General features: G+C 32.4%; 3 protein-coding genes, 2 long non-coding RNA genes and 1 pseudogene across 5 annotated transcripts; 5 read left to right on the top strand and 1 right to left on the bottom strand.

Annotated features, from left to right (window-relative positions):
• Positions 1-805: 805 nt before the first annotated feature.
• Positions 806-4642, top strand: LOC114183814 (Major facilitator superfamily protein). Its single transcript, XM_028070966.2, has 3 exons — positions 806-1306; positions 2760-3691; positions 3822-4642. Exons 1-3 carry the CDS (start codon positions 971-973, stop codon positions 4327-4329), a joined length of 1776 nt encoding a protein of 591 aa, XP_027926767.1. The 5' UTR covers positions 806-970; the 3' UTR covers positions 4330-4642.
• Positions 4643-22971: 18329 nt separating this feature from the next.
• LOC114189166 (uncharacterized) lies at positions 22972-24855 on the top strand. The gene is made up of 4 exons (XM_028077874.2): positions 22972-23802; positions 23885-24108; positions 24189-24376; positions 24521-24855. Exons 1-4 carry the CDS (start codon positions 22972-22974, stop codon positions 24853-24855), a joined length of 1578 nt encoding a protein of 525 aa, XP_027933675.2.
• A 16110-nt stretch (positions 24856-40965) lies between these two features.
• Positions 40966-43861, top strand: LOC146888784 (uncharacterized; annotated as a pseudogene).
• Positions 43862-46452: 2591 nt separating this feature from the next.
• Positions 46453-47236, top strand: LOC146888783 (uncharacterized). Its single transcript, XR_014992968.1, has 3 exons — positions 46453-46531; positions 46656-46877; positions 46971-47236. It is a non-coding gene; the product is annotated as an uncharacterized LOC146888783 (long non-coding RNA).
• Positions 47237-47743: 507 nt separating this feature from the next.
• LOC146888782 (uncharacterized) lies at positions 47744-48439 on the top strand. The gene is made up of 3 exons (XR_014992979.1): positions 47744-47846; positions 47929-48150; positions 48331-48439. It is a non-coding gene; the product is annotated as an uncharacterized LOC146888782 (long non-coding RNA).
• A 971-nt stretch (positions 48440-49410) lies between these two features.
• LOC114163945 (Peroxidase superfamily protein) lies at positions 49411-51427 on the bottom strand. The gene is made up of 3 exons (XM_028048346.2): positions 51072-51427; positions 50649-50840; positions 49411-50234 (listed from the first exon to the last, which is right to left on the bottom strand). Exons 1-3 carry the CDS (start codon positions 51285-51287, stop codon positions 49659-49661), a joined length of 984 nt encoding a protein of 327 aa, XP_027904147.1. The 5' UTR covers positions 51288-51427; the 3' UTR covers positions 49411-49658.
• Positions 51428-72089: the final 20662 nt, after the last annotated feature.

Here is a 72089-nt window from a genome sequence, read left to right as displayed (position 1 = left end):
TCATCTAATCAAACATTATTTTATTTATTATAAAAAATAAATATAAAGATATGTATACATTAGGGAAATCTCAAACTCATTTTGTATATAGATCGTTATTCATCTCTTACTAAAATTTTAATTAATGCACACTATTATGAGTCTATAATTTAATAACTTTCTTTTTAAAGAATATTATATATATATATATATATATATATATATATATTTATTTATTTATTTAAAATAAATATAAGTTTACTTAATATATTAATTTACTCAAATTACAATAAATATTTAAAACATACCTACACATATACCATAATATATGTGTTTACATTAGTAATTATTAATGAAAATTAGTAAACTACTTTTTAAAATTTATTTTTTATTTATACTTAAATATAAAAGCAACAAAAGAAAAAAGTAAATCAGATAAGAGCTCCAGTTCCACAAAGTCGAATTTGGATCTATTTTCCCATGTCTCCACTTGCTAGAAGAACACAAATTGAACACTGGGATATTATTTTACAAGGTTTATCTGTGTGGATATTTGGTCGGTGATTTTTCTAAAAGAATATATATATTTATACTTTTATATCATGTATATTTATTACATAATTTCTTTATTACTTTATTATAGAGTTAATAAACCTATCATTTTTATTACATATAGATGAATTTTGTTTTTTACATAAATATTTTTCCTTAAAAAATTGGGTATAGTGGGAGTAAAAAATCATGGTTAGAAAGTAAACAAACGTAAAAGAATAACCCGCGTGCCAGCTCATCGTATTGGTCCACTTTCCAATTTCGTCGCTCTGTGTGTCTCTCTTTCTCTTTCCTCTGCCTCTGCTTTATCTATTTCTCTTCCACCATATCAGGATCCTCCTCTTCCCACGATCGCAAAACCAAAACACCAGCACCTGGAACAATAAGAAGAAGAAGAAGAAGAAAAACAAAGGGGTCTTTGATTGGTGAATGATCAGCGATGGGGGTCTTACAGGAAAAGCTGTCCTTGTTCTATAAGAGCCGATGGCTTGTGTTCGTCGCCGCAATGTGGTTGCAGTCATGGGCGGGTATCGGCTACCTCTTCGGGAGCATATCGCCGGTAATCAAGAGCTCCCTCGGTTACAACCAGAAGCAGCTCGCCATGTTGGGTGTCGCCAAGGACCTCGGCGACGCCGTCGGCTTCATGACGGGGCTGCTCTGTGAGTTGTTACCTATCTGGGGTGCTCTTCTTGTCGGTGCTGCTTTAAATCTCATTGGTTATGGCTGGGTCTGGTTGGTTGTAACAGCTCAAGTTCCAGTTTTGCCTTTGTGGGCTGTGAGTTTCTCTGTTCTTTTTCTTCTTCTTCCTTGTTTGGATTTTTACTTCTTTACCATTTTGGGATATGATGGTGATCAAGTTTTTCCATTTTGGGGAGGGTGTCGTATTGTTACTGTCAATCTTGACATATTGTCTTTCTCTCTGTCGATTTTGTTCTCTGAAATTGAATTTGAAGTCACTCGATTGTGTGTAAGTAGATAGCCCCACATACATGCGCTGTTTTGGATTTTTTTTGATTCCGATTATTTCTGTTTTTGCAACTTTAAACTTACCGTGAGACATGAACATGACATTTTTTATTTCTGACTTTAATGTTTATTTCTGTTCGTGTTTCTTCTTCCCATCATTTCCTTTGATTCGTTGATCCCGGGTTTCCTGTTAACCAGAATCCACATAATAACTTTTTTATTTTTTTATTTTTATCTTATTGGGTGAAGTGGGTTTCGTGGATCATTGTACGAAATTCGGCTTGATTCCTCCTCTTATTCTGGGTATTCTGTTTTGAAAGGGTTGAATTTTAACATGTGGTCGCAATAAATGGCTGTTCGTTTGTTTGTTGAACTTGAAAAGTGAGAGGACGCGGTTGTTGGCAGAATCGAATAGCTTTGTACTTTAGAAACTCATCCTTTTATTGTTGAATATTCCCATTTATGCCTTGTCAATGCTCAATATTGATTTGGGGAATTTTCCCTTTCTCATCAGCTTTTGTTTTTATTTCATCTTTTTCTGTTTTTATTTTTTCCATGAACATCACTATACCAGCGTGATGATGAGTCACCGTCTGCTTTTAAAATTATGAAACGAAGTGAGAAATATGTGGAACTTAATTAATGGTTTTGCACGATACTAAACACTTAATTAATGAAACTTCACTCTGCTCAATTTCTGTCAGCTGTCTCCCATATGAACGAACATGATGCCAAAACTTGGCCAAATTTTCTAACAATTACTACAAAGAGACAACTTACATAATTGATATCCCTTTTGGTTATTTATTCTATTCTTACTTTTGTTTTGTTGTGTTCTCTGGTGTGCTGCTCTTGGGAAAATGTATAGCATTAATCTATAGTAACGACGGACATAGTTGCTTGCTGTGTTATTTTTCTTATTATAATATTTTTATATGTATCAAACCTGCAAGATACTACTTGAAATTGAAAAGTTGTTTTACCAATACAGAGTTTGGACCATAGTAATGACCTTAACTAAGAAGGAAGGATGGAGATGCGTTTATCCGTACTATTTGATGTGTAGTAGTTTTATGTCTCAGGAGCTTCATTTAATAAAAATATCCATCACTCTGTTAACGTTTTATGATGAAAATATACATTTCATAACAATATAATCATAAGAAATCAGCATAGCACCTTTATTTCTTCAAGAGATGTATTTTAATGATATTTATTGGCCATAATACAAAGTTAAGTGATCAATGGTTATTGTCATGCAGATGTGTGTTCTTATCTTTGTGGGAACAAATGGTGAAACCTACTTCAACACAGTTTCTCTGGTGTCTTGTGTACAAAACTTCCCCAAAAGCCGGGGTCCTGTGGTGGGAATTCTAAAGGGCTTTGCTGGGTTGAGTGGTGCAATCTTGACACAGATATATGCATTGTTCCATGCCCCTGATCATGCATCATTAATCTTTATGGTTGCTGTTGGTCCTGCATTGGTAGGAATAGGTCTTATGTTCCTTGTTAGGCCTGTTGGGGGTCACAAACAAGTCCGGCCAACAGATGGAAAATGCTTCACATTTGTGTATGGTGTGTGCCTCCTATTGGCTGTTTATTTGTTGGGAGTCATGGTTGTCCAAGATCTAGTTCCAGTGAGTGAAACTGTAATCTCAATATTCACAATTATTCTCTTGCTGATCCTTGTTGTCCCAATTGTTATTCCCATTATATTGAGTTTTGGCCCTGAGGCAAGCAATCCAGAAGATGAGTTCCTTCTTCAAGAACCACATAATAAAGAAGCAGGGAAGTCTCAGATGGATTCTGATGAAGTAATATTGAGTGAGTTGGAAGATGAGAAGCCTAAGGAAGTGGACATGCTCCCTGCATCAGAGAGGCAAAAACGTATAGCACAGTTACAACAAAGACTGCTTCAAGCAGCTGCAGAAGGAGCAGTGAGGGTTAAGAGGAGGAGAGGACCACACAGAGGGGAAGATTTCACCTTGACACAAGCATTGATCAAAGCAGACTTTTGGCTTCTTTTCATTTCCATGATCATGGGTTCGGGATCCGGGTTGACTGTAATTGACAATCTGGGTCAGATGAGCCAATCTCTAGGATATGACAATGCACATATATTTGTCTCCATGGTCAGTATTTGGAACTTCCTTGGCCGTGTTGGAGGAGGTTACATATCTGAGCTTGTTGTGAGGTAAAAAAAGAACAGTTTTTACACTCATTGATTGTTTTATTCAGCTTAGAAATCACTTTAAATTTGTTAGATGTCTGTCTCCTTTACATCTCATTCAATTTCAAATTCCATGGTGTGTTTACTTGGGCAGAGATTATGCATATCCAAGACCAATTGCATTGGCTGTATTTCAACTCATTATGACTGTTGGACATCTTTTCATTGGTATGGGATGGCCAGGGTCAATGTATGTTGGCACTTTGCTGGTTGGACTTGGTTACGGTGCTCATTGGGCAATTGTTCCAGCCACTGCCTCAGAGTTGTTTGGTCTCAGAAACTTTGGTGCACTCTACAATTTCATCACTCTTGCAAACCCTGCAGGAACATTGGTCTTCTCTAGTCTCATTGCCAGCACAATCTACGATTCTGAAGCAGAGAAACAACACCCCCAAAGTATGGGATCAATGCTGTTGCATTTACCAAATGCTGCTGCTGAGTCTCTCAAGTGTGAAGGGAGCGTATGCTTTTTCCTAACTTCCATGATCATGTCAGGATTGTGCGTTCTTGCAGCAGCGCTATGCACGGTTCTAGTGTTAAGAACAAGGATTGTTTATGCCAACTTATATGGAAAAACTTCTTCTAGTAGACTTCGATTATGAGAGAGTTTGGACTGTGTATTTTGGTGTCCTACCTATACTTTTGAAGTAAGTGTTGCCGATTTTACTTCAAGAAAGATTGAAAAGAAACTGAAGCAATCATTTTAATTTGAAGCTGTCTCTGGTGTGGAAAGCCAAAGAAGGGGATGATTTTACCCAAAACAAAAGGAGAAAAAAACAAAGTGTGTTGTCCGATGCATGTTACCACATGGCTTTGTGCATTCTGTTCCATTTTTGTTGTGTTATAATATTCTTTCCTTTTTCTAGTAAAAGTTTGATTGGCATTAAATTTGACACTGATCGGTTTCTACTCTTATTCCACTTCTTATTTTGTTACTAAGGAAACAAGAAAGGTGTTCTCATTTGTGGTAGTGCTAACGGCTAAGATCATGTGCTGTATTTATTATTAAAAATTTTACCCTATACACCCAGAAGCTCAATAGCTGAAGACTTCTTTAATTTTGGCAATTTTTTAATTGCAGCATCTAACTCTTCCAAAAAAAGGTTGTCCTAGAATCATAATCTTATTTTACTTCTGACAACGGCAAATCACGGGTGCAAATTTGTTTGAAAGTAATAACCCTCTCAACACATCCAAACAAAAATGTACTATTTCAAATAAGATTATACTTTTTTGAATCTCTTTCAAACAGTGCTTTTCTTAATAAATTTTACCCTTTAATTCATAAATTACAAAAAATGATATAGGCTATCTCATTCACAAGATTGTATGACATTATTAATTATTAATCTGAAATCACTTACATCCGATGTGAGTACCATTCACACGGATAGATTTGAGTACAAGCTTATGAAATTGGTGTGGTTATCAATATTAGTATTGATTATTCCATTCATATTTGGAGCTTAATATTAATACGATAACTTCTCTTGATCTTTTATTTTCATATGTTTTTGATTAATTTATTATACCCTCATATGATTAAGAAAACTGTTCACTTGTACTCATTGAGAAAGTGACGTGAGGTAACATTAAATGTAGAACACATGATACAGATGTACCTTCACATTCATCATTTCAACACCCTAACAAAAATCCTGAAATTTTACTTTTGTGACCAGAAATGTAAATGTGGGCCACGTGGAGGAAAGAAAGTTATTTAACCAACTATTATTGGGTTTTGTATACGGGCCCACTACTGATATCATATCACCCAGCACCATGGCAAACCACGAGGGACATGCAGAATTATGCACCATACACGGGGGTATAAAAAATCATGCCCCGTGCCACGAGGCTATATAAAGAAGATAGGGTAACAAAATATTACTTTATTATTTTATTTTAGTTAAAAAATAAAAATTAATCTATTTTAATTTTATTTAGGGAAAGTTTGTCTATTTTGTCAAAAAAAAATTATCAAAAGATAATTTTCTTCTAAAGAATCACGCAGGAGCCATGTAAGATAGAGAAGAAGATAAAAACAATAATTGTACCAGTTTTTGTATTTAAAATGTAATTTTGTTTGTTATTATAAATAACAGTGATACTAAAAGTTAGAAAATACTATTTCACGACCTTCTTCCAAGTAATTAAAAATATAAAAGTTCTTCCACCCAGCTTTAATTTTGGTGTCTTTTGGTGAAGAATTTTCAACCGGGATTTTACATTTGACTGGTCCATATATGCCATAAACAAAAAATGTATTTGAATCTTCCTAACTGAAAAATCTTTCAAAATATAATGGCAAATCCTGCATAAGAAATTGCAATCTTTATAAAATAAGAAATTTCATCAATTATAATTTATAATCCTGTCAATTAAACATAAATTACACGACACCATTTACAACCAATTAAAACAATTTAAAACAGATATTTCGATAAAAGATTTTGAAAGAAGAATAAAATGAAATTGGTTACAACCTAAATAAATAAATAAAACTTATTTATGACAAAAATGACATCCTTTTTTTTTTCTTACTCTCGAAATGTAAGGAGAGTTATCCTATTGTATTTAAAATTTATAAAATGATTTAAAAAATAATAATTTGATATACAACCACTCTATTTAGTTATAATAAAATTAATAATTTTACAATGTTATAATCCCTTTATAGTAAAACACTACAAATTAAGAATATGTATTAAAAAATTCTTCTTATCATGTAATACTTTAATGATATTTAATTAAAAATTCACATATAGTATTAGGATTACATGTGTAAATTATGTAAAAATGATGACTTTTTTTTCAAATATTTAAAGTTATTAATAAACGTTATAAATAAGATACTATTGTAAATGTTTATACCTAAAAATCAAATTTAATAAATATTTATTTATATTATATTTAAAAATAATATTTTAATTCATGTTAATATTTATATTTTATAGATAATTAAAATATATTAATTGTATAAAGATTAGTTTAACGTTTAGTCACAAAAATATCTAACAATTAAATGTTCTTATGAAAATAATTTTGATAATTGTGCGGAAGTAATGTATTTAATTGAAAGTTGTTATGAAAGTATTTTTGGGCGAAAAAAATAATGTATTTTGTTTGGTAAACTAAATCTAAATTTTACTTCTACTTCTATAAATTTATTTATCCATTTAATTAATATAGATTAAACTACAATAATAATAAAACACATTTTATTTTATATATAATTTTATAAAAAAAATAAATATACATAAGTTGTAATAAAAACATATCACATAGATTTAATTAGATGTATTTTTAAAAATATATAAAATGAGGGAAAGAATTTATATTTGTACAATATATTGTAAAAACAATATGTTTAAAATATACTATTGAATAATCTTATAGAAAAAAATATGTTTATAATATCTTTTGTTTTATGAAAAATAATATTTCTATAAATATTTAATTCAAATTCAACAATTTTTACTATATCAAGTGATTTGCTTTTGCGATATAGAAATTGTCAATTCACAATAATTTGACAGTAAAATTTGAATATAACAAAAAAATAAATTAGTAGAATCAATGAAAGATTAAAACGGTTTGTGTGTGAGACGATAGTGCTCTCTTCCTTATAAGATATGTCTAAAAGTCTAGATGCTCTAAAAAACACTCAAAAACACATATCTAATGTTTTATTTTTCTATATTAAAAATTGGTTAATGGGATGTTAGTTTTATATGCTTACCAAACTATAGGCCTCTCAACAAGTTATTGAATACTTAAGTCCATCACAAACCTTTTATTGAACAATTTAACCTATCATAGACCATTCATCAGAAACTCAATATGTATTATCCATAAATTAATAACATTATGTAATATAATTGATGCTAATAAATAATATAATTTATTGATTAATGTTAATTCACAGTAATAACAAAATGGAGAAAAATAATTTTATAAAAATAAAATTATATAAAATACAACGTATTCGTTTTATTTGTTTGTTACAAATCCACATCTTATGAGTAATATGAAAAAATATCACTCCTATTCTAAAAAAGCCTGAAATAAAAAAGATACATAATGAACTTAGTTTTCATTTTTTTATTTTGACAAAAGCACCTCATTGAGAGTACAATTTCTTTTGATTTTGTTGAAAACAAAAAATAAAAATAAAAATAGTTATGAGGTGTTTCTCTGTGAGGCATTATCAGGCAGAGATTTTCCATCAAATTATGGTTTTTGGTTTTTTTTTTCATTAAAGAATTGATTTATGACTACTTCGATACATATTTTGTATCTAATGTAACGTCCCATTTAATTTAAAATAGCAATTAAAGGAAACGCCACACATAAGATAGTACAACAACGCAGTCCTGGGGTTCTTAACACCACCTCTACAAAACTAGGCATACCACGATGCCAACCAAAAACAGGATAACGGTTTGACTAAAAGTTTACAAATCCAAGAACAGCGAAATACAGGGGCCATAGCCCTAAAGAAAAGTCCAAAGGAAGCTATAGTCCAATCCACGCGGACTAGGCAGCAGAATCTCCATTTCCTTGCTGACCACGAGAACCTCGCCCATCTGCTCTCATCAATTACATTGATGATCATCGCAAGAAAGAAGAGCCACATACAAGACAACCATACAATAAGCAGAGTAAGCTAGAGCCAACAACATTTTCATCATACAGTTAAACATGATTTCACCATCCAATGTCCATACAATAACCAAGCATGTTATGACTCTTCAATCAATACACTACGACTCGACTCGACTCATCCGGATATGTATAACTTGGTCGGATTCAGCGGATGCTTGCACTTGTGGTGGATACCTCTGCTCACCCCCGAGCTACTCACCCCCGAGCTATGTGTTACAAGTAATACAATGGATCATTTTCCCTCACCACAAGGTTAGCCCTTAATGAATTTCAGGCCTCCTGCTACTCTCACCACAGGAGTCAGTCCGCTCTAGGTGAGACTAACTGACCTCTTAGAGCGTCAGGATGCAACCTTACCTTGAATCCTTACCTAGTTATACAGATGGGGCACCACCATGGACACCCACTAACAGGGGCCATGGAATTACGTCCCGACCACTGAAGCACGACCCTGAAAGTCTCACCTAGAGGCTCCAAGGAATTATGCACTGACACATACCAACCATATTCACACAACTAGAGAATATTCACCATGCATAAGTATACATTAATCGTACCAACCTTTAAAGCCACAGCCTTTTATGTTCCAGGCCCAATCCGTCTCAACTCATCATAAACCATCCATGCTCATAGGATTTCAATTCATCACATTTTCATGCCACTTTAACAATGACCCACTCACTTAGTTCACATGCCAATTTTCATACCAAACCCATCATTTATCATTCATGAATCATGCTACGTATACATCATACTCCATTATATACATGTCCCTCATCATACATTCATACCCAACCAAAACAAATCATCCAGAAATAAACAAACATCCAATCACAGCACTGTCTCGCCCAGCACCTCACTCAGGCGAGACTGTCTCGCTCAGGCGAGTCCCCTTCACCTAGGCGAGGCTCAAAAAAGCACACAGAAACCAACGCGGGATCTCGCTTAGGCGAGACCCCTCTCGCCTGGGCGAGATACTCGCTCGCTCAAAAATAATGAGCGGGTCGCCTGGGCGACCTCTCGCGATTTAGGGTTTAAGCGAGTCCCTGTTCATCTCGCCTAGGCGAGACTGGCTCGCCTGGGCGAGATTAGCAGGTCTCGCCACTGTTTTCCTGCGACAATCCCTCGTACCAGCTCCACAATATGTTCATACGACAGATATACACATCCAAGATCAGCATGACAACACTCCAACCATACAAACTCGAAAATGACTGCCACACTACCAGAAAACGGGACATATGAGTGAGGTTTTAGCTTCCCTACCTGGAAATGGTTTGTACGAGACCTCGACACTGGACCCCGGAGCACAGCAGCTCGAGAGACGAACCGGGAACTGGCGGAACAGCGGAACAGTAGGAAGAACAGGGTCATCAACTAACATTAAACGGTGGAATACGAAAAGGGAAGTAAAGACAGTAGGTTTTAGGGTCACTTACATTGTGCAGAAAGTAGAACGTGAGCTTTGAGCAGACCAGATCGAGACGACAAAGCTAACCCTAGCAGAGCTCTAGTGCGGAAGAGGGAAGGTGATGGCTGCTGAGTTTTCTGCAAGAGTGAATAGTGTGAGTTAGGACAACCTGAAATCGATTTTTTTATCAATTGGGCCCGCCCTAGGCCCAATTACAAGGAACAACCCCTTAACTCTAGGACAGAAAATAACAAGTCAAGATTAATGGGCCTTACATATGATATTTATACGGTCTATTTGTTTGACGTATTGTAAGTGTTGTAGAATATTTTAGTCATAAAGTTAATATTGAACTATTTCATTTTTTTCAAAATTATTTTTTATAAATTTTGCGTTAAGTTGATGTCTATACTAAAGGGTTATGAAAATACACATTCAATTAAAGTTATATATATTTTTGTCTGAAATAATATAGCTTAATAATAATATATTCTTAAAATACACTGTTACTGAATAATTAAAGTAAATAGACAAATTATATTATATTCAATTCAATGAAATGAAGTTAAGTTTGAATATAAAATGTATTTTATAGAATACAATAAATACAATATACAATAAACATTAAATCCTAAAAAATAAAGAAATAAATACAACTATTGAAGATTAAAATTAAAATAAATTGCAACCTTAGTAATTTCTTGAATTTGTATTGTTCAATTTTCATATAGGCTCTTCAATTTATGTTGTTCAATTATAGGTTATACCTTGTCTTTAAGTTGTACATATTATGTCTTACATATAAATATTTCTATTTTACAGATTTTGTTTTAGTGGACTTCTTTGGAATTTTTCTGGCCTGTGGCAATTGATTACAATTTAACTTTCTCTATTTTAGTTACAATTTCAGTAGACTCACAATGTAATCAAAACTACACTTGTAATTTCTTATACTTTGCTCAAACTCCACTACTTGCATAATGTATATTTGGAGTATCAGCAAGAATACATTATGCCTATTAGATTACTCCTGAATTCGTTTACATTGGATATTGAATCGATATAGATCCTTGGCCTCACATTTTGGTTATGCTATCGGAAGTTGAAGCATTGAAGGCCAGACTTGGTTTCTTTGTTTTGTGCGTTGGAAGATTCCATCAAACACTTTAATTAATGGAAGAGCATAAGAAGTGTTTAAAATGTGTTTTTAAATTATAGAGTGGGTGGGGGCAGTGGTGCTTCCTACTTTTCTTCTTCAGGTTGCGACTTACACATCTATGGGATGCGTACCAAAAACCCCAGTTGCATATGTTTCCAAGACCTTCTCTGTTTTATGTGTTGTCTTGTCTTTTATTGTTTTCCTATTTTTGAACCAAATTTTGGGGGCTTCCATCACTGTCCATTAACGGTTATTCCGGTGAAAATAAGTGAATTTAATCGCTCATTCTCAAATAAATATCTTTTAAAATACTTACATATTTAAGAGTAAACAAAATATTATATATATTTATTGAATTTTACATAAACATCTTTAAAAGGGTTAAAAGAACATATGTGATAATTTACGATAAATTTTAACTAAAATAAAAAGCATGTTTTAACTAGATTAATACTATTCTAAACTCAATTAGTGATGAGTCTAGATTTTCTCTAGTGATTCTTTATATTATTTTCTACCGAACATTAAAAATATATTATATTATAATTTTAAATATTTTTTAATATATTTTAAAATATTAAAATTAGTGTCAGCTATAAACAAGTTAAAAAATTTACCTTAACCCTGTCTCAATCGTATCAGACATAATATCAACACTTAAGAAAAACAAGTTTTGTCAATCACCCCGAAGTCACGCACTGGATGGTCCAGTCTTAAAATATTATAATGAGCATTTGGACAAAGTTAGAGGTCACACCAAAGGCTGCAATGTACCAAAAGGAAGAGGAAGATAATAATGAGCATCACTCGTTGTTAAAGGCCACTGATTGATAGCACTATGGGACCTTTCCGAAACAGAAGCACTATCTCACTCCCTTCGTAAAAATGGAGATTTTAGTAAAAGGTAAAGATGTTGTATGCTCTTAAAGGATAATAAATTTTCAAGCCAAAAGGGTTAAAAAAACGTAGGAGTTATTTCACACAATATTCGAGGCGAGTTGCCTGAACAATTATTCTTTTAGCAAAAAAAATTAAATTAGTGTTTCCTCGAACATCGTTTCATCACTGAAACAAAACTTGGTTAGATGTTATGACGGCATCTTATAAATGGTATTTAATAGCACATAAAAACCTTCACTTTTGTCCTCCTTTCATAAAAATAGCTGCAGCTTCCTCTGCCAAAGTGTTAGGTACAACGCTAAACACTACACTTATGTTTTCCTTCTCGTGAAATGGGCCTTGAAAGTGTACTTGTGATTGTTTTGGTGACATGCTTAGGCGTGTATTGATGGTTTCCAAATGTCGTATAGGTCCCTCAACAAATATCTCTGACTAGAGTTACCCGCTTTCATTGCTACCATTACAGGATTCAATCGTTGGTGCCGTTAGAATTCGACGAAACTTTTTCACGTTTCCGAATTTTAGATTCTCTATTGCGCCTTGGGTTCAAACTTTCTGGGTTGTTATCTCTGTGCCACTCTAAGGCCTGTTTTTTCATGCACCTAGCATAAAAACCACCGAATAGCGGATTCTCCTTCTTTCAAACCGGCATATCCATAGTCGTTTTTATACGTAATATTATAATGTTATTAAATTAATATAAAAAATAAAATTATATTTATTAAAAGTAAAATGAAATATATAAAAAAATATGAGAAAATAATAGTTGATAAATAGAGAAAAAGATAAGTAGATATAGATGATTTTATAAAAGAACTAGTCTCTGACGTGTGCATTGGCATGGGTCTTTTTTTCTTTTTTTTTTTATAAAATAATAATTTAATAATTGTTATATTTATTTAAATAAATTTAAAAATTATATATTTAATAATTAAAAACACTGATAATAATATTATTAATAATTATATAGTATAAATTTTTAAAAGAATAAAAATTTATTTAATAAAATTATGTAATACAATAACACTTTTTATAATTAAAAAAATACTTATAATAATAATAACATTATCAATAATAATAAAAATATTTATGCTAAAACTATTAATATAAATATTAATACTAAGACTAATATTAACAACAAAAATTTTATAATCATATATGAAAAGAATACATATTTGTTGTGTCCTCTTTTAATTTTTTAAATTTATCCTCTTAACTATCACTTTTAAATTGAAATAATTATTCATATAAAAAAAATTACTTATCAGTTTTTTCATTTTACTAATTTTAGTAATTAGTTTTTAAATTCAAATAATTATTTCGATGTTGAGATAAATCAACAACAAAATAAATGAAAAATGCAAATAATTGAGATATGTTCCTGTAGTAAACAAAAACAAAATGTGTGTCTAACTATAACAATAATAATAATAGTAATGATAATAATAATAATAATAATAATAATAATAGTAATAATAATAATATGACTATAATAATATCACCTAGTGATAAAAATACTAATAACAATAGTAATAATAATATCATTATAATAATATTCTGTGATAATAACAATAATAATAATAATAATGATAATATTATCACTATAGTAATATAACAATAATTATTATTATTATAAATGTAATATAATTATCATTATAAAAAATTATTGTTTATTTATTTTAATTTATTAATTTTAGTAACTACTTTTTGAGTTCAAAGAATTAAAGATAAATTAACAACAAAACAAATAAAGAATATAGAGTTGTTAAGATATGATCTCATATTAAATAAAAGTAGAATATGTGTCTCACTTAGGGATGGCAACGGGGCGGGGTGGGACGGGTTTCACTGTCTCATACTCATTCCCGTAAAAAAAATTCATCCCCATTCTCATACCCAAACCCAACGAGTATCAAACTTTTGTCCCATCCCCATCCCCACCGGGTAACGGGTATAATCTCGTACCCATACCCGTACCCGTTTTCTTACTACTTTAATATTAATTTTGAATAATTTTTATAAAATAATAAAAAATAGGTTTAGTTATGCCTTTGGTCCCATTTTTATAACAAAATCTCAATTTGCTCCCTCTATTTTTTTTATCTCATTTTGGTCCCTGTTTTAGGAAATTTGATCTTAATTTAGTCCTTTCTGTTACTGGTATAGTAATAGCGTTAATTGAGGTGTCACGTGTCAGTTCTTGGATTTTTTGAATTTTTTTTTGAATTTTTTTTGAATTTTTTATTTATTTATTTTTTTGATTTTTTTTTAAATTGTCACGTGTCAAACGGTCATCGTGTCACGTGGCAGTGACAGAGTGATGTGGCAGTCATAATGCCACATGTCAATATTATGCCAGGTATCATTTCCTCCGTCTCAATTTGGTATTTGTATTCTAATTTTTGTCTTAATTTAGTTCCTATTTTTGTAAAAATAGTTCAATTTTTTCTCTCTCCACATTGAAACAAAAATTAATTTTTATATAAATGTTATACAAATATTTTTATTAAATTTGATATTTTTATTCAAATTGATATTTTTATTATATATTTTTAACATAACTAAGTTTATTTAATTTTTTGTTTCACATTCAACTTTACTTAAAATTGTTTTCAAATTTTAAATTTATATGTTTTTTATTGTTACATGAATTAGTTAAAATTATTTTTAAAATTTTTATAATTGTTATTTTTACATCAATTCAAACATTTGTGTACAAATTATTGAACTTTACACATTTTAAAAATATACAATTATTTGAAATATAAATTCAAATAAAAAATAATATTAAAGTATGATGTAATAAAATATTAATATAATTTATGATTTTTTTATTAACATTATTATCTATTAACAACTTTAAAACAATTTTAAGTAAAGTTCAATGTAAAATATTAATTAAATAAACTTAATTTTATTAAAAATATTTACTTGAAATATCAATTTTGATAGAAATATTTGTATACATTTATATAGAAATTAAATTTGATTTCAATTTGGAAAGGGACAAAGTTGCTCAATTTTTACAAAAATGGAACTAAATTGAGACAAAAATTAAAATAAAGGGACCAAATTGAGAAAGTGGAAATGACACATGTCATATAAGTGACATGTGTGATTGTCACTGTCACATCACTTTGTCACTACCACGTGGCACGACGACACGACAGCTTGACACGTGGCAAATTTTTTATTTTTTTAAAAAATTCAAAAAAATAAATAGAATAAAAAAAATTCAAAAAATCCAAAAATTGACACGTGACACCCCCTCTAACGGTGTTACTGTACCACTAACGGAAGGGACCAAATTGAGGTTTTACTACGAAAATGGGGACCAAAGGTATAATTAAACCTAAAAAATAATTAGATAAAATATATCAAAATAGTATTCTACATGATGAAAATAAACAAAAAATAAAAATATTAAAAAATTAACAAATGTGTGTCTTATAAACAATTTGGAGACTATTGAAAGGAATTGCACAAAGAAAAACAAATGTATAATTAAGGGTATGATAAGATGAAAAATATCTTAAAGATCTAAGAAAAATTTTCAAATATCAACATATATACTCAATGTTTGAGAAATAACAAAAATTATTTTAGCGAAACAAAAAAAGTTCTTCAAATGAAACAAAAATTAATAATAATAATAATAAGTAATTTTTTTATATTACCTAGTAAATGAAATGTTTATGAGATTAAACACTTAAATTGAGAGTATTAAACATTCTCATATGAAAGAAAAATATACAATAAATAAAAATATTAAAAAATAATATAAATACAATTTTTTTATCGACATACATCATTTTAACATAATTACATAAAGGTTATGATAAGATAAAAAATATATTGGAGATACGAATGAGTTTCATAACAAACCAAATAATTAAAAGAAATAAAAAATGGAAAGTATATATATATATATATATATATATATATATATATATATATATATATATGGTTACTTAATTAATTGTGAATATTTTAATAATTTAAACGAGGATAGAGATATGGCGGGGACGGGTATTATGGCGGGGATATGTATATCCTCATCCCATCCCCATACCCAATTGAAAAAATCGGGGATTCCCCATACCCATATCCAGTCAATGCGGGGATTCCCCGTCAAAACGGAAACGAGTTTGGATAATACCCACGAGGATGGGTTTATTTGCCATCTCTAGTCTCATTATACTACTTCTAATAATAATACCACTATAATTATATGTTGTGATAAAAAAATAATAATACAACAACTACGTATAGGTAGATTGATACACATCTTTAGTGTCATCCTTTTGTTTTTAAAATTTTATCCTCTTAATTATTGTTTTTTAAATTTAAATAATTTTTCATAATAAAAAAAATATTTTCAATTTTATTATTTTACTACTTTTCTAACTACTCATTTGAATTCAAATAATACTCATGTGTATATATAAATAAACAACACAATAAATAAAAATTGCAAGTAATTGAGATATCCTCCCGTAGTAAACAAAAGTAAAATGTGTGTCTAACTATAATAATAATAATAATAATAATAATAATAATAATAATAATAATAATAATAATATCACTATAATAAAATCCGGGAGTGATACGATCCTATCCAGTAAAGAGTACTATCGTTTCTGAATTTGAATCCTCAAAAGGCACGGCACGAATAAATCAGAGAAGAATGCAGAATAAAACAGAGAGGAAGGACACCACAATCTAGCATATTGATAAGTCAAATGAAGATTCACCACAAAGATCTTTGATAAGAACTGGAGGCCTAAGCCAAGAACAAAGAGAATCCTCTCTTTAATGAAATCAAATTCAATATATGACTAAAAGTCCCTACATTGTTTTTGGTACCTCTATATATAGGCATATAAGTTTAAGAAAACATGAGAACCTTACAAGATGACCCAAGCCCAAAACATCAAAACATAAACTAATTTATAAAAGAAAGCCCAAAGCCTAAAAACATAGAACATAACTAATTTCTAAGAGGAAACCCAAAGTCTAAAAACATAAACTAATTTTCCTAAAAACTATCTTCAAATGTGCTTCAAGCCATGATCTTCATATTCTTTGAATTTCAGATTGCTTGTAGCATTAGGAGCCTTGAATAGTTTTGATCTTTTAATCTCTTGCTCATTGCCCTTGTCATAGGTCCTTTAAATTGTAAAGGTTCATCTTCAAGTTCTTCTTGTATGAAATCTTGGGATAGTCCTCTATCATTCTATCCTTCTTGAATACTAATAATAATATCAATATAATAATATCCCGTACTGATAATAATAACAACAACAATAACAACAACAACAACAACAATAATAATAATAATAATAATAATAATAATAATAATAATAATAATAATAACAATAAGAATAATAATACCCATATAGTAATATAATACTAATAATTATTAAATGCAATATAATTATCACAATATAATATATTTTTTAGTTGTATCAATTTAGTAATTTTAGTAACTACTTTTTAAGTTCAAAGATTTAAAGAAAATCTGTAACATCCCATTTAATTAATAAACCTAATTAAAGGAAATGTCACATAGATAATATAAGAGACAAAGTCCTGGAGTATAGACACTACTCCTTACAATTATCCAAAAGAAACCAGAATAGAAATTAAGGCACATCACCATGCCAACAGTAACCAAAATAGTGAAAGGGGTTGACAATATACAGCGGAATCACCGTTTCCCTGTTGACCACGAGGGGTTCTCGCATCTGCTCACATCAATAAATTGATGATCATTGCAAAGAGATAAAACCACACACAAAACAATCAAACAAGCAAAAGGTAAGTTAAAGCATAAAAGTTACATACAATTTCATAGTCTAATATGCATATGTCAACCACTCATGTTATGACTTGCAAGCAATACACTAAGACTCAAGACACGACTCATCTGGATACATATAATTAGTCGGATTCAGCGGACACTTGCACTTGTGGTGACCCTTACTACTCTACCGAGCTAATTGTTACAATGTCTCATTCCCTCCACACACAAGGTTAGCCCTTAAAGTGTTCCAGGCCTCCTGCTACTCACACCACTTTAGTTAGTACGCTCTATGTGAGACTAACCAACTCTTTAGATTGTCAGGATACAATCCTTACCTTGAATCTTTACTAAATTATATAAATGAGGCACCACCATGAGATCTCACCTAGAGATTCATGGAATTACGCCCTAACCAATGAGGCACCACCACGAAACTATCGTGGAATTACGTCCTAACCATACCAATCATCATGTTCCATCAACCATTTTACATCATTGTTCATACCAATTCCATATCACTTTTATAACCAATCATCCCATACATGTTTTATGTCAAGATCATGCAAAACTCATCATCCACAATCCATAAACCATCTTACTCATGCATAAACACTCATCTCATGCTTTTACATAGCAATCCAACCAAACATGTAGCAAACACCCAAAAACAAAGAAGGAAACAGGACCCAAACACTTTCTCGCTCAACTCTCGCGCAGGCTGAGAGGCCTCGTTCAGGCGAGAGGCTTCTCTCACTTAGGCGAGCTCCTTTCGCCTAAGCGAGGGCTCAAAAAGTGGGAACATTGGCCTTCGTGTTCTCTCGCTTAAGCGAGACCTCCTCGCCTGAGCGAGATAGACTCTCGCTCAAAATAGGAGCTCGTCGCCTGAGCGACAGCTCGCGTAGACAACCTGGGCGAGTTGCTGTAAATCTCGCCTAGGCGAGATATGCCTACTTGGACGAGAAAACCAGAACCCTCCACTGTTCACGCGTGCTCAGTTCAGTTATTTAATCAGGCCAATCACATAGTTCATATTCATACCATCAGAACTTCACTCAAGCATACAAAATCACGACAAGCAACAGGAACCAACAAATATGACTTACAACGCGAAACCCTAACTTCCCTTACTTGGAAATAAGCTAGCAAAGGACTTCGACACCCCACAGTTGAGCACAGTAGCTCTAAGAGCATATTCGAGAGCTGAAAAATAGTGGGATAGTTTTAAAACGAGCTCACCCAAACAAACCCTAGTTGGGATCATGAAGAATAAACTGGATGGAAGAGTACAAGTTGAAAACGACTTACATGGAGCAAGAGGACAGGGTTGAGCTAACTTGATGAGAACCAAGGGCTAAACCCTAGCAGAGCTTTCTGTAAGGAGTAAAGGGAAGAGTGAGAGCACTGATTTTGCAAATGAATGTAGAATGAGAGACCTTAGCTGCTTTAGGGGCCTTGGCACCCAATGGGCCAGTCTTGAGGCCCATTAGATTTTGGGCAACCCTTAAATATTAGGGCTGAAATAAGAGGGACTTACAAAATCAACAATAAAATAAAAGAATGGAAGTAATTGATATATGATCCCGTATTAAATAAAAATAAGATGTGTATTTCAATATACTATTACTAATACTACTACTACTAATAATAATAGTAATAATTCCGCTATAATAATATCCCGTGATAAAATAATAATAATAATAATAATAATAATAATAATAATAATAATTTTAAAAATAATTATGATGATTTGAGGTATAAAATTAATATATTACTATTAAAAATAATACTAAAAACAAAAATAACAATATAAATAATAATAATTTCAATAATAATGATAATAAAAATTAATATAATAATATAATAATTATAATAACAATTATTATAAAAATATGCATAATAATATTAATAAAAACAATTTAGATAAATAAAACAAAAATGTAATAGTAATAATCATTATAATTTTAATAATAAAAATAATATTAGTATTAACAATTCTAATAATAATAAAACAATATTAATAATAATAATAAAAATAAAATTATTTTTAATAATAATGTTAATAATAATAATAAAATAATAGAAAAAATAACAATAATAAAAAAATATTGAAATAATAATAATTATAATAATAATAATATTAATGATAATATTATAATTAAAATAATAATAATAATAATAATAATAATGAAAATAATAATATTAAAAATAATTATAATGATTTGAGGTATAAAATTAATATATTAATATTAAAAAAATAGTAAAAACAAAAATAAAATTATAAATAATAATAATTTCAATAATAATGACAATAACAATTAATATAATAATATTATAATTATAATAATAATTATTTTAAAAATATTCATAATAATATTAATATTTTTTCTTACCGTAAATAAAACAAAAATATAATAATAATAATAATCATAATAATATTAATAATAAAAATATTATTATTATAAATAATATTAATTTTATTTAATGATAATAATAATATTATTATTAATGTAATAATTATAATAAAAAGAATAACATTAATAATACTAAAAATAACAACTATAATAACTAATATTTTATTATTATTACAATATTTATTATATTCGTAATAACAATAATAATATATTATTATAATGAATAAAATAATAGAATAATAATAATAATAACTATAATTATAATAATGTTAATAATAATAATAATAATAATAATTACAATGTAAGTAGTAATAATAAAATAATTATAATTATAATATTTTTAATTATAATAATAATATTAATAATTGTAATAATAATAATATTACAATTATAATAATAAAAAATAATAAAAATAATCTAATAATATTATTAATAATAATAACACAATTGTAGATAGTGGCATTTTTGTATTATCAGAAAAGTAAAAAGAACGTTTTAGTAAATTAGGTAGTATTGGGATGCAAGATGACCAAATAACCAAAAGTATGTACACATGTCAAAAATTTAAGTAAGGGTAAATTGGTATTATCCATAATATTTTGTTTAGGTAGTAGATTTGTAAAAATAACGGTTAATTTTTAAAAATTTAATAAATAATTATATTTTAAAGGATAAAATTAGTATTTTAAATGTAAATAAGAAAATCTCTTTATATATTATTATAAATTATAATGAAAAGATAAAAATTACTTATGCACCCTATTCCTTAAATTTTGGATTATGCAATCATAAAGGTATTTTTGAATCTAAAAGTATATTTTAACAGTTCAAAATATATTTAAAAATATATAATTCAAAAGATATTTTTGAATGTAAAATTACTTTTTGAATTTTACAATCCAAAATATATTTAAAAGAAATTACACTCCAAAATAAACATTTAAAAAGGTATTTTTAGATTTAGAAACACGTTTTAAAATATACAATTTGAAATAAATTATTTAAATACATGCACAGTGACACGGTGTAACTGTTTGGCCTACATGTCAGTTTTTTGAATACATGCTGGCACAGTGTATCGTTAAAAATAAATTGGGGTGAAAAGTTAAATAAATTAAAAAGTTAAAACAATTAAAAATTTACAAATGGTAAGGTGAAAAACAAGGTAACGTCGAGCACCCAAGTCTTAGGCAATCAAATGTGATTTTATTGCAACGAAAAGTGATAATGAAAGGGGATTAATCATTTGAGTGAAGTGGGAACGAAGGAGATCGTGGAGAACATTCGAGAGATGGCCTAGGGTTAGTCAGAAAGGGGAAGAAAATTAGGGTTTTTGTGACTGGAGAGTTCATCAGTTAGGGTTCGCATTCAAGTTTGGAGCGTGATTGCGATTGAAGGTTCTTCGACATTGTGGTTGGAGATTGCGATTGGAGGTTCGCATTCAAGTTTGGAGCGTCAACCAGGTGCAGGTTAGTACTATTGACTCGTCTTGGAGTTGTATTTTTCGTTTGTGGTGGGTTTGTGTTGGATTTGCGGTGGGTTTTATATCTTTGTGTTTGAGTGTTTAAAAAGTTGAACTTTTTGGGTTGATTTCTGTACTGCCTCTTCATTTGTGGTTGATTTGCGGTGGATTTTACAGCTTTATGGTTTATTGTGTATTGTATTGTCGCTTTCGATAGTGGGTAGGGTAATATTATATGTGTTCGGTGGTCCCCTTGTGTTCCCCTTTGTTTATTCATGTTTCAGGTGTGTGGTCCCTTGTTTAATTGATAGCATATAATTTTTTGTTTTTAGATGTGTGACCAGAGATTCAAGGTTGTGGTCCACCATGGTGGACATTTTGTTCAAAATGATGGGCTTTTATATGTGGGTGGATTGATTGATCAGTGGTCATGTGACCTAGACACATGGGGGTATTTTGAGGTGTTAGACACACTTAAGTTAATGGGCTATTTAGAAGTTAAAAAATTATGGTATGCTGTAGATAGACGGTTGCCGTTGTTGTATGATGATAATAGGTCAATTAATATGGTAAATGTTGCTAAGCGTATTGGAGAAGTCCACTTGTTTGTGGTTCATATTGTGTCAGAAGCAGTAGTTGTAGATGATGATATAGATGATAATTTGGAATATGCGATTGTTCAAGTTAATGCTGAGTTGGGACATGGTGGAGGTTTGAGTGAGGTTGTCTTGGGTGATGAAGGTGGAAATGAGGCTGAAGCTGAAGCTGATTTGGGAGGTGCAGTAGGTGAGGATGAAGGTGGAAATGGAGGTGAGGGTAAAGCTGATTTGGGAGGTGATGCTGAAGCTGATTTCGGAGGTGCAATAGGTGAGGATGAAGGTGAAAATCGAGGTGAGGATGAAGTTGATTTGGGAGGTGAGGCTGAAGGTGAAAATGGAGGTGAGGATGAAACTGATTTGGGTGGTGCAACAAGTTTGGATGAAGGTGGAAATGGAGGTGAGGCTGAAGCTGAAGTGGGAGGTGCAGCAAGTGAGGATGAAGGTGGAAATGAAGGTAAGGTTGAAGTTGATTTGGGAGGTCAGGCTGAAGCTAATTTGGGTGGTGCAGCAGGTTTGGATGAGGTGGATATTGAGGCAGAGGTTCATAGTTGGGATGAATCTGATACTGAAGATGAGGAATTTGTTGATATTCCTGTGAATATAATGGGGGACAGCAATACTTCTGATAATGATGTGGGTTCTGTTGCAGTTGAAGTGGGCATAAGTGAAGAAGAGAATGAAAGTGACAGTCAACACAGGGGAAAGGTGCGAAAAGACATATATAGAGGTCTTTCTGATGATCAGTGGGTGTCAGATGAATTATTGAGTGGTGCAAAATCTGATTGTGAATAAGAGGATAACAATGGAGATGTTTTTGGGATGTTTGTGATGCCAAAATCCATGGCAGACCACAAGTGGGAAGTGGGAACATATTTCCTTGACAAGGAACACTTCAGAGATGTTGTTAGGACGTATGCAATTCATAGTGGAAGAAATATAAGATTTGTTAAGAATGATAAGCGTAGAATTAGGGTGAGATGTGTGGGGGCCCAAGGAAATTGCCCCTGGTTAGCTTATTGTGCTTTGTTGACTTCCCATCATAACTGGCAATTAAGGAAAGTTGTTGATGTTCACACTTGCAGTAGGGAATTTACCATTGATATAATCAATTCTAAGTGGTTGAGTGGGACTTTGGAGACAGACCTGAGAGAAAATCCAAGTATAAAAATCAATGAAATACGTAACAAGGCTGTAAGAAAATGGAATACTAGAGTGTCTTGGTCTATGGCTCGCAGGGCAAGAGCAATGGCAGCAGACCAAGTCCAAGGTTCATTTAAAGAACAGTTTAGGAGAATTTATGACTATGCAAATGAGTTGCTGAAATCCAATCCTGGGTCTACAATCAAACTGAAAGTGGAAGACGTGGAGGGACAAGCCACATTCAATAGATTCTACACTTGTTTAAAAGCGTGTAAAGATAGTTTTGTGTCGTGTAGACCAATAATTGGGTTGGATGGTTGTTCTTTGAAAGGACGATATGGGGGTGAATTATTAACGGCTGTTGGTCGAGATGGTAATGACCAGATGCTGCCACTATGCTATGCGCTTGTTGAAGTAGAAAATAAAGAAACATGGACTTGGTTTATGGAGTTATTGATTGAAGACTTAGGTGGGCCAGAAGTATGTCAGTCCATCACTTTCATGTCAGACCAACAAAAGGTAAATTCCATTACTTAATTAATTAAAGTTTTGAAATGTTTGAATTGTTGACTTATTCATTTCACATTCTGTTTTTTGACAGGGACTTATGCTTGCTATACAGGAGATGTTACCTGGAGCAGAACAAAGATTCTGCATGCGCCATTTGTACGCCATTTTTAGGAAAAAATTTGGTGGGAAGAAATTGAAGAATTTAATGTGGCGGGCTGCTGTGAGTACATATCCCCAAGCTTGGGAAAGAGAAATGAAAAATATCAAAGAAGCCAATCTTGAGGCTTACAAATACCTCATAGCCATTCCACCAAGGTTTGTGTTTATCATCCATATTCACAATATTGTTACACATTATGGTGTTGCTAACCTTTGTGTGACACTTTCATTTTCAGATTTTGGTCCAGATCTAGGTTCACAAGTCAAGCCATCTGTGACACTCTAGTAAACAACATGAGTGAAGCCTTCAACAGTGTCATAATTGATGCAAGGACTAAACCAATTGTATCAATGCTAGAGGACATCAGAATTTATTTGATGAAGAGGTGGGCCAAAAACCGGAAGAAGGTGAAAGCTTTTAAAGGTTCAATCTGCCCAAGGATTACAACTAGGTTGCGAGAAGAATCAGCCTTAACAAAGAACTAGATTCCAAGGTATTTAAATAAGCATTTTGACACAATTAATATTTATCATTTATTGAATTTGCTAACCTGTTATGCTTTGATAGTTGGTCAGGAGAAAAGATTTTTGAAGTCAAGCACATTTCACTTATTGGAGAGAAGTACAAAGTCAACATTGACACACCAATGCACGTGCAGGAAATGGATGCTCAGTGGTATTCCTTGTTGCCATGCACTTGCTGCAATGAGGTTTTTAAATTTAAATGCAGAGGAGTTCATACCACACTGGTTCAGAATTTGCACTTATGAAGAAACATACCACTCCATAATCTATCCAGTGAATGGACAGCTGCTGTGGGAGAGGACTTCCTACAATGATGTCCAACCCCCCCTCAAAAGGAGATTACCTGGGAGGCCAAAGAAAAAGAGGAGATTGGAATAGTGGGAATTAAAGAAAAATGATACTGAGTTAAGGAAAGGTGGCCATCAAAAGAGATGTAGGGTATATTGTGAAGTGGGACATAACAGAAGTAATTGTCCACAACTCCCTCAGCAATCGCAGCCTACAGAGCAACCACCACCACCATCAAGTCAGCAGTCCACACAAGCAACACAGCCTACACAACAACCACCACCATCAAGTCAGCAGACCACACAACCAACACAACCTTCACAGCAGGCACATGAAGTCTCACAACAGACTGGGCAACCAAGCTGCAGGCAGAAATTGCAGATTCGAAGACCACCAACTTGAACAACATTTTCTGTGCTTTAATTAGGCCTACTTAGGAGACAACTTTTGATGTATTTAGGCCTGTTTTGGTAGTAATTTTGTAGTAATTGGTACTATGTTTGTTAACTTTTTTTGTCCAGCACACTTTTGTTGAACATCTGAATTCCATGACTTCAGCACATTTTGATTGCACTTGAATGAATATTGGTCTCCAAGATTGGAGTTGTGATTGGAATTTGGACTTGTGTGATTGGCAGGTTGTGTATGTTCAATATGGACTCAATTATATGTTGGTTTATTTTCCACTTCTATTTGGCAGGTTGTGTTATAAAACAGGGACTCTATTCAACAGTTTAAACTTAAAACAGGGACCAAATTAAACATTTTAAACTTAAAATAGGGACCAAATTGAACATTTTAAACTTAAAATAAGGACCAAATTGAACATTTTAAACTTAAAATAGGGACCAAATTGCACATTTTAAACTAAAGTATGAACTTAAAATAGGGACTTAAATTGCACATTACTAGACCCTGCTTCATTACAAACAAACACAACATTCATAAGTTACAACACTGCTTTTTTACATTCATAACTTCAACACCAACAAAACATCATCAACACCAACAAATCATCATCCTCAACTACAGACATTGAATCTTAAACATTATTGGCAGCATGACTACAAAGATTACAACAACAACAATAACTAATCGTAACAAAAATTGATTCGTTTTCTTCATAGCCCTCACAGAAATCTCCAGTTCAGAAATCTTCATCCTTTGTTGGGCTATAATACCATCTCTTTCATCACAAAATTCTTCATCACACCACTTGAAGTAGTTACACCACACATTATCACTGCAAGCAGCACTCTTGAACTTAGAACAACCCCAAAATTGTCTGTCATTATTCTTCAAAGTTCTTGCCACTCGAAGCACTGCAACTTCTCCACATTTGCAAATGGGGATTAAATCCATACCCTTGGAACCACGAATATGAGACTCACCATAACTTTGTTGCCCCCAACTGTTACAACAAGAGGAGGAAGACGAGTGGTGACGAGACATACCTCTCAAACGCCAATTTCGAATCACACACTGGATGGAGTGAAACAGCTAGATTGGCCACAATTTTGCTTCACACCTCTCAAACCCTAATTTCTTCCCCAAATCAATTTCCCTAAATTTTAAACTTCCAACGACCATATAAGTTTACTGTGCCAACGTCACTGACCAAAAACTAACACGTAGGCCAAACAGTTACACCGTGTCACTGTGCCGTTAAAATTTTAACTTCGTCTGCCAAAAGGACTCAATTGAATGCGATTTTACCAAAACGAGGACTAAATTGAACAAACAACCAAAATAGGGACCAGATTGAATAATTTTGACAAAAATAGGGACCAAATGTGTATTTAAGCCTTTTTTATACCTACTCTCAACTTTAGTACTCAATCTCTCTCCTGCTTTGCCTCCATCATCTTTCATCTCTTTCACCTATAATTAATGCAAACTTTGAATTTCAACCTACAACTTACTTCTTTCTTCCACACTCAAAAGTTACAATAATAGATCACATACGATGATATACATAGTATAATAATATACCTTCATGATACACAATTCACTATACACGATTAAATTATGGAGATGCAAAGCAGTGCTGGGAAAATGGAGAAAGCTAAGGACAAAAAATGGATGGAGGTACAAAGTGGCATTGAGGAAGGAAGAACGAACAAACAAAAAATGTGCACATCAAATTAGGGTTTTCACCATATTTTTTAATGAAAGGTAAAATGAGAATTTTAGAATTTAGGGGAATGCAAGAAGAAAAAAGGGGCAGCAGGAAGAAGCGATCCATATTAGTTTTTATAGGTTTCAATTGTTGAACTTCAACAAAGAAAGTTAAGTTTTGAATGAAGTTGTTTTATGATAATGTATTGAAGAGGTTGATGTTAAAGATGGATTGTGTGTGATGGTTTCATTGCATGTGTTTAAAAGTCTTCTATTCCGGTAAAAAGATGGATGCCCTAATGGAGAACAAATATAGAGAGTGAATAATCAGATTCAATGTTAATAATATTTCAAGTCAGAAAATCCAAATGTATCAGCCTTGGAAGTGCCTTTTTATTTACAAACAAAGTGATAATGACAAGATGGTTACAAATTACAAATCTCCCCGTGTAAAAAATAATATTTCAACTACATAAACCCCCCAAAGATAATGAAATATAAGTTGTACAAGGATAATATAAACTAGTTAATAGTTCCCTGGAATCACTCTTAAATATCCTTTACTTATCTTTTAGAAGTACAAAACAAAAATTTACAATCCTATGGCCAACTTTGTATTGGGCCGCCAACTTATAACCCAATAACCTAATCCACTTTATCGGCTTGTAATAATGATTTGCCTTAACCGCGTCGGCCTATGTACATCTTGATTAGTTCATCTTCAAGTCCAATCCATGTTATCTTCCTTCGGCCTTGATCCATTAATCTTCACGTTCAATCCATGTTAGCTCCCCTTTACCTTAATCTGTTGATCTTCAAGTCTTTGATATATGATTCAATTTTACCTTTTCACAACTCGTTCTATCTCGATTAAGTTATGAATGATACACAACCCTCCAACTTGAACCTTCTTGAAGCGCAAAGGTTGTCTAAATCCGTCTATCCCCTTTTACAACTTTCTCGATGATCTTGTCATCATTGTTCTGGAATCATATCCACATGTCCATCACATAATGGTCCCTTTTTATTCCACGGGCTTGTACTTTCAAATCTTCATTAAATAATCGCTCTCTCCATCATTTGCAAACTCCCTTCAGCAGTTACTTCATCTTCTCCTAAGCATCTCCCTTAGAGTCTTTAAATCTTTTGTCCGCTCCTTTTCCCTTTCTCCTTACTAGGTACGTTTTCTCTGTTCCCTTCTCCTTAGAAGAAGTTTCACTAAATTGTTTATGGATAGGTGATTTCCTTTTACTAAGAATACTCCCTTTCTTACAAGTTTATGCGTACCTCCGTATTGTAGTCTTTGTCGTAGTTCTTCTGTTTGGGATTTATCTCATATTATGAGGTTTGGAGTTTTGTTCTAGGTTGGTTCATTATAGGTTCATCATTTTGGGGTAATTTGGACTAGGATTTTGATACTGATTCAAACACCAAGATTATATTATGGTCTACAACTTTTGTCAAATATTTCAGGGTTTTATAGGGTATTTGGTGCTCCTGGGTTTTTTCACAAATGCTTCTAGGTTTGTCTTTGGTATTTGGTGTTTCAAGTGCTTCTAGGTTTTTCTAAGTTCTTAGATACCATCGATTACTGGCTTTGCTTTGTTGAACTTTGTCATGATTTCATATGAGAGCTTCATTAGAAATCTCTAGTTATACTTTTGAAGCAAGAATTAAAGCTTTTCGACACTCACAAGACCTTTGCTAAAACAAACGATAAAGATGCCCTAGTTGGATCTGCGAGTTAGATGAACCTGTTTGTCGGGATGACTATGTAAACTTTATTGGGAAATTTAGTTTTTTCTATGATACCCTATTTTTAGGTTCCTTTGAGAAGGAAATTCTAACCATTTTAAACGTCGTTGCAGCCCAACTCCACCCTAATGGATCGACATGTATCCATGCCTTCCACATTTTATGCATCCCATTCGGCATAATTCTGACCTCCAACAGTTCTTCTACTTTTTATGAATTTAAAGGGTCCCCTAGATAAATGTGAGTGTCTATAAGCAGTGTTAGCGGACATGGTTTGCTAACACTATATCAATCCTTCTATAAACTGTTCAAAAGCGCTTTCCGAAAAGTCCTAGCCCCGACCCATAATCCAACCCTTTTAAAGGGTTTTCCTTTATACTGGACCTAGGACCCTTACACACAACCCCTTGAAAGGTGGAAGATCTAAACCCTCTTGAATGGAAGAATTGTCCTATGTTAGAATGGTTAGAGATCATTTTTGACACCTCCTCGTTGCTAAACCACAAATACCGGTCAATATACTTAAAACTCTATATAGGTACAAGTGTTTACCTTCCCTTAATTTACTCTTACTCGGTTCAAATTTTTAACTAAGTGTTTTACGCAGAGAGCCAGATGGCGGTGTCCATGAAGGAAACGACCATGTGTTTCAAACAACAGAAAGCTACTCAAACTGTTAAAGTAATGAGGAAAACTCTCATAACCATCCTAGGTTCGACAAAGAGCACACCCTCTAACCAAGGCATGAAAAAACGCAAGCTGAACAAAGGAAAGAAAATTGCTACCGTTGTGGGTGTCGCGCCCTCAACCAACTCAAAATATAAACACTAAGCTCCCTTGGTAAAATTCTTAATGGGAGATCTTCTCTATTTGTTATTGTGCCAAAGATCTTCTCTTAATTGATGAACAACGATCAAATCAATTGGTTACCACTCAATAGGAGATCCCTCGTTTACAATTTGGAGTGACCGAGCTCACCCATCTTCGTCAACAAATTAAAGAGAAGGATGACGAGATTTTGAACCTCTGACCCTAGTAAAACTATTGGAAAGATTGTTGTTCCTTTTGGGAAACTAAAGAAAAGGTTGGCTACTAATGGAAGAGAACCCGAGAAATGAAACTTCCCCTTCATATGGACTTGCATTTGAAATGGCATTGAAGCAAATGTGCGTTCTATGAATGCCCTGATTTTGACATTTAAGTTGCTGATCCAAGAAAATCTGTTGTGAAACTTGTAATTTCCCATATTTGCTTTATCTTTATTTTGTGACTTTTTTTCTTTATATTCGCCATATCTGAAACTTTATTTTTTCATATATATATATATATATATATATATATATATATATATATATATATATATATATATATATATATATATATATATATATATATATATAAATAAATAAATAAAGTACCGTCCAAGTCGATGAGTTTATTAGGTTTGAAGTAGATGTATGCATCTTACTTCAAATCTAGTAAATATCTAATTCTAAATTCATGTCTAAGGATCAAAGGTGAAAGTACGTATTGTTTTGGTTGATGTAACCTTGTGGATCTAAAAAACAGATCATCTATAGGCCGAGTAGACAATTGTTAACATGAGAAGTACTTGAGGATTAACCAAGAATAATGAACCAATGGAGTCGAAGTCCATATGAGCTAGAATTTGGGATGAGGTCCATTTTTGTAGTTATTTTAAATTTTATTAACAAATATTGTTGTATGGGAAATCTAACATGTCATTATTATGTTTGTAATCTTTATATTTTTGTTATTATCTTTTGTAAGTGAAATATTCTCTTATTTTATGGAGAATAAACAATTTGTAACTAATTTGCTCATAAATAAAATGCTAACTCTCACCGGTTAAGTGATCAAGATTGCACCCAACAAAAAAATAGTTAAAATGTAGTACTAGGAAGTGATTCCACGTCGTCTCTCGGAGACCGTTCTTTTCAATCAAATGTTCAAACATGAAAAGAAGATGGGTTGGCAGATTCAAGAACCATGCTAACAAAATAGTCAACAAAACAGTAATAAAACATATTGATTACTTAATTCAAATGCAATTTCACTTATCCCAAACACAAAAATAATGTTCTATTCCACTTAACTCTTACTCAACACGAACAAATCAACTAAGTGAAGATTAAAACGATTTTCATCATATGATTAAGCAACACATGAATCATTTAACCTCACAAAGAAATTAAGCAACTGTTAAACAACCCCCACCCATTACGCATGAACAAAGGTTGAGTTAAATGCAGAGAAACAAACTGAATATTAAGCATGTCTAAATTCATGTCATATATTAAGCCAAATTAAATGATGAAGAGGCAAGAAGAAAAGAAGATGATAACTGAATAAAACCTCAAAGCTTAATTGCATTCTACTTCGGAAATCAACTACAGAGTTTAGCCTTTTATGGAAATGAAGCTACAACGTAATGAAGAACATAACATTGAAGGGAAGAAGTAGACTAGTGAAGAACAATGAATGAAACGTGAATGTAGAGAGAAAAACAAAAAAGGTAGTGGAGGTTGCTTTCTCGTGTGGTGATAGCCTCCTCCTCAAGCTAGGTTGGGCCAAAGCTTGAAATGATGACTTTGGTGGATTGTGGATTCGCGAAAGCTTGGTGTTGAGAGAAAATGGCTCTCGGTTTGGGTGATTTAAGGGTGGGATGAAGGTGGTTTGTAGAGCTCTAAGAGAGGTTATGCCAACTCTAGATAAAAGGGTGCTAGAGGGACCTCTTGGGATGTTCTAGCAAGTGACTAAGAGAAGAAATATGGCTCAAAAATATTTTTGGCAGCATAACATTATCATTCTCAAAGTGAGAAATACATAGGGGGGACACTTCTATTTATAGAGTAAGGTGTCTCCAAAATGGTCCAAACCTTAAAATGCTAACATGCACCAAAATCTTAAAAATGCTATCTTGGTGGAGGAGAGTTTGACATGTGGCAATCCTCACTCTCACAAAGCAAACCACTCATGTGTTGTCATGTGGAAAACTACTTTATGAAAAGCTTCTCCAATAGGATAATGAGACATGACCACTACCTTTGTAAGAAAACTCTCCATTAAAGAGCTTGCCATGTGGCACATGTGTAACATCCCTACTGGTAGGACTGGGCAAAATATACCAAAACTGCACTGCACTATCAAAAACTGCACTGAACAAAAAAATAGTTCGCCTGAACTGCACTGAACTGAAAAACAGTTCATACGAACTGAATTGAACTGTTTTGTTTTCTAATAAACTGAACTGAATTGCACTATAATATGAACTGGACTTAACTGTTATAAACTGAATTGTTTTATGAACTGCACTACGTTTAAACTGAACTACACTATTTTTTAACTGAACTATATTATTTTTGAACTAAATTGACTACTTTTGAACTTAACTACACCGTTTTTGAATCGAATTACACTAATCTTGAACTGAATTACACTAATTTTGAATTGAATGACACTATTTTTTGAACTGAATTGCACAAATTTTGAATCAACTGCACTATTTTTTAACCAAACTATACTATTTTTGAACCAAATTGCACTAATTTTGAATCAAATTGTACTAATTTTGAACCAAACTTCTCTATTTTTGAACCGGATTGCACTATTTTTTAATCAAACTGTACTATTTTTAAATTGAATTACACTATTTTTAAATTAAACTGCACTAATTTTGAATTGAACTACACTATTTTTTAACTGAATTGGTTGTGAACTGTTTTTGAATTTCTTAACTAAATTATTTTATTAAATATTGCATTCAATTAAAAAACTAGAAAATGTAGTACTTACCCACTTCATTCATAATATATGTTTGTTACAAACTAAAAAAAAAAAAACAAAGACATAAAACTAAGTAGATAGGAAAATTTTGTGTCTACTCAAGAATACATCTTCCAATAAAAAAAAAACTAAGAAAACATAAAAATTAATACATCTTCAAATATAAGTTACATTATAAAATACAACTTATTAACACATCTTCAATCATCAAAATTGATAGCACTTGAAAGTTCCATTTTATCTTGAAATGTTATCTTAAAAAAATTTCATATTTTTTAATCATTTCATTTATACGACTATTTTCCTTATTTTAGTTTTTGAACAAATCAATACAAATTGTTGATTAAAAATATAACTTTGGTTTCAACATCTCTTTGTGAAAATAATAATAAAAAATTCCATGAAATAATAAATAAAATAAAATAATACTAATATTTTTTTTATACAAATAATGTTAATATTTTTGCTTTTTTTATGTCTGTATTTTCTAAAATTATAATTACCGGTGTTTACTAATAATGAGAGAAATACTTATAAAAAAATGAAAAATATTAAGAATGAAATATAGTGATATATTTCTCTAATCATCCGTTATTTTTTTAAATATGGAATTGAAAAATGTTTACCAAAAAATCAAAAAATTGGAATATGGTTGATGGAATTTAAAACTTGATGCTTATCTTGATTAGGCATGTATGGGTTGGAGAAAGAAAAAAAAGGATGACATCACTTTTGAATTGGAAAAAAATAGTTTAGGTTATAATGAGTTAACTGAACTCCACTTGCATTAGTTCAGTTTTTTAAAACTGATCTATAATATAGTTTGGTTTAATTTTCACTTTAAAATAGTTTAGTAAATTTAGTTTAATTTAGTACAGTTAATTGATAATTTGGTACAATTCAGTTAATTTTGCCCATCCCTACCTACTGGAAATTACTTAATTAAGTAAAATAAATAAGAAATGAAGATCAAACGACATAATTTTATTATTCCCAAACATGAAAAAATTTAAAGCATTATTCAGCACGCCAATATTTAAAATAAAACTAAACAATAATGTTATTACAAGTTCCAAAATCCGATAAAATAATGGAAAACATAATTAAAATCTCTTAATCAAAAAGTCCCCCTGCTATCCCTCGCTCTGTAGCTATGTGTCAACAACATCACCTCGAATATCATCTACTCCCGCTTGACAAGTCACACGATCATCACCAAACACAAACAGAAAGGGTGAGCTCAAAATAACAATCAGTTAATTTAATAAAATTAAGAATACACCCAATTTCTTTAGTCTAGTTAGTTCTTGGTAAGGACCTTAATATCCCAAGGCTTTTCAACCTTAACTTCACACAAATAGTTAGTCATGGACTCAGGATTTATGATGGTCACACGAACCTACCCGCTCGTGATCTTGCCTCTACGAACCTCCCCGATCGTAGTCTTGCTTTACAGACCTACCCGCCCATAGTCCAACACACGTGATCTAGTAGCTACGTACCTCTCCGCACGCAGCATCTCTCAAGTGTGAGCACAAAACAATAATGCCAAAACCATCCCACACATGTCTCATGCCAAAACATACCAAAACTCATGAATCTAGCCCTTATATCAGAGATCTCATACATTTTCACATACTTCATACTTAAAATAGGGTAATCCAAGCCAAGCATACAATTAACAACCAAAAGCATGGAAAGAACAGTCATGGAGAAAAATCCCGCACCAGTCTCGCTGAAGTTAAGGACCCTCGTTCAAGCGAAAGGGATCTTTCGCTCAAGCTACAGGTTCTCGCTTAGGCAAGACTGCCAACAGAGAACCCTGCAAGACTCATGAGTTCTCGCTTAGGCGAGCCCTCCTCGCCTGAGCGAGGACACCCCTCGCCCAAAGGCGAGGTTTCTCGCTTGAGCTACAATTGCAACGACGTGCCTCAAACCCTCACGCGTTCTCGCTTAGGGTCGCCTGAGCGAGATAGTACCTCGCTCAAAACAAGAGTTCTCCACCTTAGCAAGAGTTCGAGTGTGAGTCTAGGCCTGTTTTTGCAAGTCTCACCTAGGCGAGGCAGGTTCGCTTGGGCAAAAACATCGGATCTCGCCATTGTTCTCCCTACAACAGCCATACATACATATCCAAATAATATAATCAGGCATCCCATGCATCCATAGTGGCACACAAGCTTAAGAATCGTGGAACAATAGCAAGACAAGCAACACTTGCATTAAACAAATAAGTTCTAGCTTCCCTTACGTGGAAATAGTTAGCGAAATACTTTGACACTAAGTTGTGAGCAAAGCAGCTCTAGGAACGGACTAAGAAGCTGGAAAAAGAAAAGAGAAACAGATTTAGGGCAAGCTCACTACGGTAAATCCTAACTAGAATACGTAAGTATGTCTAGAGAGGAGAAGTATGAGCTGAAGAATAACTTACACAGTGCAAGAAAATGAGATTGAGCTACGTGACCAAGATTGGGGCTAAACCATAACAGAGCACTGTTGGAGAGATCGAGAGAAGTAAGGTGGTTGTTTTTTGTAAAATAGCAGAAATGAGAATGTTAGCTGATTTAAGGTCTTTGACTCCTTATGGGTCAGCCCTAGACCCAACTGATTTGGAACAACTCCTTTAAAATTAGGGCAAAATAACCTTTATATATATAAATAAGTTTTATTTATTTATTTATAAGAACTTCACTAAATATAAATAAATAAATAAATACAATAAAGTTACGTAAGTATATAAATGTTTAAATAATAAATATGTAAAAACATTTAATATTACAATAGATTGAGAACCTTTGAAATCCTTTTGAAATTGATGATAATTTATGAAAGTTTCGAAAGTTGCAATATTTTCCCGAAACTCTAAAATGTATAATATATTATGGAAGTTAAATAACCCACAACAATAAATAGGAGTTTATTTTTAATTCACATAAGTTAACAAAGATTTAAAGAAACTCCGTTAATTGCTACAACATACAAAATCGTAACTAAAGTTAGTGTGTCTTAAAATCAAAAAATATACACTACAAAAATATTTAATTTTAACAAGGGTTAATTAGTTGGGTTATAATAACCTCCAGAAAAATCCAATGTACCGGAGGTTTTAAAACCCCCAGTTAAGTACCAGGGTTTTTTTAAGGAACCCCGTAAAATTCAAATTTTAATTAACTTTTTCATTTTTTTCTTTTGTAAATTTCAATGTTTTAGAAACACAATTGTCTCAAGTGCAGTGTTGCTTTGCTTTCCTTTGTCGTGGTTGTGTCTCGTCTCAAGGTGCAATGCTTTCCTTTGTTCTGGTCGTGTCTCAGAGGAGAAGCTTCGTTCTCTACTCTTCACCGTCCTCCACCACCGCTGCACATTCTTGTCCACCGCTTGAGGTAACGAAATCGCTCTCCCTTGCTTCCAATTTCATTTTCATACTTCATCTCCTTATTTCGTCTTTCGATCTCCCGATTTTGTCTTCCAGCATTCCAATCTCGATTTCGTTTTTATTTCATTTGCCACTGCGTTCGATTTTTTGCTTTTGATTTTACCCTAATTTCGTTCCTCTTTTTGATTTTTTGCTTTCGTTTTCATTTAATGTGGAGTTTTCTCTTGCTGTGTTTTCTTTTCAAGCTCTAGCATGTACTAATCCTTTGATATACACAAGGTTCAACCAATGGTTAGATAGAACTTGTTGTGATTAAAGCAAAAGACCTTATTGCTGCTGATCTTCGAGGGACAAGTGTTGAGGGTGAACTATGGGAATGTCACAATTAAAAATATACTGGTGATGGTTATGTCACAATTATCTTGTCTTTTTTTAATTTCATTGGGCTGCCATTAATTGATGATTTTATTTGTGGTAAAAGACTACTAATAAGTGCTAACATATACCATGTCAAATTTTTTAGAATACTCTCCAAAGGGGAAATCTCTGGTCTTTTCATTCAGATGTTTTTTTATTGTACCTTTCCCTTTATTTGTTACGACATGTTTCACTCTCCAGATGTCATTTTTCTGTTGCATTGCATGTTCTTGATGTTTCACTCTTGCAAGGCTTAATTTTTTTCTGCCGTGGCACTATGTGGCAGGTTATACACAAAACTCTCAACCCTCGTTGGAACCAAACCTTAGAGTTTCTTGATTATGGTAGTCCTCTGACACTGCATGTTAGGGAGTATAATGCTTTACTACCCACATCAGTTAGCCTTCTACATATCCATGAGACTAAAAAATCTGCATAAGACTGAATCTGTGCATTAGGAATCTATTGCATTAGGATTTTTCTTTAACACTCTAACAAGATTTTTTCCTTTTGAAGACTTAGATATTTCTACAAGTGTCAATTAAATATTTTCTTAGAGTTAACCCTTAATTTAGAACTAGCCATATTTAATGCCTGTTATATATCCCTTTCATAGGACATGTTGTATAAAAATAAAAACTTATATTCTTTCCATAAACTTAGAATGAGGTAATCAACTCAGACACTTTGAGTTAGATACGACACATTTATCATAATTTCTAAAGCAAAAAGAGATCAAATATATATCTATATATGAAATAAATTATATATGATTGACCAAAGTTAATAAATTTATGTTACTGACAACAATATAAGGTATATGGGTGCATTTAGATATACCTTTTCATAAATATATTAAAGAGAAAAATAAATAATAAGTTTCTGCTTCAAACAAATTTAGATTATATATAAATTAAAAAGAAGTTATATGATAGAATTTTTACTCAAAAAGTAGAAACCAAAATTTATTTGACCATGGCACCATGTGACTGCTACTGTTCTTTAAGCAGAAATTCCTTAGTTGACACCTAGGAAAGGAACACTATGTTGGCATGAGTGCGCTAACCCATTTTTCCCTTCAGCAAATTGAAGGTAAAAAGAGAAAAAAATGCCATTTCTTTTTCTTGTCCAATGATGAGTCTCATTCTTAGCATACATACATGTCACTTTATGCATCAAAGTTTTAATTTATTGATGAAATTAAGGTTGCAAATTGTGAACATTACACCAAACCATATACCTCTACAACTATAGAATTCAAACCACGATTAAGTTTCCCTCTGTTTGTGATATTTCTGCACTACACATATTTTAGAATATTTTTAAAGAAATCAGAAGTGTATCTTATGAATATGCCAAGGAATGTTCCTTGAGGTTGGTAATGGATAGGATTCATGTCTCAAAAGTGCACAAGTTTGAATTGTTTTGTTACCTAATATATCAAGACTTCAGTGAATATTTGTCACCATATTTTGGAATCGTTTTTGCTTTCATTCGGTAGTTCAAGATTGTGGCTTTTGTGGCTTTTAATGGTTTGTTTCAAAATCTTACAATTTCCAGCATTAGAAATACCAGAACTTAAAGGGGAACTTTTCTGGAAGAGCCTCTTGGGAATTTTTGGTAATATTTTGTTACTTTCTTTTTCAATTTGTTTTAGTTTCTTGTTTCTTAGTTCTTATAAACGTTTTACTTCATTTGTTTCTTAGTACCTGTCAAATTTTTCTGCCATAACAAAATGCTCTAAGTCTAAACTTCCGGGTACATTTTGCTTCATTTTGTTCTACAATATGTGTGATTAAGTTGTACTGACTATTGAGATGGCTATACTAAAAAGTCCAATAATTTTATGACTATGTAAGATAAGAGATAAATGAAAATTATCATAAGGAAGTATATTGAATGGATTCCCTCTTAGGAAAGTGTGGGAAAGGGTACTAGCATGTGGTGTTGGTGAGTTTAAAATGTCATTGCCCTGTGGATATATATATTTTAATTTGCATAGGAATGAAAAACATGTAAGTTTGAAACTAAAATGAGAATTATTGAAAATGAAAAGTGGGTAGAGAGAAGCATATGCAGGCATCGGCATTAGTTGTAAAAGGTCTGAATTTGGATGGGGCATGCAGGGTGAGGATTCAAGGTTGAATAATAGATATTAGTAATTGGACATTATAGAGGAAGAGGTTTCTCAGTCCTGTAGTGTAAGGTCAATCTTAGATGGGGTTTTCATTAAATACTCTCTCACCCTTTCACACTTCACCAATAATTCTAACACTAACCTTCAAAGTTTAAGGAAAAAATGTCTCATTTTTTAACATGTTTTATATATCTCATGTTTTACAAATAATTATTGTATATATATTTGAATGCAAAACATAGTGAATTTAAGAGTGAATGTTAATTTGTGGCTTCTGCATAAAAAAAATGAAGGGTTCTGTTGGAGATAAGTTTAGTAAATGTATATTGTGGGTGTAATATTGTGACACTGAGCCATTTTGGATTTGTGGAGTAGTGTCTGAAATAGTGTGGGGTATTTTAATTCCCAAACTCAGTGCTCCAATTGATCACCTTTTGCTACCTAATTCCAAAGGTCATGAAGTCATCATGAAATTTTAATGCCATGCAAGGTCAACCCCTGAATTAGTTTTCACATGCTCATTCTGTTCAAAATTTAATGACCTCACTCAATCTTAATCACTTTTCTTGGTGAGAATTGAATGCTCCTCTGTAACCAGAAAAATAGGTTTTTTTAGATGTTTTTTAGGGAGATTTTTATAATCATATACACTTTTATATTGTTTTCTAATCAGCATTATATATATGCACAATATTTGATACTTACTGTTTTGCCTTTTATTTCAAGAATAAATATAAATGTCCTAGTGTTTCTACTAGAATTCTTGACTTACCTAGACTTCTAGCTGGTGTAAAGTTTGATCCTTTTGATCAAGATATTCTTCAGCATTTGGAAGCTATGTTCTGATTTTCACAAGCTTCATCCGTTAATTGATAAACTCATTCCTAGTCTTGAAGGGAAGAATATAATCTGTTGCACCCATCCAAAGAAGTTACCAAGTAATACTTGTGATTATTCATTTCCATTTTTCTCTCACTCATTCAACATTATTAAGAACTCTACTGCAGGATTTGGCATAAAAAAGGTCTTTATAACTTTGAGTAATTTAACTTCTTAATGTTTTGATGAACTCTACTGCAGGAGTTGGCAAAGATGGCACAAGAAATGTCTTCGTAACCTCCAAAATGTATATGATCATATGAAAACTTGTAAGTTCCATGTTCTTAAAGTGCACATTGCGTCCCTAACTCTTGGACTATTTTTACTGTCTGGTATAGTGTATTAAGTTGGGTTCCTAAAAGGAAGTTTAATTGGAAGTAGTTTAGGACAAACCTAACAGAACCATGGTTGATTTATGCTTGGATCTTAACCTTTCAAATATACATATATGTTAGTGTTTCTACTTACTTGATTGACAATTTAATTTGCATATAAATGGGTAACATAGACTACTTGTTTTCATTTAGGTTAGTCATCGGAAGCGAAAATTACATGCACGTAATATTTTGTAAGACATTTGGATTGTGATTAATTTATTTTTAATTTCATTTAAATTTTCAGGTTTTAGTATAGTCTATTTTCGTATGTAATCCGTAGATAATATCTAATTACATACGGATTTTGTTCATTACATACAGATTTTGTCCATAGAAAAAATCAATTTTTTTTGTAGTGATATAATATTCCTAACTTTTTGTGCTGCACAGCTAATTGACAGTAGGCAAGGTTCATTGCAAATTCACCAACTAATTCAGTTTTTGCAAGTAAAGTTAATGTAAGAATTTCTTATCCTTATATACTATGTATTATAGTTTAATCATTATGTTTTATCCTTCTATTTTATTATATATTCCAAAGTAATTCCATATTTGTAATAATGTTTAAGTTTCCATATACCAGTACAACTAGTTAACCATTTTGGTCTTAATATTTACTAATAATAACACTAGTAATAATAGTTCTGCAAGTTTCTGCCTCTCACTTTTTCTTTCTTCACACAAAAATTATATATACATATGGTTTTTTCAACAAATTTCTACTTTAGATAGGAAAGGAGAATTCATTATTCTCCTTTATTATATTCATTATTGTTATCCTAAAATAATGTATGAATTATTTTGGCTTGAACAGACCCTATTTCCAATGGATAAATCTTGGATAGACATGCCAAGAAACACACCTCAATATATGGATGGTTTAAACAAATTTTTGGACTTTGCATTTGCTAATAGTGGTGTAAGGGGGAAAATAGTATGTCCATGTCAAAAATGCAACTTTAACAAATGGCAGGATCGTGAATTAGTGTATGAGCACTTGATTCTTAAACCTTTTCCAAAAGGATATACAATGTGGCTTCTACATGGGGAGAGGAGTAAATGTGACTGATGAAACACGTGTAATGCCGCAAGAAGATAATGAAATAAATTCGATGTTTGACATGGTTAATGATGAATTTGGGTATCATCAATATAGCAATGACACGGTGGACGATAAGGAAATGGGTTCAGAGTCAAGCCATGCCGGGAATGATGATATTGGAGATTTTGTTGATTTAATGCAAGATGGTCAAAAGAGTTTATATGAAGGGTGTGATAAATATTCTAAACTTTCATTCTTGATCAAGTTGTATCACATCAAATGTCTTTGCAAAATAAGTGACAAGGAAATGTCCATGATACTAGAGTTGTTGGCAGATGTCTTTGAACATGCTAAAATTCCACGCTCATTCTATGAAGCAAAGAAAATCATTAACAATTTTGGTCTTCATTACACCAAAATCGATGCTTGTCCGAATGATTGCATGTTGTACTTTGGAGAAGACGCAAATAGGGACTTTTGTAAGAAATGTAAAACATCTAGATGGAAGGCAAAAAGAAAAGGTACAATTAGTGCTACAAGTAATAAAAAAAAAGATTCCTGCAAAAGTGTTGAGGTATTTTCCTTTGAAGCCACGCTTTCAGAGGATGTTTATGTCTTCCAAAATAGCTTAGCATATGCGATCACATTCATCAAGAAGTACAAATGAAGTCATCTTAAGGCATCCAAGAGATTCTAAAGCATGGAAGACATTTGACTTTAAGCATCCTCAATTTGCCTCAGACCCTCGAAATGTGAGACTTGGTTTGGCTACGGATGGGTTTAATCCATATGGTAATCTAAGCACTAGCCACAGTATTTGGCTAGTTGTACTCATACCGTACAAACTTTCGCCTTGGATGTGTATGGAACAAAGTTCATTCATTCTCTCCATGATCATTCCTGGAAAGCGAGCTCCAGGAAATGATATTGATGTATATTTACAGCCACGAATAGAAGAGTTGAAAGAGCTATGGAACACTGGTATCAAAACTTTTGATTCATATGGAAGTGAAGTGTTTGATATGCATGCAGCTATATTGTGGACCATTAGTGATTTTCTGGGTCTTGGAACCTTATCTGGATGGAACACACATACTGGGTTGGCATGTCCTAGATGTAATTTTGACACAACTCCTAAGAAACTTATTAAAGGTGGTAAATTTTGTTTCATGAGTCATCGTTGTTGGTTAGATGGAAGACATAGATTTAGACTGGCTCGAATGAGATTTGATGGAACTATAGAAAATAGAAATCCACCTTTGGCGATCTCAGGATATGATGTGTTACAACAAGTTAAGAATCTTAATGTTGAATTGGGAAAGAACCATTACTTGAAGAACGGGCCAAAAGACAATAGGGAGTTAATCATGCTAAGTTAGACACTCAACAATGGTGAAAAAAAAGTATATTTTTTGAACTTCCTTATTGGGTATACAACTTATTACATCACAATTTGGATGTCATGCACATTGAAAAAAATGTATGTAATAATGTTGTGTCTACATTGTTGAATGATAGTTCAAATATATGTAAAGACAATCTAAAAGCACGAAAAGATTTACAACTCTGGGGTATTAGACCTGATCTTTGGCCTGATGGGAATGGTAGATATCTCCCTGCTATATATACATTGACAAATGCAAATAAAGATATCTTTCTCAAAACTTTGAAGAACATAACAGTTCCAGATGGCTACTCTAGTAACATTAGTAGATGCATTGATGTCAAACAACGTAAGCTTGGAGGATTAAAAAGTCATGACTCACATGTTTTGATGGAGCAACTTCTACCTTTGGCAATTAGAAAGACACTCCCTAATGAAGTTTGCTCAATTTTGATTGATTTGTGTTTTTTTTTAGACAATTGTGTAATAAAGTTTTGAAAATGGATGAACTTGACCAACTACAAGGTAGAATTGTTCTCACATTGTGTCACATGGAGATGTTATTTCCTCCTTCCTTTTTTACGGTCATGGTTCATTTAATTGTTCATTTAGTGGAAGATGCTAAGCTTGGAGGACCTATCCAATACCGATGGATGTATCCCATTGAGAGGTATCTAGGAAAATTGAAGTCGTATGTCCGTAATAAAGCACAAGCAGAAGGATCAATAGCTGAAGGATACATGACTGAAGAGTCTTTAACATTTTGTTCTAGATATTTAGATGGAATTGAGATTGTATTCAATCGATTGCATCGTGTTGATGATGAACCTAATAATGTGTCTTGTAATGCAAGTACATTGTTCCCACCAATCGGAAAACCAGTTGGTAGTTTTACTTATTTCACTCTATCTACAAAGGAAAAGTTGCAAGCACATCGTCATGTGCTAACAAATTGCCCATAGTTGACCCATTTATACAGTAAGTATTTATAGAGCAAGGCGTTTTTATATATTTGGTTTTTCATTTAACATTAGATAACATGTTTTACATGTTTCACATAAGGAATTTGGAGGCATTATACAAACACAACTAAGAAGCCGCACACGATCTTCCTCTGTGATAGACAAAAGGTTCATAAAGAATTTGTTAAGTGGTTTTCACGTCGTGTATGTATATTTTCTCTAGAAATCTTTGATTTATGAGTATGTTATAATTTATATGATTCTTACTTTTTATGTTTTAGATAAGGAATGAATCATTCGATATCCATTCAGATGATTTAAAGTTCTTGGTCATGGGTCCTATTGATTGTGCAAAGCGATATAGTGCCTACAATGTTAATGGGTTCAAATTTCGTATATTGGAGCGTGATCTATGGCTTAAAACACAAAACAATGGAGTGTTTGGTACATTTGGGACAATGAGTTATGCAAGTAGTAGTGATAATCAAATGCAGTTTGGAGGTGTGTCGTATTATGGTCGATTGGTAGACATAATTGAGATAAACTACCATGGTCGATTCTCAATTGTTTTATTCAAATGTAACTGGGCTAATACAACTACTTCTAGAGGGATTATGAGTGATGAGTATGGATTTACATTAGTAAGTTTTGCATGCTTAATCCATACTAGTGATAATGATGATGACGAGCCATACATTAAGGCATTAGAAGCTCAAATGGTGTATTATGTAGACGATGAGTTGGATAAAAATTGGTGCATACTTGTAAAGCCTAGAGACTTATACAACATGGGTGGAGATGATGTTGACATTTTCATGAATGTGAGCCATTTGAACAACAAAACCTAGGAATATTATTTTCTAACGAGGATGGAAATATACAACTAAAGGTTTTTTTTTCCTTTTTTCAATTGTTGAGTCATTTTACTAATTCATCTTAAACTATTATCCTTCATTGTTTAATTTGATGTGTTTATCTTATTTGTAGACCACCGGAAGATGAAGAAAATATCAACCAAGAAGAAAATGTCAACCAATAAATCTTCTAAATGGGGACATGTAGTTACACTTGCAGCTCATCATCAATCTCATTCAGGTAATTATGTCACTTCCTTAATATACATGCAGCTTGCTACTGAGGCCTTCAAGGGTCTACTATCTTTAAATATTTATATTGACATAAAATAAAAATACTTTTGAACATCTATATTTATATTTAAGTTACGAATCATTACCAAATGAAAGAAATGAATATCCAAAGCAGATATTAATAAGCATGTAGCAACTAACATGTAAGAGAGCACTCCAATTTCTCTTCTTTAAGGTTTCAACTTAGAATCATGTCTGCATGTTCTGTTTGTGAAAAAATAATTTTCCTTTCTGTTTCCTACTACAGATGCTGTGTAGTACAGTTCTTTTCCTACTTCTTATATATTGCCCTTGAAAACCTCCTTCTTCTATTATTATCTCAGTTGTTCATCTATGGTGCACATTATGGAGAATAATTTTTGCAAGGAAGTTGGCACACAATTTGTTTTCTTAGGTGATTGTGTTCTAAATATGAAGGAAAATGACTGAAGGAATAAAGTATGGTACCATTTAAAAAATTTAATTCATTTTTATGAAAGTTATAATCAGTCAATTTAAAATGAAAACTTATTTTCATTCCTTCTAAACATTAAGTTGTTTCTAAAAAAAATTTAAAAAAGTACTTTAATATGAAATTCTATCACTAAGACCGCATGACTCCATTTTAGGTACTATCATTGCTTAGTTTGAGATTGCTCCACTTGAGCTTATGAGTTTACTTGCCTAAAATTAAAAGCACTCTTATGAATTCTCTCACTGTAACTGGTACAATAACATTTTTTTGGTATCTTATAGAAAAGTTCCTTCCATTTTTATTTTTTTTTATCTTAGAAGTCTTTACAGGGAAACTCATTTAGAAAAGTATATTTGCTAATTACCTTTTGCAAATAGGTAATTAGCTCCAAATAAATTTTGTTTGCATCACTCCACAACCTCAATTAAATTGTATTAAAATAGTGTTTGATTTTATAATTATTTATTCTATTCTCATTAGACAACTTGCAAAAGAGATTCTAGCAATTAGGTGGTTGGTTCTGAGCCTGATATCTCATAGCTTTCTATTGGCAATGGCAAATGGTTACTGAATCTGTCAACGACATCTTTTTGTTGACCACACCATTCAGATACTGTTTTGGTTTTGTTTCATTGCTAGCCCACAATTTGTTTTGAGATACTGTTTCCATCTTTCCATCTCTACAATAGTTGTCTTCAGGCATTGGTACCATTAATTCTCCCATTGAATAGTTTGCATTGGTTTTAACATTTACAAACTGTTGGGATATTTCTACATCTTAAATTTGTTTGGTTGTAGATTATTCTGCTATTACTTATCATTTAGAAACTAACATTACTTATGGTTTATGATTCAATTACTGACTTGTGTACTTAGTTAGGTTCACTTAATTAGCGACTATTACTTCAGATTTTGTTTGGCTGTATGAGTTTGGAGCTTTGTCTAAGCTCTGAAGTATTCTCTGCATTTCCTTGATTTTCATAGATCCGTTGTTGTGTTTCTCAGTGTCTTGCTTTAAGTCTCTAGTTCTTGTTCATGTTTTGACCATTGAATGTCTAAATATTAGCTTTGATGTGACTTATAAATATTATTTGTTTCTTTTTATTTTGGTTTGTGAGATGTCAGGTTTTTGTGTCTGTTATATCTTTTTTTAGGTACATTGATGAAATAGGTTGTTCTTAAGTTGACTTATGAATGATACTATTTTATATGCTGTAGTTAATAGTTACTTTCTTATATCCTCTTTATTTTTTATATCTTATCTTCCTTTATGCATGTAGGGTATTCACTACTTATTATGAGTCTTGGTGTGTTATGTAATGATGTCCACTAAGTGCAGATAATCTAAAGTCACTGTTGTTATGTGTAATATTACAAAGCTTGTAATACTTTTTACATAGTCATATTTATAGTCATATTTATGTTGCAACGAATCTACTTTAATTTCACTTGATGGTCACAATACTCCTTCGACTCTTGAATAAGACCACTTTCTCCACTTTATTGTGAGCGTGCAGACATTTGGTATTGAAAATATATTATAAATGATGTTAATATAATGAGGTGATACAGGTAATTATTAGCATGTGGTCTAAATAGACTTATAGTGATCCAATCTAAGGATTTCCAATCTACCTTTATCAATATTTATCTGTTGTCAGGAGACTTGAAGATGAACTTTTCAACTTCAAGTAAGTCTAAGTCAAAATTTGAAGAAGTGAGTACTCATTCTTCACTGCCTAGTACTCAATCTCCAAGACTTGAAGTACAAATTCCAACCCCAATTACACCTCAAGTAAATATTCAACAAGGTCCTACATTTTCATTTTCCCCTCCACTTTCATCTGCATCTCAAGCAAGTATTGAACAAGGTCCTAAATATTCTTACCCTCCACCTCCATCTGCACCTCGGCCAAGTAATTTGTTTTATCAAATTTCATGAATAAGTATTATGTATATAATTTGTTTTACATTAGATTTTGTATATATCAAATTGATTTTATATTCAGTTTTAGGAATATCTAACCAATTTATTTTCAGGAACCTTGAAAGTGAGGATATCTTCAACTAGCCAGCCCCCAATTGCGCCTCAATCTAATTCTCAGCCACCATATCAATCATTTCATGTTTCTGAACCAACAATACCAACTACATCACATTCATATTTTGAAAATGAAGAGGAAGAAAATGAGGAGACTGAGTTGCAAGTAGATGAACAAAGGCCCGCAACCCGAAAAAGAGCATGGTTTGTTAATGTCATTGGTAAGCAATTATATACAAAGTACTACATAATATATTATACATATATTTCTCTTTATAATAAATTAGTAACAATTATTTTCTCACATTCCGTAGATGATCAAGGAAAGAGAATTACAAAACAACTACGAACTAATGATGTGTGGCATTTACCTCCTAATGAAAGGATTGTTGTGCAGTGGAATAATGAGGGTCAACCAATTGCAGATGGTGGAGCATTGTTGAATAGGTTCTTGGGTAGCATTGCAAGAAACTCTAATTCTCTTCCTATTAGTTATTCTAGATGGAAGAAGATTCCTAAAGATTATAAAGAAGACGTAGTTAAGAATACTATTCAAGTCAGCATTGTAAAAACTTAATGTATGATTTAATTATACTATAACTCTTGTTAATTTTAACTGTTTTATGTTTTGAAGGCTAAGTTTGATGTCTATTTTGATGTTCATATAAGCCACATCCTCAAATCACTTAACATAAAGTGGAGAGACTACTGACAGGAATTGTGGCAACTTAGAAATGATGAAACACGTACTAGAGATGAATTGATCACAATGGTTTCAGCAGGAATAGATAGAGATCATTGGGCTTCTTTTGTGGATTATCGACTAAATTCAAAAACAAAGATATATTGAAACTATTTTTCATCAACATCGTTCAAGTTAATGATTATTAATTTTTATACGTTGATGATTAGGAGCATGCTCTGAAAAATAAAGATAATAGGGCAAAGCAAACCATTGCTCACACATGTGGATCTAAGAGCATTGCAAGGAAAAAAGATGAAATGGTGTTGATACTACATATCTTGATGTGAACTTTTTGTTTCAATTTTTGGCTTTATGTGTCATATTTTTTTCTTTAATTTTATAGGAAAAAGAGTGTGGCCACAATGTTAGTAGAGGAGAGGTATGGATAGCAACACATAAACATGCTAATGGAGCCTTTGTGAGTGATGAAGCGAGGGAAACCAGTGTAAGTTCAATTCTAATAAAGTCTATAATTGTCAACTATACTTTGTGTTATTTTAATTAGTTTCTTCTTATGTTCTTTGTAGGAAAAAATTCAAGTATATGAATCAACATCATCATCATCATCTGTATCAAAAGAAATATCAAGTACTGATTCCTTAGCTTTTGCTTTCGGAAGCCAAGAGCACTGTGGACGTGTTAGGGGTTTGGGTTTGGGTCCTTGCCCATCTAAAGTGTTTGGCTCCAAGGGTCATTCATATAGTAGAGCATCTTCAAGTTATCCTTCTAATGCTCAGTTACAAAATCAGGTTAACTTTTTAGTTTTGATCATGATGCATTACTTTTATCAAATTTGATGTTTGAATATGTTATGTAAACCAAGATTGTCAAAAGAGCTCCATTTTGTTTCTTCAAAAGTAGAAAATAAGAGTTATTTTCTCTATTTTGATTATTTTGATTAATTTAATTAATTTTGTGTTTTAAAATAGGTTTCTACATTGACATCCCAACTCAATGAAATGAAGGCAATGGTTAATTTTTTGGTACAAAATTATCGAGGAGAGTTGCCTCGAGATTTTACTATGCATCATGCACCAAAAATAATATTTAAATCTTGATTTAATTAATATATGTTTGATATTATTATTTGGAAAGTTATTAATTATCATTATTTTTCAATGTTAGATATCTGGTCAAGGAAGTCTTCCTAACGAAGAAACAAATGATCAACATCCAACATCGCATTAGATGATATTTTTTGTTTACTTTTGAAATTTGTCAACAAATATGCTTCTAGGAAACTTTTGGTTAATTTTGGTTTTATTGTAGGTATATAGTGCATTGCTTATTATGTCACTGCCATTCAAATGCTACCTCTCCAACACTTATTATGTTAAGAGCATTATGACTGCTAGTCCATTATTGGTACCATTTGAATGAATATTTGTATTGATTGCTTATTTTGAAGTGGCATTGAAGGTTTTGCTTATTTGTATTGATTGATACCAAAATATTAAGTAATAAATAGAAAATTTTATAGAATAAGGTTCTTTTCGTACTCAAATAATTAATTAAACAAATCAATTATCAGGAAAGTACAACTTTAACATTATAGTAATGTCATAATAATATGAGCACTAACTTTTTGGTATTAACAGGGGTTTTCGAGGAATTAATGGGGGTTTTCGGAACCCCAAACATTATTGGAGTTTTTGTAAACCCCATGCATTACTGGGGGTTTTCGGAACCTCAGACATTAATGAGGATTTTCAGAACCTCAGGCATTAATGGGGGTTTTCAGAACCCCAGGCATTAATGGAGGTTTTCAGAACCCCAGGCATTGTTGGGGGTTTTCAGAACCCCAAGCATTAATGGAGGTTTTCGAAATCCCAAGTATTAATGGGAATTTTCGAAACCCCCGATAAGTTGTTCTACTCCCAGGGGTTGCTAAAAACCTCCGATAATCCGTAACCCGTGGTAAAATCATTAGTGTGGGTTAAAACTCCAGAAACACCGAATATAATCCCGCTAAAATCAATTATTTTTTTTAGTGATAAACACATTGCAAATAAATAATTTAACTACAGAAATGATATATAAATAATAAATTACTCAACAGAAATTTAACGGTAATACAGAAATAAACCTTTATTAAAATTACACATTCATGCATTGGCACCCAAAAGAAGAAGACATCGGGAAGACCTCCTCCCCACTGCACAAAATTAAAGAATCACTTTTATTTAACACGACCACAGAAAAACCAGTTTTCACGTCTTTAATTTCCATAGAAAAACGTCATCAATGAATCCAGCGTTCATGAATTGAAGGTCGTGCAGTCTCTCCTTATCTCCCCATCTTTCCCAGTCTTCACTCCGACCCTTCCCAGCTTCCTGATGGCCGCCACAAACGCTTCGTTGAAGTCCGCCGCGTTGTTCGCGAACCGAACCACCGTGGGCTGCGACGCGGCGTCCGAGAACAGCACCTGGTCCGAGCTCAGTAGCCCTTTTCCCGACACCAGGTCTTGGTAATACACATTGTCGAACACCGAACGGGTCTGCGGGTCCAGCGCCACCGCTACGGTGGGGTCGGGGTTTCTGGGGCACTCCGCCATCAGTTCCTGAGCGTAGGTGGCGTCCAGAGTGGGGTCCACCGAATTGGACGATGAGAACGAGTATAAACGGTTCGCGAACTGATCGCAGTGCGAAAATCCCACGGTGTGGGCCCCGGAGAGGGCTATCATATCCGTTTGGGTGAGACCGTTCTTCTGGAAAAGCGCGTTGAGTTGGTCCAAGTTGAAGCTCGCTTTCGGGAGGTTTCCTTCTACGCGAGATGCCTTCGAAATTAACCCGTCTCTGCGTCCAAGCTCTACTTTGAATGAAGGACCTCCAAGCTGACATCACATGGTGTAAACTTTTCATAAACTATTGTTTATAATAAAATATGTTCTAATATTTTAACTTTCTTATTTCAAAATTATGTTTTTTTAGAAAAACATTTCTTCTACTATTGGGCAAAGTCCCGATCATTACGTAAGGTAAAATAAATTTCCATTTAATAGTGACTATCGAAAGAGGTGTGAATGAGGCTTTAATATTTCTTATTATACACTACCATGTTTAATGATGTATTAATACCGAGTTCGACAATGGATGTAGTCAATATCGACAAAGTCAAATGCTTGCAACACACGACGATTAAGTGAGGGTGTGAATAAGATGTAATTATTTGAAGTTAAAAAATGAATGGAATATTGTATTTATTTATTTTATAGGTTGATGTGTTAAATTATAATAATATAGGTTACCAAGCCTATGACGTCTCTGGTGGCTAGTGCCAAAATGTCTGCGCATGAGACCACACCGGGGCATGTAGCTTCCACTGCTTGCTTTGCCTTGATCACAGTGTCAAACCCATCTCCTGGTAGTGAAAGATTTTCCGTGTAATCCTTCTCTGCGTCCCCATTTGGAGACGAAATTATCACAGAGGCATCACATCCCTGCATTCAATTCTCATCAACATCAATAATATACAACAATGAGATTCTTCATATCCATATTTTTCTAACATTTTCGTGCGCTGTAGTATTTCATCTTCAAGAATGAAATTTCAGAAGAGATGGCGATTACAGCACGAAATCACACTCATGTCTAGGAAATGCACAAACAACGAAACAGGTTTATGAAAAGTGAAGATAATATTCTGTATTTACACAAACTAATGAAAATACCTCAACAAAGCAATCATGGAAAAACAAACGCAGGGTTGCTTGTCCAGTTGTGATGGTCTGAGTAAACTTGTTAGTAACTGCTTGGGACACGATGGATTCCACGTTTGGACAAGATGAGTTATAGAAATTCTCTGATAATTGGCCTTCCCCCTTAGATATAAGCATCGTGAGAGCCAACAGAAAAACCATTAGAAAAATCCTAGTGATGATCTTCATCTTCTTCTTCTAGCTGCGTAAATGTCTCAACAACTTTGTATGTACCCTTCTGTTTATATATCTCTATCTTCCCGTGTGGTTAAGGAAGTGGCACAGTGGGATATACTAAAATTTGAAAGTCATAATCAAAAGAATGAGACAAAGTTGATTACTCGGTTACCCCAACCATGTGATATATAATAGCTGGAAGCTGTCTTCTTCAAGTAGTGGTCATTTTAACTTGCCAAAGTGAAACCTTACTCTTTTGAATTTTCCAGATTGGGTCTTACTAAGTTGGCTGTAACTGGTTCAATTATATTATTATATAAAAAAACCCATGTGCCACTAGCTTTTTTATTTTCTCATTCATGAAAACAAAATTTAATGCGCATGGCTTTTGAATATCATTTTCCCATTTTTACTATTTATTCTAGTTTTTTCTAGTTTAATTGTGTTTCGTAGGCTTTATAGACCATAAACACTTTTCTGATGGAGGTCACCGCCGGGAAATATTTGTGATATGTAGATATTTTTGTCTAGTTATTTTCTAATGGAAATAAAATGCCGTCGCAACTTCATATTAATCTGTTACTGAGTTTATTTAATTAATTTCTATATAAATTGTGAGAACCTTTTTGTCATAATTTGGGAACACTACAATAAAAACCTATTAGCGACCCTAAAAAACCCACTCAAATGAACAATGATAACAGTATATTAATGTTGGCGCTGCGTGGACCAAAAATCCACCCTAAAATTCTTGAAGATGTAATGTTTGTATCGGCCTGAGATACCTATATGCATCGATGTGATCCATACTAACACAACTTTTGTATTAAAATGATATTATCACTAGTGTTGATCTAGTTGAGACTATGTATTATTTTTTAAAACTTCTATTAGAGATAGTGTTGGTCTAGTTAATGCTTACTTTATATTTAAAAAAAAAAAATCATCAGCAATAGCGATGCTTTTAATGAAAAAAAAAATGTGTTAGGTGATGATGTAAGGTCCAATTAATTCTGCCCCTTTTATTTTATAGATTGTCCAATCTTATGGGTCTAAGGGGTGGCCCAATTCGATTTCTGACCTAAAGTGCCCAAATCCTAACCTATGCTCACTTTTCGTAAAAACAGAAATCACACCTCCTAGAGTTGTTGCTGCCGTCTTCTGCTAGGGTTCCAAAGTTTCCTCAGATTCACGCTTAACTTGGCCTTAGTTCTGTTCACGTAAGTATCTTTTAATCCCTACCGCCTTTTTCTAGTATAGTTTTCGTGGTCACGGTTAGAAGCCCTGTAATAACTCGTCTTTGTCCGTTGTCCAGTTTGCGAGTCTAGTTCTAGAGCTGCTGTGCTCTTGGTTCAGTGTCAAAGTCCCGTACGAGCCCATTTCTAGGTAGGGAAGTTATGGCTTACTCCTATATTTCTTTTTCTGTGTTATTTGGCTGTTATTTCGAGGTCCTATGGTTGATGTGATGATATGTGAACTGTGAATGTATGAGTGTGTTGTTCTGGACTGTTAGTGGGTGGCTGTTGCGGGGAAACAGAGGCCAGACCTGATAATCTCGCCCAAGCGAGCCAATCTCGCCTAGGCGAGATGAATAGGGACTCGCCCAGACCCTTTTCATGCGAAAGGTCGCTCAGGCGACCAGCTCAGTTTTTTTGAGCGAGCGAGTATCTCGCCCAAGCGAGAGGGGGTCTCGCCTAAGCGAGATCCCGCATGAGCTCCTGCTTCCTTTTTCGAGCCCTCGCCTAGGCGAAAGGGGCTCGCCTGAGCGAGAGCCTCTCGCCTGAGCAAGACCCTTCTGCCTGAGCAAGAAGTTGGGCGAGAGGGTGGTTGGCCTTGATGCTTTCCTTGATTCCAAATGTTGACAATATGCTTGTATGGCTATTACCTTTAAAAATATGAACCGAATGACCTTTATGAATGGGATAGTGTATGAGTTGTGATTTGTGAGTTTTAACATGAGATGAGCATGATATATGTATGAGATGATTCATGGAATTAAAATGATGAGTTTGGTATGAGTTCGACATGAGACGCGAAAGGGTTGGTATCAATGTGGCATGATAATGATATGAGACGGAGTTCCATGTTCATGGTTCGAGAATAATGAGTTGGTATTGCTTGGCTGGGAATGCGAAAGAAGTGAATTATGAGGAACTGTATGTGATATATATGTATATATGCGTGTATGCATGTTGTATCTGTTTGATTGATTGAGAATGTTCGGTCCGTGTCAGTGCGTAATTCCTTGGGATCTCTAGGTGAGATTCTCAGGGTCGTGCTTCAGTGGTCGGGACGTAATCCCATGGCCCCTGTTAGTGGGTGCCCATGGTGGTTCCCCATCTATATAACTAGGTAAGGATTCAAGGTAAGGTTACATCCTGAAGCTCTAAGGAGTCAATTAGTCTCACCTAGAGTAGACTGACTCCTGTGGTGAGAGTAGCAGGAGGCTTGAAATTCATTAAGGGCTAACCTTGTGGTGAGGGAAATTGATTCATCGTAACACTTGTAACACATAGCTCGGGGGTGAGAAGAGGTATCCACGACAAGTGCAAGCATCCGCTGAATCCGACCAGGTTATATGTATCTGGATGAGTCGAGTTGTGTCTTAGTGTATTGTTTGGAAAGTCATAACATGTTTAATTGATGTGTGTATATGGGATTGTGAATATATATATATATATATATATATATATATATATATATATATATATATATATATTTGATGGTATGGATGAAATCTTTTGCACTCTAGCTTACCCTACTTTCGTTGTTGTGTGTTCTGCTGTGTGGTACTCTCTTTTGCGATGATCATCAACTTGTTAGTGTGAGCAAATGCGAGGAACACCCGTGGACAACAGGAAAATGATAGTTCCGCTGCATAGTCCGCGTAGGCTGGACCTTATTTCTTGATGGGCTTTTCCTTAGGGCTATGGCCCATGTATTGCTCTATGTTTTATTACTGTACTTCGTCTGTTAGACTTTTCAACTATTTCTGTTGGCATCATGGTGTGCCTAGTTTTGTAGGGGTAGCGTTAAGGACCCCAGGACTGCGTTGTTATACTATTTATGTGTGGCGTTCTTTTAATTACGCTTATTAATTAAATGAGACGTTACAAATAATGATTTGGAGATAGATGATTGTAATGTAATTGTTTACAACAAGGAGAACAAGCGAAGTAGGAACAGTGGTGGTAATGTAGATCAGTGGTTGACAGGGAATGTACATGGGAATGCTTGTCGTGGTTCCATGAAAGAGGATTTGGAAATGCCAGGGAATTGCATAAGGAGCTTCCAACGATGTACATGAAGTTGAAGGCCTCATATACCAGCCTTCAATGCACACCCTCACTTCTCTCTTTTGTGCATGAACAATTTGATAAAATTAATCTATGATTTGTAATCGTTCAAGCAATACATGGATTCACAATATTTTGTAGCATCGGCTTGGTTAACCCAGTATTCAATGTTATTTATTTTGGTTAATTTGTGAGTTTGGTCCATTTAGATTAGATCAATTAATGTTTTAATTATTTTTTTTTTCTACTTCACGTCAGCCTAACCGGTGTTAGTTTTTTTATTTTTAACTAGTATACTGACCTCGTGTGTACGCACAAGACTATTTGTTTTATTTTGTATATTAAAATAATAAAATAGAGAAAGTATTATGTAATGAAATATTATGAAAATTAAGTTATACTGTTATAAATGATGTTAAAGTAATTAGTAAATCTAAGTGATGGAATAATAATTTAAATTTTAAATATAATAAATAGAATTGATATCACAATATAATATAGTTAATTGATTATAATAGTATATGATCTGTGCGAACATTTTTTTTTTGTTTTTTTTATTTTAAATTTTTTTTAGAATAATAATATACTTGTTATTATATTTATTTAACCATTAAAAATACTAATAATAATATTAATATAAATTATAAAAAATTTAAAAAATTAAAACTCTATTTAGCAAAAGTATTTAGTATTACAACATTTTCTATAATTAAAAAAAACACACTTATAATAATAACACCATTATGAATAATAATAATAATAATAATAATAATAATAATAATAATAATAATAATAATAATAATAATAACAATAATAATAATAATAATAATAATAATAATAACAATAATAATAATAATAATAATAATACAACTACATATATAAAGAGATAAACATCTTTGGTGTCCTTTTTGTTTTTTCAATTTCATCCTCTTAATTGTTATATTTTAAACTTAAATAATTATTTAAAATAAAAAATTTATTTTTTAGTTTTATTATTTTACTAATTTTAGTAACTTTTTTTTGAATTGAAATAATTATTCAAATGTAAAGATAAATAAACAACAAAACAAATAAAAGGATCAAGAAATTGAAACATATTCATACATAGTAAGTAAAAGTAAAATGTGTATGTAATTACAATAATAATAATAATAATAATAATAATTATTATTATTATTATTATAATTATAGTTCTAATTAATAATAGGTTTAATTAGTACCCACTTTCGTTCAGAAGTTTCAGTTTGGTATTGCTTTTAAAAAAGTTTCAATTTCGTCCAAACTTTTGAAATAGTGTTTCAATTAGATCCTTTTCAGAAAAAAAAAATTATTAACGTCGTTAACGGCGTGCCACGTGTCATCCTCTGATATTTTTTTTTAATTTAAAAAAAAAATTGTCACGTGCCGAATCCTTGGTGTGACCCATAACATTGTCAATGCCACGCGGCAAGGTACCGCCACGTAGCAAGGCACTTGCCAATTGTCATTGTCTTGATTTCAATTTAGTCCCCACATGTGTCTATTTGTTTCAATTTAGTACTCACATATGTTTATTTGTTTCAATTTATTCCCCGCTCTATTTGTTTCAGTTTTGTTCAAATATTTTCTTTTTCAAAATAGAGAAATATTGTCTCTCTTTTAAGACAAAATTTATTATTTATAAATGTTATATTGATATTTGTTACTAAAAATGACTTATAAAATTAAGTATTGAAATTTATATTAAAGTAGTGGTAAAAGTCATGAATAACAGATTTATGTTTTGTTATATTGATATTTGTTATACTCATGAATAACAAAGTTTTGGTAAATTTGTTATTCATGACTTTTATCACTAAATTTTAATATGAATTTCAATACTTAATTTTATAAGTCATTTTTAATAACAAATATAAATATAACATTTATATAAATAATAAATTTATGAGACACAATATTTCTCTATTTTGTAAAAATATATTCAGAGAAAATTGAAACAAATATAGTGGAGACTAAATTGAAACAAATAAACATATATCGTGTACTAAATTGAAACAAATAGACATATGTGGGGACTAAGTTGAAATCAAGACAAAAACACTTGGCAAGTACCTTGCACATGGCGATAGCTTACCACGTGTCATTGAGAATGCCATATGTCACACCAAGGATTTGACATGTGGCAATTTAAAAAAAAATCAAAAAAAAATTAAATTTTTTTTAAAAAAGTTAAAAAAATGAAAAAAAAACACAGGCTGACACGTGACATAACGTTAATGGCGTTAATATTTTTTTTTTCTGAAAAAGACTTAACTGAAACATTTCTTAAAAAGTTGGGACGAAATAGAAATTTTTTTAAAAGTGGGTACTAAACTGAAACTTCTGAACGAACGTGAGTATTATTCGACTAATTAAGTCTTAGTAATAATAGTAATAATAATAATAATAATAATAATAATAATAATAATAATAATAGTAGTAGTAATATAATAATAGAAATAATTGTAATTAATAATGATGATAATAATACTTATATTTCGTAGTAATATTGATCGTAATAATTATAGTTGATAACAATAATTATAGTTAATAATAACAATAATTATTATTATTATTATTATTATAATTAGAGTTGATAATAATAATAATTATTATTATTATTATAATTAGAGTTATCATTGATAATAATAACAATAATATAATAAATATCATGAAAATTAGGTTATACTGTTGTAAATGTTATTATTAATGAAATGAAGTTATAAATTCAGTTTAAAATATAATAAATAAAATTAATATCACAATATGGTGCAGTTAATTGATTTTACAAAATAATTATAGTAGTATATAACATGTGCATATACGCACATTTTTTTATTTATTTCAAATATGTTTAGAATAATAATATTATTGTTATTATATTTATTTAACAATTAAGAATAATAATAATATTATTAATAAAAATTATAAATTTTAAAATTTTAAAAAAATAAAAATCTATTTAGCAAAAGTATTAGATGTAACACCCCATTTAATTAATAACGTAATTAAAGAAGCGTCACACTAGAATAATAACGTAGCGCAGTCCTGGAGTTTAAACTCACTCCTTACAACGTAAGGCACACCACGGTACCATAAGAAAAACCAAATATGAAGTTAAAAGGAATATAGGAGATCACAAGTCAAACAGAATACATGGGTCGTGGCCCTAAGAAAAGCCCAACAAAAAGAAATAAAACATCAGCTCCAGCCCAGATGGACTATGCAGCGGAGTCACCATTCCCCTGTTAACCGCGAGAACCTCTCGCTTCTGCTCACATCAATAATTTGATGGTCATCGCAAAAGAGAAGAACCACACACAAAACAATCAAACAAGCAAAGGGTAAGCTAGAGCCAAAATCATTTCATCAATGAAATCAGATACATATTCACAGTCCATTATACATACATCACACAAGCATGTTACGACCTCCCAAGCAATACACTACGACTCGACTCGACTCATCCGGATACATATAACCTGGTCGGATTCAGCGGATGCTTGCACTTGTGGTGGATACCTCTGCTCACCCCCGAGCTATGTGTTACAAGTGTTACAATGAATCAATTTCCCTCACCACAAGATTAGCCCTTAATGAGTTTCAGGCCTCCTGCTACTCTCAACACAGGAGCCAGTCCACTCTAAGTGAGACTAACTGACTCCTTAGAGTGTTAGGATGCGATCCTTACCTTGAATCCTTACCAAGTTATATAAATGGGGCACTACCATGGACACCCACTATAAGGGGCCATGGAATTACGTCCTCACCACTGAAGCACCACCCTGAAGTCCCACCTAGAGACTTCAAGAAATTACGTACTAACCACATGACAAACACACACCAACAGCCAAGTAACAGATACATATATCATACATAGGAACCTCATCCCCTCATTCGTAACCAATCCTTATTTCTCATACGTTGAATCAATACCAACTTGTCATTCCCAACCATGAGTAAAGTGTTCCTCCTCATACCAAAGCCATGCCACTGGATTACCAACCATCATGTCCATTGTTGCTCATGTCAAACTCGTGACCACATATATACATATATTCAACCTCTCGAGTATAATTCATATAAAGATTTTGTCAAACTCATGATTCACACATAAGACCCTCTCCCAATCATGCATAATCATTCCCATTAAGCCATCATACAATAACTCATACAAGTACCAGCTAAATATCCAAGCACAGAGGGAACCCAAATCAGAACGCATTCTCGCCTAGCTCGTCGCTCAGGCTGGAGGGTCTCGCTCAAGCGAGAAAGACTCTCGCTCAGGCGAGCTCCCTCCGCCTAGGCGAGAGCTCGACCGACACACCACAACGGCCTCTGCGCATTCTCGCTTAGGCGAGACTCCCCTCGCCTAAGCGAGACACTCGCTCGCTTAAAACTGAGTTGGTCGCCTGAGCGACCCCTCGCATAAAAAGTCTGGGCAAGCCTCTGATCATCTCGCCTAGGCGAGACAGGCTCGCCTGGGCGAGATTATCAGTGCTCGCCACTATTCACGCCTGCATCACACATAAACATACACCAAATAGGAAAACCAGCCAGTCCAAGCATCCAAGACAGTTATCAAACTCAAAAATCATGAAACTAAAACGGTACAAATCACAATCACACCAGACAAGGGGATTCTAGCTTCCCTTACCTGGAATATGCTAGTACAGAACTCAACCACAAACACGGACACCACGGCTCTAGGGGTATGCTTATGAAGAGAAGCGAAAAAATTGGTTCGAACAAGTGCGACGGAGCCCCAAGGCTAAACCCTATTGGAGAGGGTGACGGCTACTCAAAGGGGGTTAGGAAATTTGTTTCAACAAAGTGAGAGGAATGAGGTTTAGGGCAGACTTAGGGTTTGTTCCCCTTTTGGGCCAACCCTTAGGCCCAACTCACATGGGGCAGCCCCTTTTAATTTAGGGCAGAAAATATTGGGTCTTACATTAGACATAATAACGTTTTTTATAATTAAAAAAAGCACTTATACTAATAACATAACTATGAATAGTAATAATAATAATAAAAAAAATAATGATACTAATAATAACAAACAAACGATAATAATAATTTTTATGCTATAAATATTAATGTCAATGCAAATACCAAGGCTAATGTTGACATACTAATAATCTATAATTATATAGGTTAAAATACATTTTTGGTCCTAATTTTCGTCAAGTTTTTTCAAATAAGTCCTAATTTTGGTTTTGTGTTCAAATAGGTTCCAATTTTCATCAATTTTGTTTAATTGAGTCCTTTTTTGTTAACATGATTTAAATCATTAACAACCATGAAGAGTGATTGTCACGTGTCACTTCGTAGTTTTTTTGAACTTTTTTTTATTTTTATTTTTATTTTTCTAAATTTTTTAAATGTACACGTGTCAATCCAATAGCGTGCCACGTGTCACTTCGTGATTTTTTTTGAATTTTTTATTTTTAAATTTTTTTAAATGTCCACGTGTCAATCCAGTAGCATGTCATGTGTCAAAGTCAATGTTCTATATTCAATTTGGTCCTTGTATTTGTTATTTTTGTTTAGTTTAGTCCCAATTTTTGTTAACATTAAGCAATTTGAGACGTGGCATGCTACTCGGTTGACACGTGGACATTTAAAAAAATAAAAAAAATTCAAAAAATTCAAAAAATTCAAAAAAATTCAAAAAACCCATGAAGTGACATATGGCAGTCATTGTTCATGGTCGTTAATGATTTGAACGGTGTTAGCAAAAAAAGGATCCAATTGAACTAAATTGACGAAAATTGAGACCTATTTGAACACAAAACAAAAATTAGGACTTATTTGAAAAAACTTGACGAAAATCGAGACCAAAAAGGTATTTTAACCAATTATATATAAAGATATACATTAGCAACAAAAAAAATTAAGAATGACAACTAATTAAAATATGATCTCATAGTAAATAAAATTAAGATGTGTGTTTAACTATAATAGTAATAATAATAATAATCCACTAACTAAATATATAAAGACATACACATTTTTTATATGACCTTTTTTTGTTTTTACAATTTTATTCTCTTAATTATTATTTATTAATTTTAAATAATTATTCATAATAAAAAATTATTTGTCAGTTTTATCATTCTACTAATTTTAGTAACTATTTTTTTTCAATTCAAAAAATACCAAGATATAGAGATAAAATGAATAGCAAAACAAATACAAAGAGCAAATAATTTAAATGTGATCTCGTAGTAAATAAAAGTAAAATATGTGTCTAACTATAATAATAATAATAATAATAATAATAATAATAATAATACCACTATAATAATATCACGTAATGATAAAAAAATAATATTAATACTACTACTACTAATAATAATATTAATATTAATACAACTACTATTACTAATAATAATAATATTAATATTAATACAACTACATATATAAAGAGATAAACATCTTTGGTGTCCTTTTTTATATTATCAATTTTATCCTCTTAATTATTATATTTTAAATTTAAATAATTATTTATAATTAAAAAATTATTTTTCAGTTTTATTATTTTACTAATTTTAGTAACTATTTTTTAAATTGAAATATTTGTTCAAATGGAAAGATAAATGAACAAAAAAAAAAGAAAAATGACAAGTAATTGAAACATGATTCCTACATAGTAAGTAAAAGTAAAATGTGTATCTAACAATAATAATAATAACTATTATAATAATTATAGTTCTTAATAATAATAATAATAATAGTAATATAATAATAGAAATAATTATAATTAATAATAATGATAATAATATTTATAGATGATAGTAATAATGATTATTAATTATAATTGAGAATAATAACCCGTGACGGATCTTGACCAATAATTTTGGAGGAGCCAAAATAATTTATAGTAAAAAATTTTGAACTCATCAATAATTTATTTGGAATAAAAATCTCCAGTTATTCCTTTTTGAATGTAAATAACCATATTGTGTTCAAGAAATTCATCTTTCATCTCATTCCAAATTTTGTTTTGATAATCTTCGTTGTAAAAAATGAAACATTAAGAGTTAAATAAAATGAATTACACAATCAATCAAGTAAAATATCTTTAATTTGTTTATTTTTGTCAAAGATTGACATAATTCAATAATGGTCTACAAATCCTTCTTATTTGAATGGGTATGAACATCAACAATGAAATGTTGGAGTGAAATTTTAAACTAATCATATATTTATCAATATACTTATTTTTTTTAAGTTTAAGACAAAGAAATAATTTATCATAATCTAATAAAAATTAAGACATAATTACTAACAAAAATATATAGTAGTAATAATATTATATATTACAAATAAGAGTATTAACTTTACTACTAATAATGTTAATAATACTAATAATACTAATAATAATAATATATAATATATAATAGTAACATATAATAATAATAACAATTATTATTATTATTATAATACTAATATTTGTTATAATTTTACTACTATCACTATAAATAATATTATTAATAATTATAAATACTAATACTTATAAAAATATTACAAATAATAATATTATTTATAATTAATATTATAGTTGAAATCATAAATAAATGAAAAAATAAAAACAAATTGACTTTTGTAGGATTTGAACTCGGGTCCTTTTGTACCATAGTTTTAAAATGACGAAAAAACTAATTTTGGTGACACGTGTCAATAAAAAAAATGGGTAATGTAGTAATTTTGATAGTATCTTATTTTCTTAATATGTAATAGATGTAATAGATTCAATAATTAACTTCTTTATGTCGCATTAGCTTATTGACTAAATATTAAATGTTATAGCGTTGGTTTGACCCATGTTATTTTTTTTATCTTTAATTCAAAAATTAACTTCTTAGAGTCGACCTAATCGACTATAACAATTTTTTTTTTAATTTTATTAAATTTTAGCGTCAATCTAATTCAATTTTTTTAATTTAAAGGCCTAGCCCACTCTAACTATTTTATTTAAGATTCACTAAATGTTAGCTTAAACTTGATCCACATGCTATTTTTTTATTGTTAATTTAAATATTAACTTCTTAGTTCGACCTAACCCACTCCATCTGAATTTTTTATTTTTTAAAATTTATTAAATGCTAGTGTCGGCCTTATACTATTTTTTTATTTTTAATTCAAAATAAATGCATTTTTGTTTCGTCCCTTTTTGTGTCTATTTCACTAACATAATTAGCTTCCATTATGTGTTTGGTGTTATTTTATGTAGCTAATTGTTTGTATTCTTGTAGTGGACAATCTTCTATGTTAAACTGAGAGGATGTGATATGATGTAAGAAAAAAGGAGGATGATTTTTTTTGTGCTTTAAAATTCAAAGAAGTTTAAAGCCAATTTTTAGTCTCTCTTGAGTTAGAGATTCTTTCATATTTACAAGAACCAATGGTTTTGGTTTTCTAATTTACTTAGACATTAGAAATCTTAAAGTAATTAGGCCATATGTACTAAAATTGAACTCAAACATATTACATTTAATGTTTTTTTTATTTTGTTGAACTGATTAAGTGTGCGATCTTTATAGTTATTGTGATTCTAGTGCCATTCTATCTATTGATCGACCTAAGTCGTAGTCCTTTAACTATATTGAATTTTGTCCTTTTATCGAGACTGATCACCCCTCTTTGAAAAAGGTCGAGCTAAGAAAAAATTATCATTAAATCAATTTAAGTTGGCGTATACATATGATTTGCTTATGAGAATATAGTTTGTGGGTTTGGTCATTTGCCAATCTGGCATGATGACAATACAACTTGTTTAAATCAAGAGTAGTTGAATTTCTTTTAAAAATTTTTCTAAAAGAATCTTCTTCTTTAAGTTCTTTTCAAAATTTGTTTCAATTTAAAAAGCACAGAATTAATTTGAGAATCCAATTTACAAGAATTGAAAAGCAATAAAAAGGAGAGATAAAGCAAGAGAAAGATCATACAACAAATTTATAGTGGTTCAAATTTAACAAATCATACATCTAATTCTATGTTTTTCTCCTTTAAAAATTAGCTTCATTAACAATCAAATGTTTGTATACAAAGCAAAACAACAATTACAAACATAAACAACAATCAACTCATGAACTCTCAAGCCTTTATCCACTCTTGATCACATAAGAGGATATAAGCTTTGTCAACTCTTGATCTAGGTACCACAAGATAACATAATGAAAATTAACAATAGAAATGAACAAAGTTTACCCAACACCAAAAAACCACATAAGGAATTAAGAATTCAACACAACCTTTAATTCTTGAAAGCTTTGGAAGCACTTAAGAAAATGTGTAAAATAGTTTTTGTTGATCTTAGTATAATTGACTATATATGATTGCAAAGTTATTTCAAATATTGTGACTAATTCTTTATTTAGAGGTTTAGAAACACTAATTTAAAACATTATTTGATGCATTTAATTTATTAAAGAAAATTGTTAATTGGTTATCCCAACTGAATTTTGAAAAACACTTACAATGTCCTTTTGTAAGTTTATGCATCTACCTTATTACTGGTTTCCATATAATATCCTTATGTCTATGATTCTTCATCACTTTGGAGTCAATGTACATGGATAACTCTTCTGATAAGGTCATTTTGTCATGGAAGCGCCAAATCCTCGCTCCAATCAGTGGAACACCAAACAATCCACGAGCAAGCGTCCTCAGGTTGTAGCGGAAACTCGAATCTCTTAGGGAGAGATCGATTCTCTCTTGAACTCGTTCCAACGGAAGCCTCTCAGACTCTCACTAACTTGGTAACCCTAGAAGGTAAAGACCTAAACTAGGAAGAGGAGCTAGATGAAAATGGGGATAAACCTCTCATATATTCATCAATAACTACCTTTACAAAGAGGTTGGCTTGCCTTTTATAGATGGAGAAGGCAGCCAGAAATAAAATAAACGGAAGAAGAAGGGTGGAAGTCGTCTAACATAATCTTAACGATGATAGATTAATAGGGTAGGTTGGCTGTCAACTAATACAAACCCTACGTATTAAAGGTGAGTTGTGTTTGAGCGATTGGAACAAACCCTAGCAGAAGGTTGGGAGGCGTAAGGAGAAAAGTGAAGCCCTAATTGATTTTGGGGCGATCTATTGGCTCAACAAGGCAAAGGAGATGCTGAAGCGAGATTTTGGGCTACTGGAAGATGATAGAATCTCAGCCCAATAAGTAAAGCATCCTTGCTTGGTCCGTGCAGCCACAATTAAATGCTCCTCCCCCACGAAATTTAAAGTCTATTAAAACATAAACGTTTTATAAAGCATTAAAATATTCCTTAAAAGCTTTTCTTATGGTAGCCTCACTCCAGCTCTATGCCTCACCAGCTCCACCTACAACATCATTTGCTCCCGTATAACGAATTACACGATCATCACCAATCACAAACAGATAGGGTGAGCTAACAATATAAACATTTTATAACCAAGATGAAATAAAATACACACACACAGTCGTCGGAGAACCATAATTCTCCAATTCAGAAAACATGGCCAACACCATGCTCATCCACGTTTTACATCCTTGGATGATAACCTTAAGATATCCTTTGTTGCCACAAGCCACAACTCGTGGTTCCACCATCTACAAGCCACAACTCATAGATATACGTGCGGGACTATCATGTTACAAACCACCATTCGTAATGTCAGGTGGAGTTCCCAATACGAAACATAATTTGTATTCTCAACACAAGATTAGCAACATCAATGGTCATAACCTGTGATTGCTCAATCAAGTGGAGACCATCTGTACGAGCCACAACTCGCACACTCACACCGGTACCAACTCTCCAAGCCACAACCTGGGATCGCCACGTGTTCACCCTCTATTCCGACCCAAAACTCAAGGAATTCTCCAACAAGGTCCATATAAGAGGTATCATCCAAAACTTTGTAGACCACACACCATGCAAAGAAAACAGACCCTTGCCCCTGTGTTATCGGCTAGTGTTTCCTAAGCGCTGTCAGGCGAATAGCAATTGCAGACCACCTGGCGAAAACCTCATGCCGCCATGCGCCAAAAACCTCAAAAGACCTTGGTTCTAAAGGTATCATCTAGCGGGATGTCCCTCACCGCGGGGCACCACACGTTCCAATGGTTCTCTATCATTGTAGCTATCGCCTGACTGTCCATACCTCACTACCAAGTGCTACACCAATATAGCGAGTCTTACTTTTTTTTTTCAATCCAAGCACAGTTACTAACACACAATCTACACAACCACTCACTGATGTGAAACCCATTTGCACAAGGGCTGACTTATGATCTTTAGGGATACAACCTTGTAAGAAACTTGGATGATTAGAATAAGATTTATGACTACAAGATATTTCAAGGCAGAATTGGGTTTTCTTTCTGAAAATTGGGTGAAGAAGAAAGAAATAAGAGGTGAATAAAAAAATGGAAGGAAAGAATCACTCTTTCCAAAGGAGGCAACACACAAAGGATGGGAAAGTCCTTTGAACAACCAAGTGTTCTTGAATCACTCAAGAACTTAGGAGAATCACTCTCACTAATAGATAGAAAAGATAATTTTTGAACAAAACTCAACTTGTTTTCATTGATAAAAATGGTTTAGCTTATATAGGACTTTTAACCATAAGAATTATAAAACACCCATTAATTGTCATTATATCCCACTAGAGCTAATAATAATCCACTCAAGCTAATAATGATCCACTACTTAATGGCTGATTGTAACTGAATTGTGACAGCCAAAAGTCATCCAAAAGCATTCAACAAAGTTCCTCTTGGTCTTCCAAAGGTTGGTTCTTAAGTTGGCAAATGGGCCCTTATTACAACTTGAAAATAAAGCGACTAAGGAATTTTGTATCCCTGTCACTCACAATGCTCCTTAGTAGTCCATGAAGTTTCAGTATTTCCTTGAAAAATAATTCAACCACATGACAAGCATCATTCACCTTCTTGCAAGGTATGAAGTGTGCCATTTTAGAAAACCTGTTAACAACCACAGACATAGAATCCTTTCCATTCTTTGTTTTTGGCAGCCCCATAACAAAGTCCATAGAAATGTTAGTCCAAGAATATTTAGGAACATGCAAAGGAGTATATAATCCATGAGGCTTAATCTTAGATTTATCCTGTTTACACATAATGCAGTGATCACAAAACTTATGCACATCATGTTTCATTTGAGGCTAAAAGAAATGCTTTTGCAAAATGTGCAAAGTCTTTTAAACCCCAAAATGACCCATCAAACCCCCCTCATGTGATTCAATCACAAGCAAATCTTTAATGGAACACTTAGGCACACACAATTTATTTGCTTTAAACAAGAATTCATTATGCCTATAGTAACCATTTTTAGAAAACTTTTCACATGTAGCAAATATTTCAGCAAAATCCAGATCATCCTTATACATGTCTTTCAAAGATTAAAGACCAAACAATTTAGTTTCAAGCATAGAAAGCAATGCATGCCTCCAAGAAAGTGCATCAGCCACTATATTTCCTTTCCCCTTTTTATACTTGATGATGTATGGAAATTGCTCCAAAAACTCTACCCATTTAGCATGTCCCTTATTAAGCTTACCTTGTCCTTTCAAGTATTTCAAGGACTCATGATCACTATGAATGACAAATTCTTTGGGTAACAAATAGTGTTGTCAAGTCTTTAAAGCTCTAACCAAAGCATACAATTCGTTATTATAAGTAGAATAGTTAAGGCTAGCCCCACTTAAGTTTTCACTAAAATAAGCAATTGGATGTCCATCTTACAGCAAAATAGCCTTAATACCCACATTTGATGCATCACACTCAATTTCAAAAGATTTTGCAAAATTAGGCATGGCAAGAATAGGTGTATTAGTTAGCCTATGCTTAAGGGCAGCAAAGGCCTCCTCTTGTTTCTCTCCCCATTTAAAACCCACATTCTTTTTAACAATTTCATTTAGGGGTGCAGCCAAGGTACTAAAATTCTTAACAAAACCCTTCACCTTACTGACAGTCTTAGGTGTAGGCCATTCTTGGATGGCCTTGACCTTTTCCTCATCAACTTGTACACCTTTAGCACTCATAACAAAACCCAAAAACACCACATGATCAGAATAAAAGATGCAATTTTCCAAATTGGCATACAAATTTTCTTTTCTAAGCACATCCAAAACAGATTGCAAATGCTCAACATGCAACTCAAGACTGGTGGGATAGATCAAAATATCATCAAAGTACACCATAACAAATTTACCAATAAACTCTCTTAAAACATGGTTCATTAACCTCATAAAAGTACCAGGTGCATTTGCCAAACCAAATGGCATAACTAACCACTCATACAATCCATATTTAGTTTTAAAGGCAATTTTCCATTCATCACCTTCTCTAATCCTAATATTATTATAGCCACTTTTAAGATCAATTTTAGAAAACACACATGCATCATAAAGTTCATCAAGAAGATCATTTAACCTTGGAATTAGATGCCTATACTTGATGGTGATATTGTTTATGGCTCTACAATCAAAACACATCCTCCATGAGCTATCCTTTTTGGGCACTAGGATCATAGGTACAACACATGGACTCATGCTATCCCTCACCAAACCTTTACTCGTGAGTTCAGTAACTTGTTTTTCAATCTCTTTGGTCTCTTGTGGGTTGCTCGTATAAGCTGGTCTATTGGGCAAAGAAGCTCCCAGAATTAGATCAAACCATTAGGGATACTTGATGGAAACACATCTTTATAATCCTGCAAAAGAGACTCGATACTAGAGGGCAATTCAAATTTTCCAAATTGGTTAGCATTTAAAATCTGATTTTGACAAAACAATAAGTAGAGCGGCTGCCTTGCACAAAGCACCCTCCTCACCTCGCTTTCTCTTGCTAAATAAAGTTTTTTACCCTCAAATGTTTCATTTTCTCTCATTTTCCTCTCAAGTGTTTCACTCTTTTTCTTTTTCCTTTCAAGTGTTTCACTCTTTCTCTCATTTGCTAACTTTTCTCTCATTTTTATTTTATCCTCACACACCTCTTTAGGAGACAAGGGTTTGAGAACCACGTTGTTATCCTGATACATGAAAGAAATTTTGTTAGTGAAGCCATCATGAATGGCTTTGATGTCATACTGTCACGGTCTTCCCAAAAGAATATGGTTGGCCTTCATGGGAACCAAATGACATAAGATCTTATCTTGATATTTCCTAATGGAGAAAGAGACTTTAGCTTGTTGTTTCACTTGGACTTCTTCTCCTTCACTAAGCCATTGAAGTTTGTATGGCCTAGGATGTGGTTTAGTGTCCATGTTCATCTTTGACACTAATCTTTAACTCACCACATTGGTACAACTTCCTCCATCAATGATTACCAAGCATACATTACCATTAACTGAACATCTTGTATGAAAAATATTCTCCCTTTGAGATGCATCCTCGGCCTTGACTTAACTTCCCAGCATCCTCCTAATCATGTACAACTCTCCTTCATTAGGTTCCAATTCTCCATCACTTTCTTTTTCCTTTTCACCACTATCTTTATAATGACTTGTGAACTCCTCATTATCCTTAAGAAGAACAACCTTCTTTGTAGGACACTCATAGGCATAATGTCCCATGCCTAAACATTTAAAACATTTCACTTCTCTAGTCCTCTTTGGCGGATGTTCAGGTTTCTTTTGAATTGTTTTTCCTTCGTTAGAAAGCGTTGAATTGCTAGAGGAGGCAGCACCTTCTTTCTTCACTCTATTCTTCTAGTTTTAAGAATTGAAATTAGTAGAATTCTTTCTTGTTGTACTCTTTCTTTTAATTTGTTGTTCTAACTGTATGGCGTTATGAAAAAGATCATCCATCTCCACAAACTCCTGCAACTCAACAACATCTCTAATATCATGATTTTATCCATTAAGGAAACATGCCATAGTTACCTTAGGATCTTCTTCAATTTTGGCTTGGATGGTAAGAATCTCTATCTCCTTATAATACTCTTCCAGTCCCTTGCTTCTTTGAGAAATTCTTTGTAGTTTCAATTTTAAGTCCATGTGGAAGCTAGAAGGTACATACCGCTTCCTCATGATCTATGATGCACAAACATGATACGAGTCGTATCCGACACAGCGATTCGTCTTATCTTAAAAAAATATAAGTTACGATACGTATCTGATACGATAATTTTATAATGAAATTATACATGTTATTCTTAAATTTTGAGATGTTTGGAATTGTTTTTATGTGTTTAGATACTTAATTTTAGATTTTTTATGATTTTATAATTTTTTATAATATATAATATTTTTATTTGTTATTATCAATACTTTAAAATTCAATTTATATCTTATTTGAAGTTATTATTATTTATTGTTATTATTATTTAAAAATTCAGTTTAAAAATCATTTAAAATATACATTCTCACATATTAACACACTAGAAAACAAGCAAAACGAGATTATTTGATGGTCTGAATCTGTGAGTGTGGTACTGAAAAAAGAAAACATAAAACTAAATCAATCATATCAATATGTGCAATAGTTTAGATAGACGATTTTTGAATGTATTTTTACATATCGATGTCAAATACGTCTGCGACACTGATATGTAGCCTCCTCCAACGTGTCCATGCATTAGAGCTCATGATCCTTTTCATCTCAGCCCAAGTGTCCACTATAGGCTCCTCATCTCTAATCCTCTCTCTTTGCAACTTGTTCCATCAAATTAAAGCATAATCAGAAAATTCAGTTGTTGCAAGCCTTACCTTTTGCTCCTCACTATAATTATTGCAAGAAAATACATGCTCAATTTTGAGCTCCCACTCCAAGTAAGCTTCAAGATCACTCCTCCCCTTGAAAGGTGGCACATTCAACCTTACTCCTTCTATTCTCCCTTCATTCCTTTGTGGCCCTCCTCCTCCTCTTGGCGGGGTTCTATTCTCTAGTTGATCCATCTATCATGAAACTCATCTTGATGTTGCTTCATCAACCTCTCCAAATGTTGAGATAATGCAGCAATTTGCATTTGAATATCATTCCTTTCTGCCTTAATTAACAAATAGATCAAGGTAAAAAGAACAATATATATATATATATGGTGTTTGAAAATTTTCTCACCTACTCAAATGTTTGCACTCACAGATTGGCTTTTACTATAATAAAACATTCTTGCCTTTTACCACTCAAATTCTCCTTGGGTTCTTAGGCAATTCAAGAGATGATGACAACAATAAAGAACAGTTCTCCAATATGTGCACGAAAATTCTTGTGGGTAGAAAAAGAAAGGTTAGCAAAGAAAAGGGGTAAGAAAAATATGTAAAAAAGAGAAATCAACAACAATCCTTCAAGAACACCAATATATTACCTTATAACAAATGTTCAGAAGTATGAATCATTCGGCCCAATTTTTCTTTTTTTTATCACTTTCAGTACAATTACAAATTGTAGTAACTCTTTTTTTTTTCTACAAGGGCTTAACTATTGCAATGATTCAGGACAATCGTAAATAATATGAGTAATAAGGTAATGAATTGGAAGGATGTTACCAATTTAACGTTCAAACCCTTAAATCAAGGTTATGAATACCAAATTATGTGAAACACATTTGTACAAGGGTTGACTTAGGATCTTTAGGGTTACAACCTTGTAAGAAACTTGGATGATTAGAATAAGATTTATGACCACGAGATAATTCTAGGCAGAATTGGGTTTTCTTTCTGAAAATTGGGTGAAGAAAAAAGAAATAAGAGGTGAATAAGAAAAATGGAAGGAAAGAATCACTCTTTCCAAAGGAGGCAACACACAAAGGATGGAAAAGTCCTTTACTACAACCAAGGGTTCTTGAATCACTTAAGAATTTAGGAGAATCACTCTCACTAATAGATAGAAAAGATAATTTATGGACAAAACTCAATTTGTTTTCATTGATAAAAATAGTTTAGCTTATATAGGAGCTTTAACCATCAAAATTACAAACTACCCATTAATTGCCATTATATCCCACTAGAGCTAATAATAATCCACTCAAGCTAATAATGATCCACTACTTAATGGCTGATTGTAATTGAAATTGTGGTAGCCAAAAGTCATCCAAAAGCATTCAGCAAAGGTCCTCTTGTTCTTCCAAATGATTGTTCTTAAGTTGGCAAATTGGCCCTTATTACAACTTGAAAATAAAGCAAAACTAAAGCCCATTAATTGGTTAACCCAAAGCATAATCTGGTCAGCCGATTTTATAAAGCATTGGGCCTTTATTTAAACAAACTAACAACTTAAAAGAAACTATAGAAAAATGGTATTTTAGTCCTTCTCCATTTGGGCCATGATGCAATTCACAACCCTACTCTTTTCTCCTTGAAATTTTGGCTTGTATTCAAACAATATGGACAACACTTACTGCAAAGCTTCTTTTGCTTTCCTTACTCTCTAGCCCTTGTCATAGGTCCTCTAAGTTCTTCAAGTGGATCTTTGCCCTTGCTCATTGTCACATCTCGATCACTCATCCTGGGTATCACAATCCTAGGTAGTTACTGTCCTCACTAATTCCAATTATCT

This window comes from Vigna unguiculata, chromosome 1 (assembly GCF_037176805.1).
Source record: "Vigna unguiculata cultivar grain cowpea cultivar isolate G323 ecotype 2 chromosome 1, ASM3717680v1, whole genome shotgun sequence".
Lineage (NCBI taxonomy): Eukaryota > Viridiplantae > Streptophyta > Magnoliopsida > Fabales > Fabaceae > Vigna > Vigna unguiculata.
Note: the sequence above shows the minus strand (reverse complement) of the source record. Positions and strands in the feature narration are given on the sequence as shown.

What these genes read in the sequence shown, in the direction of transcription:
- LOC114183814 (XM_028070966.2), top strand. Translation starts at nt 971, where the DNA reads ATGGGGGTCTTACAGGAAAAGCTGTCCTTGTTCTATAAGAGCCGATGG. An exon ending in CAGTTTTGCCTTTGTGGGCT is followed by an intron (nt 1,307 to 2,759) that starts GTGAGTTTCTCT and finishes ATTGTCATGCAG; the next exon opens with ATGTGTGTTCTTATCTTTGT. An exon ending in ATATCTGAGCTTGTTGTGAG is followed by an intron (nt 3,692 to 3,821) that starts GTAAAAAAAGAA and finishes TTACTTGGGCAG; the next exon opens with AGATTATGCATATCCAAGAC.
- LOC114189166 (XM_028077874.2), top strand. Translation starts at nt 22,972, where the DNA reads ATGCCAAAATCCATGGCAGACCACAAGTGGGAAGTGGGAACATATTTC. An exon ending in CTCATAGCCATTCCACCAAG is followed by an intron (nt 24,109 to 24,188) that starts GTTTGTGTTTAT and finishes TTTCATTTTCAG; the next exon opens with ATTTTGGTCCAGATCTAGGT. An exon ending in GAAGGTGAAAGCTTTTAAAG is followed by an intron (nt 24,377 to 24,520) that starts GTTCAATCTGCC and finishes ATGCTTTGATAG; the next exon opens with TTGGTCAGGAGAAAAGATTT.
- LOC114163945 (XM_028048346.2), bottom strand. Translation starts at nt 51,287, where the DNA reads ATGAAGATCATCACTAGGATTTTTCTAATGGTTTTTCTGTTGGCTCTC. An exon ending in TCCATGATTGCTTTGTTGAG is followed by an intron (nt 50,841 to 51,071) that starts GTATTTTCATTA and finishes AATTGAATGCAG; the next exon opens with GGATGTGATGCCTCTGTGAT. An exon ending in CCAGAGACGTCATAGGCTTG is followed by an intron (nt 50,235 to 50,648) that starts GTAACCTATATT and finishes ATGTGATGTCAG; the next exon opens with CTTGGAGGTCCTTCATTCAA.